The following is a 72,089-nucleotide window of genomic DNA, read 5'->3' as shown; positions in this document are numbered from 1 at the left end:
CAACTCTACAATAAACAGACGCTTAAAATAACAACAACAAAAGAATTCCATGTCAATCCAGTAACTACAGTGGTAGTAAGTGGTTGTCTCAAGGATGGTCGCGGGACTCCAATCCACGAGCATCCTTAGTATTCTTGGGCACGAGCTGAAACTGGTAGTTGAGGTATTTTCTGCCTCAATGTTTCTATCTTCCTGAACGTCTCTGGTGCAGATTTATCGCAGTAAGCCAATTCTGTAAGCTCATCTTCGGACTTCTTGGTTCTTCAGAACAACTCATTCTTACTACGCTTATGCTGCTTTGAGCTGAATTTTTTGTCACGTGCAAATCAAGTAGTCCTTGGTAACACGGTTTCCTCCACTCATCTCAGCTTCAGAATGCTTAAGGCAGTCTGGGCCGTCATCAACAGAACGTGACTTTATAATTCTCTACGACTACCATGTCCTTTTGTAGCATGCCATCTGCTTTTGTGACGACGGGTGAAGAGACGGGTCAAGCAGCCTGCTGAGCAAAGCTCGGCGGAGGGAAAGCTGGTACGGAGGTCCTTGATCTTACCTACAGAGGCTTTTTGAAAACACTTCCCTCAGCCTTCCTTCCTTCTGTCACTCCTTGGACATGTTCCCTCTTGTAAACTGATAGCGAGAGTCTGAAGCCAAGGGAGAATTTCATAAAGCGCTAAGGTTTTCAGGAGGGATTTCAGAGTAGTGAAGCGATTACGTGGGGTGTGGCTTGCTCGAGGCATAGCTATGTCAGTGGCTGGGCTCGCAAGACTCGCAAGCAGCCGCCATGTTTCTCCACAGCCAGCGTGGGCTCCTCTGTGTGTTTCTGAGCATGCGTCTCTTGGTGGCAATGTTGGCCCAGGCACAGCAAGTGGGAGTCATTAGGGCTAATGACTGGGCTTCAGATTTTTCTTTCTTTCCCTGGGCACTTGATACAATTACATTCCCATGCCTTTAAAGGTGGGCGTGGCTGGATGACTTGCTGTTAATGAAACGTGAGCTGGAACCACGTAGCTCATCCATGCATCTCCTTAAAAAGCTTTTCTGTGTATTTTTTTTTTTTTTATGCTGGCTGGTGATATTCAAAGAGGGAGCTTTTGCCCACCAGACTACTTTGGAAGGAGGAAAAAGGAGTTAACCTGGTGTGGGTGTGAAGGGTGAGCAAGACAGAAACCACCATTTTCAATCATTAAACAGAGTTCAGGATTTCCAGTTACTGCTCATCCACCTATTAACATCATGCATTAGTGTGGCATATATATATATATATATATATATATATATATATATATATATATATATGGCATATATGTATATATATGTGTGTGTGTGTGTGTATACAAGTGTGACTGCTTGATAGTCTGAGACTATACTGAACTGTATAAGATGCTATCAGGCTGTCACTCAAAGGGGCTGGACCTCTTTGGACTACATACAGAGACCAGAGAGTACTCCTACTGTGCTGCATTCTGCCAGTACTTGGTATTGCTAGGTGCTTTTTCTCTTAGTTTTAGGCGTGTAGAGGTGGTTCATTGTTTTCATTTGTAATTCTCTAGTGCAATGTGAAATTGGATCTCTTTTCATGTTGTATCTAGGTGCCCTCTTTGGTGAAACATTTTTCACATATCTTGCCAATTCTTTAATTGGGTTATTTTCTTAATATTGAATTTGAAGAATTCTTTTTATAGTCTGGAACGCAAGGCCTTTATCAAATATGTATTTTATGAACATATTCTGCCCAACTGCAGCTTGCTTTTTCATGCTTTTATTAATCTCTTGCAGAACAGCAAGTTTTAATTTTAGCTAAGTCCAACTCGATAATTTTTCTTTTAATTATTATACTTTTGGTTTTGTATCTGAAAAATCATCTCCAAAACAAAGGTCATAAAGATTTTCTTCTAGGGTATGTTTATTTTTTTGTGTCTATATATGTGCATGTGTATTTATATGCATAATCATGTATTCATGTGTGTATGCATGCGTATTAGTCACATGTATACAAATTTGTGCACATGTTCTATGACAAAACTTTACCTGGAGAGATGCAATGCACACATCTACTCACTCCAGATAGGGATCCCATGACAGATCAGAGTACGGATATCACCAAAGTCCAATTTGGTGAACTAGTGAGTTTTATTGGGGTTACTTACAGGAATATGGGTGAAGGGTTACTTCTTACAGGAGCAGAAATGACCCAAAGACAGATTCATCACCAAAGCCCACCCCAGCATGGCTGACAGCTCACAAAGCCGGGAACCTGGAGCTCACTGCACAGCCTGCAGGCAGCCCAACAGGTTGGAGAGTGTCCTTTCCTAGTGCCTCAGCTGTTCTAAACCTCTTCCAGGCAGCTCAGCTGGTTTCTGCTTCTTCCATGAAGCTGGACTGGTCCGAGTGTCTTCTTTGAATTTCAGCTCTCTTCTGCCTGAGGGGGATTCTCAGCTTTTATTATTTATTCTGGTAGGGACGGGCCTAGTGAATCTGGTTAGTTTCAGGGACTTCCTGAAGCTATTGTGAGTTTCACCTTCCTGTGTAAGGAGCTTCCTGCAGAATGGGATGTTTTGCTCTTAGAGGAAACTGTTACACAACAACGTGCGTGTATGTGTATATTTTCATGTATGTATTCATGTGTATGTGTTCATATATGTATACATATGTATGTGTTCATGTGTGTTTGCATGGTGTACTATTAGGTACACATGCATCTGTGTATGCATGTGTTCATGTGTGTATTCATGGACATGGGTTTGTATGCATGCAAATGAATGTGTGTATGCATGAGGAAGCTGAAGGTCTACCTCAGGTGTCTTCATCAGTTGTTTTCTACCTCATTTTTGAGATAGGCTCTCTGGTGTTCACTGGAGCTTACCCCTTTGGATAAGCTGATTGGCTGGCAAGACTTAAGGACCCAGTGTCCCCACTTCCCCAGTGTAGGGACTACAGGAATGTTCAGCTATGCCCAGCTTTGTTACTTGGGCTCCGGGGGATCAAACTCAGGTCCCTACATTATAGAGTAATTTTACCCATGTAGCCATCTCCCCAGCCATAGAAGTTTTTGGTTTTTATATTTAAGCTTACAGCACAGTCTGAATTCATTTTTTATATAAAGTAGAACTCCATTTTGATTATTTCTTTTTTTAGTAAGGCTATCTCAATGTTTCACTACTACTAGTTGAAATGACTTGCATTTCTCCATTGAATTTCCTTCTCTACTTTCTCAGTGATATGTTGTGTATATTATCTGCGTCTATTTTAGACTGCTTTGTTCCCTTGATCTGTCTATTCCCCCAACCCTGGGTGCTGCTCCATCTTGACTAGTGATCCTTCATGGTCCTCTTGAAATCAGCTAGCATCTCTTTTGGCTCTGTTCTTCTTCGATATTGTGTTGCCTGTTCTATGTGTTTCTTGTGATTCTTCTTTGCCTTTTTATGCCATCCCCCTAACAGCTCACTAGGATTTTGATTAAGATTTCACCTCATCTATAAATCTGTAGATTGAGCTGAGGAACATTGGCCTTCCTATCCTTGAAAATGTGAAGAACCTCTACTTATGTCTTCGATATTTCTCATCAGAATTGTATGGTTTCCTCTTACAGACTGTATATATTTTGATGGATCTATACCTAAGTATTTAGTTGCTACTCATGTGGATAATATTGTGTTTTAGATTTTGTATTCTACTTACTCATTTGTGGAATATGGAACATATCTGAAAACAATTATTTTTGTATAATAATCCTGTACTAGGCTACTTTGTAATTGTTAATTCTGGGGGACCTTTTGAAGTAAATTCTTTTAAAAATTATCTATATCTATCTATCTATCTATCTATCTACCATCTACCTGTCTATCTATCTATCTATCTATCTATCTACATATATATGTATGTATGTACCTATGTATCTATGTATCTATCTATATATCTATGTACCTATGTATGTATGTATGTATGTATGTATGTATGTATGTATGTATGTATCTATCTATCTATCTATCTATCTACCTACCTGTACCTATGTGCACCTGTGGAGGTATGAGGACAACTTGTGAGAAAGTAGGTCCCAGGTAATAGAACTCAGGTCTCCAGACTGGACAGCATGTCCTTTTACCACTTAGTCATTCCTCCAGCTCCCGTGTAGGGAGGGTGTCAGTTTCTTAAGATCTTCAACATAATCATGGCATCTTCAAAACCGAGACAATTTTATTACATTTCTCCACTGATTTAAATTTTGCACCCCTATATTATTCCATTAGCTTTTCCAGATGGTTGATTCGAAACCTTTCTTCTTTTCAAACATACACGTTCAATGTTGTGTTCTTTTGGTTTTTGAGATCGTCTCATGTAGCCCAGGCCAGTTTTGAACTTGTTTTATACCCGGGATGTGCAGGATGATGAGAGAACCCCTTTCATGTTCCTGATCTTAGTGGGGCATTGTCTACCAGCTCATCATTAAGTACATACAATACCAGCTGTGGGATGTGGGCTTTCTGTATTGAGGTAAGAAACTCCCTTTTCATTTTACTTTCATGTTTTGTTTTTTAATCATGAATGGATGTTGGATTTCATCAGGTAATTTCTGTATCTATTGGTATGAACATGAGTTTTTTCTTTGTTAACCTGTTGATATCATGGATTCTGTGAACTGACTTTTTAAGTTGTTTTTTTTTTTTTTTTTTTTTTTTAAATAGGGTTTCTCTGGGTAGTCCTGGTGGCCCTGGAACTCCCTCTGTAGAGCAGGCTGGCCTTGAACTTGGAGATCTGCTTGTCTCTACTGCTGGGATTAAAGGCATGTGCCACCACACCCGGGGACTTTTGAGTTTTGAATCAATGCTACATACCTGAAATAAACCCATTGGCGCTCAATGTAAATTCTTTTTTCTGTGCGGGTGAATTGTGCTTGTGATATTTTGCACCTGTGTTCATGAGTAAGATGGTCTGTAGTTTTCTAGTTGCAATCTGGTTCTGGTGTCAGGGCTACGATGAGCTCACAGGATATCATGAGATACTTGTCCTCTTCTGTTTCCTCTGAGAAACGATAGAGACTTAGTATCATTTTTATCCTTCACTGTTTAGTAGAATTTTAATGAAACCATCTGGACTTGGTAATTCCTTTTTGGAAGGCTATTAATTATTACTCTATTTTTTTCTGTTCATATGATCTACTTTCTCTACGTGTGCATTTTAATAGTTTGTATCTGTCAAAGAATTAGTCCATTTCATTTAAGGTAACAGATATGTAGGCATGCAACTGTTTTTAATCTTCCATCATTGAGCTTTAACACCCTTGGGACCGGTAGATTCAGCTTCTGTGTCATTTGCAATGTTAGTAATTTGTAGCTTGACGAGTGCCTTGTCTTAAGAAATTATTTTCTTATTTTTGTGTACAGGTGTTTTGCCTGCATGAACAGTACTCCCCCCCTTCCCATGGTTGCTGGGAATTAAATCTGGGTCCTCTGGAAGAGCAACCAGTGCTCCTAACCACTGAGGCACCTCTCCAGTCCTCTAATATTATTTTTTTTTAAAGACTGTGCTGTGGATATTGCTCTATATAAATAAAACACTGATGGCCAGTGACCAGGCAGGAAGTAGGTTGCCAGGCAGGAAGTAGGTGGGACAAGGAGAGAGGAGAATTCTGGAAAGCAGAAGGCTGAGGGGGGAGACACTGCAGCCACCGCGAGGAGAAGCAGCATGTGGTAAGCCACCAGCCATGTGGCAAGGTATAGATTTATGGAAATGGATTAATTTAAGATATAAGAACAGTTAGCAAGAAGCCTGCCACGGCCATACAGTTTGTATGCAATATAAGTCTCTGTGTTTACTTGGTTGGGTCTGAGCGGCTGTGGGACTGGCGGGTGACAAAGATTTGTCCTGACTGTGGGCCAGGCAGGAAAACACCAGCTACAAGACTGAGCTTTTTTTTTTTTTGACTTCTCATATTGATTTCCCATCTCCATTTTTATTGATTTCTGCTTTGATTAAACTGTTTCTTTGATTATCCGCCTTTGGGTTTATACTGCTCTCTTTTCTTTAGTTTCCTGAGATGGGAACTCAGATGATTGGATTCATCTCTCTTGTTTTCTGTCTCGTGTGTTTGTGTGTGTGTGTCGGTGTGTGTGTGTATGGTTTGTTTTGAGACAGGGTCTCTTATAGCTCTGACTTGCTTCAGACTTGCTATGCACTCAAGGTTGACTTTGAACTCTTGGCCTTCACTTCCCAAGTGGGAGGAACTACAGATGTGTATTATCAAGGAGGCTTACCTTTCTCCAATGAGAAATTCTCAGCACTCAAAGACAAAAGGAAAAACTCTTAATTAGTGCACCCATGTAGCCTCTAGCTATTACTTAAAGAGGCCCCGCCCCCATCAGAAATGTTTCATAGACATAGGCATTTTCATAATCTTTTCTATGTGACCATTGACCATTCTACGGCAGTCTTTTCACTCTCACCCTAAAGGAGATATTCCTTGGAGCTAAGTTTTATAGAAACTGAAATTTGCAGGTTTCTAGGTAAGACAGTTTTATCTTTAGCAAACAGAGCTCACTGTCTATGCTTTTCCAGGAAAGAAGGAGGGGCAAGCAGGTGTACGGAAGACAGTAGTCCAGTTTTGGCTCCTGTTGTCTGGGATTAGAGGCAGGTTTTTATCCTGTTTTCTCCTTACTATGTAACCTACGACTTCCTAAGTAAACTTGTTGATCATATTTAATTAATGTTAAAGCTTGTTATTTTTCCTTTTTCCTTCAGTACCACTATGCCTTGCAGACATTGTCAGTTTCCTGAGAAATCCACATGCTGATGCACCTACAAATCGTGTTACATTGTATTTCCATCTTTACCTAGCTTTAAATATTTAAAAATTTATCTTGGGAAAAAGTCAGGCAATCTGAGAGGCACAGAAAGTGTGACTGTTTGTTTCCAGTATAAAGGTTTGTTGAAGGCCGAGACACAAGCAGGTAGAAGCAGTTGGCTGCTTTCCTCAAGGCCTCCAGTAATTACTCAGCTCTCCAGGCCTGCTTCCTCTTGGCTCCAGGTGTGGCCACATCCTCTATACAATGAACTTGAGGGCCTGCTTGCCCTTAGAGACCTTGAGTAGCTTCTTCATGGGACACTGCTCTGAAAGTGTCAAGCCACATAACTCCCAGATCATGCCCCACAAATTTGGTATGTTTGCTGAGTCTCGACTTGCTGACATTCTTCATCATCCTGTGACCCTTGTTGAGGCCCAAGACCATGGAGTGGGGCCGAGCCATGGCTGTTCTCCAATGGCTGCTGCAACGGGAAAGACCACACCCCTATTGTCTTAAGTCATTACAAATTTATATTTCAAGCTGTAGAAAATTCAGTTTATCTTACTGATAACAGGGAGACAAGGATTTAGAAGTGCAATGGTCATGATTCTCAGTCATAAACAACAGGTACCGAATCTTGTTAACTTTAAGCAAAGGTGAAATTGTTGAAATTAATATGGAACTGCTCAGAATGTTTTTAGGAAGCCTGCCAGATCCAGATTATTGGCTGCACACCTAGAGATAAACCTCCAAGTCCTGAAACAAAGCTAAGAGATCCAGTTGTACAGTGCTTGTCTTATGAGCGCACGCGTGAGTGCATATACATGCAGGGTTTGATCCCCAGCACTGCTAAAACAACATAAAACAAACAACAAAAAAGAAAAACAAGACAAACCAAACAAAACAAACCCCAAGTCCGTGAAGACTGCACTGTTGCTGAGACCAGGCACGGGCACCAGCAGCAGTTCTGGACTTTGTCCAGGAGGCTGGAAGGAGTGGCTGCCTCACATAGCACAGAGAACTGCTGGTGCCCACCTCTTCCGAGGGCCTGCCTGCAATGCAGTCTCAGAGGGTTCCGATGGGCTAGTTCCACAGCACAGCAGTCTCTGCTCTGCTAAGAAGCCAAGTGGTCAAGTGGGAGAGCGTTGTACTTTGAGATGACCCAGGGAGGGAGCCTAGACTCTCAGCAGGGTGCGCCTGTGCGTACTGTTTGACTATGAGCTCCTGGAGTGGCATAATGGTAAAAGGAGAGCAGAGCTTTGAGGATCGGGCATTCTCCAGCCTGGATATGGTCCGCATAGCACGCAGCAACAGCCCTGCCCTAGGCATAAACTAGGCACATCATGTTCAGATTAAATGGAAGGCCTAAATGTCAGGTTCAAGACCTTGGCCTTTCAATACTGCCTATCTCCTCTACCATAAAATTAGGCTTTATCTAGGGACTTTTTTTGTTTGTTTTGGTTTTTTGAGACAGGGTTTCTCTGTGTAGTTTTGGTGCCTATCCTGGAACTCACTCTGTAGACCAGGCTGGCCTCAAACTCACAGAGATCTGCCTGCCTCTGCCTCCCGAGTGCTGGGATTAAAGGCGTGCGCCACCACTGCCGGGCTCTAGGGACTTTTATCTGCTTTGTGTGATGAAACCCCACAGTGAGAACAGGCCCAGAAGACCTGGCTCCTCACTAGGTGTTTGTTGACTAAGTGAACGGGCAATAAGCAAATCAGTCTCTATTGTGCCGGTCTTACCAACCTAGACCCTTGAGTCCATGTTCATCCAGGGACTTTCTTCCTGACTTAGTGACTTGGTTTTACCTTTTTTTCAGCGTCACTGCAGAGGGTTCAAAAGTGCCCATCTGTCCAGGCAGCTTCCATCCCCGCTTCCCGGGGTGTCATGATGGGCACCTGCTATGGTGTGAGAAGAGAAGCCAGCTCTGCTCCCTCCCACGGCCCTTTCAGCCCAGCACCCCGCTGTTCCTTTTCTGTCTTAGCTGCACCTCTCTCTCCAGTCTTGGTTCTGAATTTCCCCTTGCTCCGTTGGACCTCAGCAGATGTGTCTCACTACATCAGTCTCTACCTCTGAGGGATGGCAATCAGCCGGTGAAAGAGCTTTCCTCGGACTGATCCCTGTGTCCTACGCAAAAGTCATGTCTTAGCCACAGAGCCCACAGATAGAGCCTGTGGGACCTAGAAAGGACTTCATAAGTCATCCTCTCTTGCCTCTTCTGAGGTAGCCTTTGCACCCGCTACCCTCCTACCTGCCTAGAGTGTCCCCTTGATCTTCTGATGGCTGGCCTCTTTTACATTGATATAAAATTCACCTCTTCATATGGCTCTGCCTGGAGGACTCCATTTAGAGTAGCCACCTAGGGCCTTTCCATCCTAAGACTGTGCTGTAGGGATCGGCCTGTTGCTTACCACTAGTTCATACATACAGTTATTCATTTATCCACCACACAAGCCGATGAATAGTGCACGGCACATATTAGAAACTTAATAATGTGTGCGTGTTGTGTGTGTGTGGGGGGGTATGTGTGAGGGTGCACACTCTTGTTTGTGTGTGTGCATGTGGAAGCCAGAAATTTCAGTATTGGTGTCTTCTAGATCGCTCTCCACTGTATTTTATTGATGCAGGGTCTCTTGCTGAACTTGGAGATCACCTAGGCTAGTCTAGCTAGTGGGTTTGTCTTGGGGGATCCCCTGTCCTCCTTTCAAACTCTGGGATGATAGGCAGGTCACCATGCCCACCTGGTTTTTAGTGCAGCTGCCAGGGATCCAAACTCCAGTCCTCCATGCTTACACAGCTGGTACATGCTTACACAGCTGAGCCATCTCGTCAGCCCCCAGTAATATCTGTTAAGTGAATGAATCCAGTTTAAGGCCAGGAAAGAAAAGTGACCTTTGCAAGGTCACAAGACTGGCCAGTGAAGAGCACAAATAAGAACCCGTGGCTCTTGACTTTGTTCTTGGCTTTTCCTATCATACTAGTTTTCATAGTGACAGTGTAAAATGGACAAACATTTCTCAGTGTGTGTGTTTGTCTCCACATTGGCTGTTTGTGCATGCCAGTCATACTTACTGTCTTAAATAGGGTTTCTATTGCTGTAATAAAACACCATGATCAAAAAGCAAGTCAGGGAGGAAAGGGTTGATTTGGCTTACACTTCCATATTGCTGTTCATCATTGAAGGAAGTCAGGGTAGGAGCCTGGAGGCAGGAGCTGGAGCAGAGGCCATGGAGGGGTGCTGCTTACTGACTTGCTCCCTATGACTTGCTCAGCCTGTTTTCTTATAGAACTCAGGACCCAGTGACAGCACCACCCACAATGGGCTGGGCCTTCCCCCATCAATCACTAAGCCCCACAGCTGGATCTTATAGAGGCATTTTCTCAATTGAGATTCTCTCAATTTAACTCTGGTTTGTGTGTCAAGTTGACATAAAACTAGCCAGCACAAATACTAAATTGGTAGAATTTATGTTTTCCTAAGCAAGGACACAGAGCCTTTAGGATGCTAAGTGAGTTGCCAGGCATATCCCCATCCCCCCACCCCCACCCCCACGCCCGTGCGCGCGTGCGTGTGTGTGTGTGTGTGTGTGTGTGTGTGTGTGTGTGTGTGTATGAGACAGAGAGGGAGGAAGAGAGAGAAAGGGGGAAGGAGGGAGGGAGGTAAAGAATATAAATATCTGGGGTCTGAATCCAGCTTACTCTGACATTCAAATTCTTTGTTCTGCATCTGCTGCCTGACTTTCTAGGTACCATTTGTACTTTACTAGTGTGTCTGCACAGAAAACCTAAGCAGCAGGCAATGGGAATTTGGGGCACTATGGTGGGCTGACAGCAGGTATGGGGTAGGAAGGTTACACAGCTTTCCTTTTGTCCTTCAAATGGCAGTAGAGAAGTGACATCTGTCTCTGTCTCACAAGTGGGGCTCACTGCTCCAGGGTCCTGGAATGTAACTGTCACATGGTGTAAGTGGCCTTGAAAGTTGTGTCGTCTGGATGAAAACCCTCTACTCAGCTCCATTGGACTTTCTGATGATAGGGCCAGCAAAGGTGGGATTTTTGTAATTACTTCCCAAGTGACTGGAAAACAGAGCATCCCATTAATGATTGCTATATCCCACAAAACACCATGAAACTCAAAGACCCTTGGTTTCATCTGCTCTGTCTGCAGCCTGAATCCCCTGTTCATTCTGGTACCATCCCTGCCTTTGTTCTTCTGAGCTCATGGCGCAGCTATCTGGCTGACTCTGAACCTTGGACAAACTCAGCTACCCCTCCTCTGCACAGCACACTGGACTATTCCTTGGGATGTGGTGAGCTTCTCTGAGTGGCTTCCTTCCCAGCCCATGTTCTCCTGCTCAGCTGTGTTCCTGGTTCCAGCTCTTCCTGCCCTCTCTGGCAGGTAAAACCATTCCAGATGCATTTAGAACTGCCAGTGACAGTCAGTGCACAGCCAGGTCTTCCATCACAGTGGGATCTGTAGGTCAAGGGAAAGGGGGACCTCAGCACTCAGAACAGCTCCCTGAGGAGTGGCTGGACACCAAAAAATCTAAGCATGACCCCACAAACTTACACTCTCATCCGCACACTTCTGAAAAAGGATCTTGGGGTCATTGCCATCTCCTCCTCCTGTCTTCCATCTTCCATGGATAGAAAAATCCACTCAATACCAAATATCATTCTTGGTTCTGTCAAAGAATGGTTCAGATCTCTGATACCCTGTAAGTGATGGCTGACTTCTGTGACACACCGCTCCCACCATTCCAAGGGGTGGGGGAGGGGGTCGTGACTCATGAACTGCTTGCATCCCTGACATGTGTGTCTCTGTCTTTCCTCTATCTGCAATTCTACTTGCTCATTAAGTTTAGTTATATTCTTGGGCTGAAGCAACCTCTAGGGCTTGAAGTCTAATTCGCTCACTTTCTCTTTTGGAGACGGCGAAGAACAAAGGCAAAGGCAATACGGATGCAGGAGAAGATACACCTGTTCAAGACAGAAACCCTCAAAGCAGCCCCTTTTGCAAACCAAACATTAAAAGTAATTTGGGTTGAGCTGAGATCTCCCTGAACTCAAAAGTGCAGGTGTAGGGAGATGAGAAGGAAGAATTATCTTGGAGATACAGTAATAAGCTAATACAGTGTGCATGACAACTTGGGGACTGAGATTCATAAATATATTCATGTTTGCTTCCCAGCAAGATTGATTAAATACACAAGCAAAAAGTTAGAGTCAAAGAGAGAATGAGAGAGAGAGAGAGAGAGAGAGAGAGAGAGAACATGGGAGCCAGCTACAGAAGTTCTGTAAAGTATCAGGTCCAGACAAAGAATACTTCATCAAACACACAAACAGCCACTGCCTGAGACATTCGGGTTAGGAGCTGTCATAAATCAACCTGCCAAGAAACTTTGCAAAAGGTCATATTTACCATTCATCAGGCTCTGAGCATGTGCATGTTCATGGCTAGAAGGGAGAGACTCTTCTTGCGTGGCATTCTCCGAATCGCTTTCTGATTACCCAGCAGGAGAGGAGAAAGCATTCCTAGCTGATTCAGGGACAGAGAACTGAGAACAGAGACCCCCTCACTTCGGGCGTGGAGGCACATGCCTGGGAGGGGACATTACTTGGGCCCAGCCATTCACTTTCATGGTAACTCCTTTCACTTTTTGACAGGGCAGTGGTTTGACTTTGAAAAGAGCTCACCCACAGGTGTTGGGGGAAGCGACAGAGGCAGAGAGCAGCTCTGGGGGAGCGGTGGTCAAGAGGAAGGTGATATGGAGGGAAGTGGGCGCAGTTCAGGGTGTGGCCTGCTGCCTTCTAGGCCACTGAATTGGTTCTATTGAACAGGACCAAGAGATATTGGACTGGGACTCAGGTTCCCGTCCACGGAGTGGGTGTAACAATCCCCCCAGCACCCGCTTCTCTCCATCCCTGGCTGGGATCGAACCCAGGGACACCCCCTGCTCTGTCACCGAGCTATGCCCCCAGCCCTCTCTACCTGCTCTTTTGAAACAGTAATCGCCACATCGATCCCGCCGAGCTTGGGCATTAGAAGTTTTTCCTCCTGTCCACTGCATCCCGCACCTGTCCTCTAGCCTCTCTCTGCCCTCCCCTCCCCCCTCCTAGGCACAGGTTAAGTGTTCCATGCCTTGTTTATTCATTTTCTCACCCGGGCTCCACACACCCTCCTTTAGGATACATTTGTTGTCTTCATCTCAGTGGTGAGAGAAGTGAGACTCGTGGGGATGATAAAAGGTGACAGAGAAGGCAGTCAATAGAACAGGCCAAGTGTAGAGTTCGGACCGGGGTAGACTTAGCCAAAGCCCTTACGTATAATGCTTATAACGCTTTAATTTACTTCTTTTCCTGACCTCCCCTTTCCCCTTCTTCCCACCACCTTTCTCTTCATCTCATTTCTGAGACAGAATCTCAGTACCCAGGCTGGCCTCAAACTCACAGCAATTCTCCTGCCTCAGTCTCCCTAATGCTGGTATTGCAGACCTATTTCCAACCCCTCTATGTTTTTAGTTATTTTCTCTGGGCACCACTCTCCTTTCTCTAAGTAGATAGGAGGACCAGATGCTCTCTCAACCTCCTTTTCCATTTGGGAACTCTGGTTGCTAGTCCTTTGGGTATAGTCAACTCTGTCTGAGCTTGACCTCGCTGAGCCAACTGCCCCCTACCTACACTTCCCTGTGAGGTCCTTGTCCCAGGCACTATTCAGGGTTCCCCAGTTTCAGCCCCCCCCAGGCAGAGAGGAGCAGTTGAGGGCCTGGAGGGTGTTGTAGGCCAGACTGTCACTGCCTGCTGCAGCCTCACCTGAGGGCTGTACAACCCTTGCTGCCCCCCCCCACCTCAGATGTGGATGGAGTGATGCAAGGGACCCTGCAGGGTGATTAGATACCCCCAGGGTGCTGTGCTACTTGGTCTGACTGGCTGCTGAGGAATGAGAGTGCTGTGTTGTGTAAACACATTTGCAGCTAGAGCTGTGTGTGGCCCTCGGGGGCCCATTTCCTGGGCTTGGTGGCGAGAAGTGTCTTCACAGCATGATTGACGGAGGAGCCGTGGGGAAAGCTAAGCAGATGGTGATTTCCCTCAGTGTGGACTCCCCTGCTCTTAGCTAAAGGGCAGAAGGAGCGGTCTGGAGTGGCTGTGGGGCCAGGGACCCCAGGTGGCCTCTAAGCATGTGGACATATGTGGACATATTCAGCCATGTGCTCCACAGTTCGCTGCCCTTGACCAGTAAGGGCAAGTGAGGGCAGGAAGTCTCCTCTGGGGGGTCACTCAGGGTGTGTGGTGGGACTGGGTGGCTGCTGCAGGAAGAAGAGGCTCCCTCATGGTGCCCTGTCTCCATCTTGGGAGCGAGTGGGATGGAGTGATGGGTGCCAGCTGGTGGCACTAACTGGGTGGGGCCTTCAGGGAAGGAATTCCACTTTATTAGTGCATGATTAGCCACTCATATTAAAATGGGGGGGGATGCTGGGACTCTGTGAGCACCCCCAGCAAGCCACAAAGGGAGGACTCAGCATTTAGCAATGGCTTAGGGTGCAGATCTTACTCAGTCTCCTCGCTGTAACCGAAGCTAGGTGGCTTCTAAGTCACAGAAATGTATTTCCCACTGTTCTGAAGCTGGAAGTTGAGGTCAGGATGCCAGCATAGCAGAGGCCCTTATGAACAGACTACTGACTTCCCAAATCCCCACGTGCCAGAGAGCAGCCAGCAGCAGCACACTGTCTCAGGACTCTGCTAAGGGCACTAATCCTATTCTGGAGGGCCCCACCACACTTACCATCTTATACAATCTCAAAGGCCCACCTCCTATTCCCATCACGGCTGGAGTTTCAACAGATGAGTGTTGGAAGGACACAAACATCCAGTCCCTCAACCAGGCCAAGACGTTGAAGTGTTACAGGCATAGTGTCTGGGACCCGAGGACAGCTGTCCAGTTCAGTTAGAGAAGCGCGAGGCGTCACTGTCTGGCCCCAGCAGTGGCCCCAGTGCCTGAGCAGTACTGTTGCTGTCTTTTATTCTGCCTGCTTGGGGTTGAGAGCGGTGCTTTTGGTCTCAGTCGCTCAGTGATGGGTCTCGGAGCCTTCCTCACGGATGGGCCTGGGCTTCAGTGCCTAACAGGACATCAGCTGAAGCAGCTTTTCCTCCAGGAGAGCACCTGAAAAGAGCTTGCCCATGTGACTGATTATGACTCACAAACAGCAGGCAGGGCCCCGGCTGGCCTTGCTTTCTTCTTCTCTATCAAGATGAGCAGGGCTGTTACCTTTCTGTTCAGAGTCCAGGGGAGGGAGAATTCAGGTGCCAAGCCGGCAGAAACCCACCGTCCTCCACTAGAAACAGCAGAGACTCCAGTTCCTGCGTCACTATTGGAGGAGGATGAAAGCCGTGCCCAGAGATGGACTGGAGACTCCACCTCCCCTGCCAGCATCCCTGGAGACGAGGTACCTGACGCACTTGGCTGTCTCCTGCTTGAATCTCTGCAGCTTCTCTTTGGCACCTAGGTGAGAGAGGCCAGATGTCTGAGAGTTCTTGAGCCGCGAGATAGCTGTTGTGGAGATTTGGGTGTTTTTATTTGCAGTTTTCAGACATGTGACCTTTAGCCCTTGCTTTCCTCTTCCGTTCCTCTCTCAGACAAAGATGGCTAGTAGTCCATGTGCAGGGTCATCAGCCCTGGAGGATTCTCTGTGTGAGTTTCAAGGCCAGAAGAGGTTGCCAGATGCCTCCCTCTATCACTTTCTGCCTTATTCACTTGAGAGAGAGGCTCCCACTGCATTTGGATGTTTGCACGGGACAACAGCCAGCCTTTTAGTTGGGTGTCTGAACTCAGGTTTTCTTGCTTACAAAACAAGCTCTCCCTATCCCCCCCCCCCCCCCAAGCCATCTTCCCAGCCCCAGGTCCATGGAGATTTTTTTTTAACCTGTGCTGAAAGCACGTGGTAAAGGAGGGGTTGGCTGCAGTAAAGCTTCTCTGAGTGACAAGTGAGGGACTGAGAGAGCCAGCCAACTTGAGCCCAGGATGGAGGTACTGAGTTTCTCACCGCAAAAGGTCTTCCTGCTCCACTCAAGCATTTCGTGTATTGAGAGCCCCTGCCGTGGAGCCGGGATGAATCCTGGGCCTGGCCCAGTGCATACTTGACACTAAATCACGGAGATAATATAACAGCATTTGAATTGGATTCTGTGCTGGCCAGTCTTGGGTCAACTTGACACACAAACTAGAGGCCGCTGAAAGGAGGGAACCTCAAGTGAGAGAACGCTTCCACAAGATCAGGCTGCAAGACGTTTTCTTAATTAGTGATTGGTAGGGGAGGGTCCAGCCCACTCGGGATGGTGCTGCTCCTGGACTGGTGGTCCTGGGTTCTATAAGAAAGCAGGCTGAATGAGCTATGGGAAGCAAGCCAGTAAGCAGCAGCCCTTCCTGGCTTTTGCATCAGCTCCCGCCTCCAGATTCTTGCCCTGTCTGGGTTCCTGACTTCCTTTGATGATGAACAGTGTTGTGGGATGTTCTCTATGCTGTGAATGTATTGCCATGACTGATTGATAAATAAAACACTGATTGGCCAGTAGCCAGGCAGGAATTATAGGTGGGACTAACTGAGAGGAGAATTGGGGGAAGAGGAAGGCGGAGTCGAGGAGATGCTGCCAGCTGCCACGATGAGGAGCAGGATGTAAAATACCAGCAAGCCATGAGCCACATGGCAAAGTATAGATGAATAGAAATGGGTTAATTTAAGATAGAAGAACTAGATAACAAGAAGCCTGCCACGGCCATACAGTTTGTAAGCAATATAAGTCTCTGTGTTTACTTGGTTGGGTCTGAGCGGCTGTGGGACTGGCGGGTGAGAGAAATTTGTCCTGACCGTGGGCCAGGCAGGACTGGAGAAAACTTCAGCTACAGAACAGCAGGATGAAAGTGTAAGCCAAATACCCTTTCCTCTCCAACTTGCTTTTTGGTCATGGTGTTTCATTGCAGTGATAGAAAACCAAAGTAAGATTTTATCCATTTTTCACCACACAACACAGCAAGAAGGGATCTCAGACAGCATCTGTTCTCAACAAACTTATTACAGAAAAGGAAACTGAGTCAGTGAAATGGGTAGCCCTGGTGGCATCAGCAAGTACCATTATACCAGTGATGATGTCTTAAACGATCCCAAGCCCTTCCTCATTTCACCTTTACAAAACCCTTCAAGAGGGTATATTGTGTAACACGAATCAAAAAGGGCTTATTAATAAAAACAAACCCGGAGCCAGGTATTGGGGTTAAAGCTGAAAGATCAGAGAAACAGAACCAGCCCCAGCTAACCTCACCTTGCCATCTTCTCAGCCAATCCTGTTTCCTCAAACTGGAAGCCTCTGAATCCTTATCTGAATGGATCTCAGCTGAACTGCTCCTAAAAGCCTCTGTTTTCCATTTTTCACACCTTAAATACCTTTCTGCTTCTTGCCATCACTTCCTGGGATTAAAGGCGTGTGTTGGGTTTGGGACTTAGCTCAGTGGTAGAGGGCTTGCCTAGCAAGTGCAAGGCCCTGGGTTCGGTCCTCAGCTCCGGGGGGGGGGGGGGGGGTAAAGGCGTGTGTCACCATGCCTGGCTGTTTCCAGTGTGGCTTTGAACTCACAGAGATCCGGATGGATCTCTGCCTCTGGAATGCTAGGATTAAAGGTGTGTGTGCCACCATTTTCTGGCCTCTATGTCTATCTAGCAGCTGTTCTGTTCTCTGACCCCAGATAAGTTTATTAAGGTGCACAATATATTGGGGGACACAATATCACCACAGTATTGTTACCATCTCTATTTTATAGATCAAGTATCCAAGGCAACACAGGCTGAGGAAATGGCCCAAAGACGTGCAGCTGGCACACAGTGAAAATGGACTCACAACCAAGAAAGACTGGTTCTGCTGTCCAACCACTGTGCTGTTACCTTGGTAGCTGGTTGACTCAGGACACATCCTCCAAGCTTTATAGATCCTTCTTGACCCACACTGCCTAATACTATAGCCATCAGCTTCCTGTGGCTCCTGAACACTTCAGCTGCAACTTGTCTAAGTGGAAAGATATCATAAATAGAAAGTATAGTTTGAGTTTCCAAAGACATATGAAAAAAGTTATAAAGAAAAAGAAGATGTAAAATATCTAACTATTCTATATTGGTTATATGTTGAAATGATAATCGATTGAATGTATTGGTTTAAGTAAAATATTACTATGATTTATGCCACTTCTTTCTTTTCCCTAATTTTATGTTAACTACCGGAAGCTTTTAGGTTACAGGTGTGGCTTGCATCTGGGGCTCCTATGAAAGTGCACATGGCATATGTGACTTGTGTTTTGGGATAGCACTGTTGCATACAGTGAGTTGCTAAGCTGCAGTCATAGCATGGTTAAAGTCATAACTTAGCCCCAGCCCCAGGGGACATAGTGGCTGATGCAAAGGCATCCCACCCATGCTTGCTGGGCTGCATCTGTGACTCACATTCTTGCTTGAAGATGAGCAAACGCCCCTACCACCTTAGGATGACAGCATCAGGAGCAAAGCACAGCATCAGACACTCTGGGGCCATTGAAGCTTAGTGGAAAGGGCACAAAGCCCACATATCCGTGTTGGGATCCTGGCTTTCTCCCATGCTTAGCTTTGCTGTTTACACCCCGGGCTTTGCTTTCTGTAATTAGAGATGGGGGTGGGTGGGTGGCTCATAATACCTGCACCTCAGAGCTGTGGCACTAAGTGACATGCCCTTCTAAACTACGCAAAAAAGGAAGTCCCCTGTAGATGCAGCCTTTGCTTTTTCTACCCCCTAGTTTCTATTTTCTACTAAATGCAGTACCTTGTGGTGGTACCAAACTGAAAAAAAAAAAAACAAAAAAAAAAAACAAAAAAAAAACAAAACAAAACAAAACAAAAAAAACCCTTAAGAGAGTGAGTTCCTGATGCTTTTTTTTTTTTTTCCAAGACAGGTTTTCTCTTTGTAGCTTTGCGCCTTTCCTGGAACTCACTCTGTAGCCCAGGCTGGCCTCAAACTCACAGAGATCCACCTGGCTCTGCCTCCCAAGTGCTTGGATTAAAGGTGTGTGCTACACCACCCGGCTGAGTTCCTGATGCTTATGCACATCCATTTTTCTTTGTAACTCTGGGGAGGCCTGAGCCTCAGTTTCTTTCGCCATGAAAGATACCACTGTCATGAGGCAGCTCTGCCCATTCTGCCCAGTGGTGATGGTCGGTGGGATCCCAGATGCTAACTGGTAGTGTTGGGTAAATAAGGGAAAGGGCCCACGGGGTCTGTCAGCCTCCAGGTTACAGTCTCCCCCAATCCCTGCTTGTGGAGCTGTGCCACCAACTCTGGCTAGAGTTGGCTCCAGGTAGGAATCTAGTACCAGGAAGGCCAACCATCCTGGTGATGACAGTGGCCAACGTGGGTCTTTGCCCCTTGGGCCCATTTGGCCAAGGAATACTGCAAGTATTCTGGAAATGTGGGTGGCTGGGGATTCAGTTGACTCCAGCTTTTTAATTAAGTTTTTAAAAATAGATAAATCATGTGTGCTTATCACATACAACATGATGTTTTCAGGTATATATACACTGTGGAGTGACTGAATCCAGGAAACTTAGTTGTGAATTATCTGACATAGTTTTGGTGAGAAGCTCTGGCACTGGGGCCTTCACAGTGTGACTATGAACTCATAACTGGGAGCATGGTAGAAATAAACATGTTCAAATCCATCAAAATACACTCAGTCCTGTGCCTAAACATGTCAGGCGCATGACCACAGATAGGCCATCAGGCCTTTCCTGAGCCCATCTCTTTGACAAGGAAGTTAAGTAGACATTAGCCATTATAAGATGACACAACGTATATGTAAAGTGTACGTTACACATATGCATTGTGGACAGTCATCTGTGGCAGTTATTAACATGGAGCTGTGTCCGGTACAGAAATAGCAGGGACGTTGCCTTCTCTCTGTTGTGAGAAGCACTATGCTTGTCTGGAAGAAGGCCACCAGCAGAGTCCAGTGGAGGACAACTGGGCACCGTTCCCTGTGCCCTTCCAGTCCAGTCTTCCCTCCACACTGCATTTAACGTCTGAGTCATTTCCTTCTTAGAAGCCTATAGGTCAGAATTGGTAAGTCTGAGAACAATTTGCAACTAAATTTCAGCCTGTCCATGGTTTAGAGCAAACAAATGACTCATACTATGCCCTTGGCCTGTCAGTGTATCCCCTCAAGGCATCTACTTCCTCTTTAATGAGATGGGATGAGTAATCCCTGCCTCTCTTTCATCTTGCAAGCCTATAACAAGGATGAGTCAGGTAATGGCTGCAGGATCCTTTGAGGTCCTTGGAGAAATAGTTGCTATATAAATGCAAAGTATGATGTCCATTTCCATTATATTATGATTTGCAAATACATTTCTAAGCCTATAGCACATCCATGTCAATGCCTGTCTGGCCAGTCATCTGCCGTAGGCATTTTTTTTTTTTTTTTTTTTTTTAGTGAACAAATCATGTCTATACATAACTCCTTGAAAACACACCTTCCAATCCGCAGTCATCGAGGTTATATTATTATGCATATTTGTCTTCATATGCCCAATGTACACGACTATTCTGCCTCATGCCAGGGGATAGGATTTCTGAAAAAGCCATCACTGGTGATGGGACACCGGAGGGATTTCTAGATATTGACAAGGACCTAGATCCAATGAGGGTTTCATACTCATTATCCTTCCTATTTCCTTTTCATGACTCTCTTAATTGAGCTGTTTGGAAAAGAGGTCCTGAGAGGCATTAGAGAAATAGTTTCCTAAAAACTTGAAGCAGGTTTACCCTGTTCTGAAGAGAAGATGGGTTGATGGAAGTACTTCAATTCATGCAACCCTTTAGAGGCCATTAAGGGCTGTCAGTTGCCTTACTAAAATGACCTCACCTAGGCTAGAAAAATCAAACCTCAATATGCAGGCGGCTTGGGTTTGCTGTCCATGGTTCTAAAGTCCCAGAGCTTATGCTTAGGTGGATCACAGCTTTCAGGGCTGAATGTTCGTCCTTTTAAATAAAAGTAACTGAATTTTGGCCCATAGGGGAAAGTGTATTGATCCTAAATTGAAGGAGAGAAATTTCTTCAGTGTTTAAGAAGTCTCCTGTGTCTTGTACTCAAATGTAGACATTTGGGGTCCTCTGGGCTTGTATCTCCTGGGATCACCCAAATTCATCTTGTATTGACCTTTCTGTACAAAGCTTTGTGAGGGAGTCAATTTACATTCACAAAATCCTCTAGCACTTAAGGACTGGAACTTCTGCATTTTCTACCTTTATAGGCACCACCAAGCAGGTTTTAGTTTAGTGCTTTGAAAGTTTTTACCTCTCTGTCCCAACTGTCTGATTGGTCATGTTGACTCGATACCACTGACTGTTCAGGTTCTAACATATCCCTTAATGAGGACTCTTTCTCACCCACTCTGAGCTTGCCTCCCTTCTCATGTAAGCCAGTCTTCTCAGGTGAGCATGGCTTCTCCTTGTCTTTTCTCACCTTATCTTTTCCCTAGCCCACCTCTAACCCGGGACTACCCTTGTGATTACGGGGTTATTCATATCACCCAAATGTCACATAGGCGCCTGTCTTAATTACTTTTCCTGTTGCTGTAATAAAATCCAACACTCTAACAAAAGGAATTTAAGAGAGGCCTTATTTTGGTTCACAGTTTGAGGGTACAGTCTGTCATGGGGGGGAAACCAAGATGCCAGGAACCTAAAACAGCACAGCGAATACTTATGCTCAGCCCACTTTCTCCGTTTTTGTAGCCCGGAGTCTCAGCCATCTGCAGGGAGGTCTTCCTCACTTGTCCTGATCAAGGTAATCCCCCACAGGTGTGCTCATGCCCCCAGGAGATTCGAGATCCCATCAGGCTGACAGATGGGGTTAACCATCACAGCACCGCAGACGCTATCTGAAGGCAGACTTCTGGCCTTGCTTTCACATCAACTCAACTTTTTGCACTCTTTGCCTTGGTTTGTGGGAACCAGTGAATAAAGTGACCCAAACCATGAGAGCTGTCCTGCTGCACCTGCCCTTATTCCTTTCAGTTATGAAGTCATGCCAGTGTCTCTCAATTCCTCCCTGTGGTCTCCGAGAGAGTGTGAGCTCTCTCGAAGCTTTTCCCTCAGCCTTTCATTGAGGCATTACCAGCCATGGCCACCTCCCTTTTTAATTTTATGCTATCTCCTCTCATTCCCAGTGAGTCCTGCTTGAGATTTTGTCAGAACAACTTCATTGTCTCCCTTGAACAGTTCAACAACATTTATGCTATATGTTCTCTCCGTATCCTGGTCTTTCAACTCCATTTTCCATGTGTTTTCCACTTGGTCATGATATCCTTAAGGGCAGGGACTCTGAGTGATGCCATTTCCATCATTTCACTTGTATAGAGCGAGAATTTCCCAAATACTCGTTTCTCAAAAGGTTTTGTGTGGCAAGCTTTATGAAGGCCTCTGGGTTGCTGTCCATGGTGCTAGTCTCTCTCCTCTTGGCTCCCAGGTCAGAAGTATTACAATATTGGATGCCCAGGCAAACAGTGAGCATCTTGCATTTAGATTCTGACTGCCATTTTCTGTGTCCCAGTGAAGCAGTAATGGAGTCATGTTTTCTAGTAAAGATTTCATTTTTAACCAACACTGAACCTTAGGATGTTAGCTCCTAAATGAAAGGGATGGGCTGATGTCTCAGGTCATGTACTGTATAAAATATTGCAACTGGCATGCAGATAATTGGGTACAAGGAGAGCCAGGCACGTAGTTGTCCAGGAAATAGCCCACAGTCCATACTATGGTGCAATCACTTTCTTGTACATGGTTGACTCACATTACCTTTTCTAGGCCAGCTCCCCTCTCTACTTCCTGCTCTGTTTTAAGTGACACAGCCACCATGACACATTTTGGGTATCAGAGATGATGAGATGACTGTATCAGAACTCCTTGTCTCCCACTGTGCCACTCACCTTCTATACCCAGCTCTCATCTCACTCCTTCATTGACAACCTGACCTTATCCTGTTTCTGAGGTCATCCGAGGGACTCTCTGGGCTCTCATTCATCCATTCTCATTTCCCTAGACTCTGGAAAATTAGCTACTCTCATTTAAAAATTATAAATCCCATTCATTATGCAGGATTATATTTATTTTTCTGCAGTCTACTTTGTCAGGTGCTAATACAGACCTATCACCTTTACTTTGCTTCTCCATTTATTTAATTACGTTGTTGTATGTATGTGCATACATGTGCCATGGTGCTCATGTGGAGGTCAGGGGACAGCTGGCAGGAGTTGGTTCTCTTCTTTTACCACGTGAATTGTGGGGCTCAAACTCAGGTTGTCAGTCTTGATGGCAAGTTCCTTTACCCAGTGAGCCTCTCACCGGGCCCCACTGTCTTTTTGTTAATGCTTCCATGGTATAGCTTTCACTTTGGACCTATCCACGTAATTAGTTTTAAAAATAGGTTTCTTAAGAGGGAGCATGTAGTTTGAACTTGTTTTTCTTACATTTTGTTCACCTCTGCATTTTAATTTGTGTATTTATACCATTTGCATTTAATTTATCATCAAAACAGTAGAATCTAACATTTCTTTTTTTAAAAAAATTCATTGTTTTCTTTCCTATTTTTTTCTTAGAATTACTTGGATATTTATTTTACTATCCTCTTTTATTTATTGACTTTTGATTTATGTTTCATTTTACTGTTTTCAGTGGCTGCTCTAAGAGTTATATGCACACAGATACACTTTTGCAATGTAATTAGAATTAAGATTTTGCCACATCAAGTAAAATGTAGAAGCAATATAAATTCCTTGCCCATTTCATAACCGCTATTATACATGTTATGTCTATCTTTGAATGTATTGCATCTACCTGTATTGAAAACTCCATCCAATAATATAATATTACGTTTCAACAAAATTAAAGAACTTAACAGGCGAAGAAAAGCTGAGCCCATTATGGTCTCTGATTTTCAGGTCAGTGTTGCCTTTTTCCTGATGTTGGCTGTTTCTCTCTGCTGTTCTTACCCCTTCACCCTGAAGCTCTTGTGTTAGCGTTTCTTTTAGAACAGTTCTGCTGATGAGAAATTCCCTTCATTTCCCTTCGTCTGAGCATGCCTTCATTGCACTGTAATCCCCCGAGTGTCTTTTCTGAACCCACAATTCTGCCAACAGCTTTTGTTTCAGCACTTTAAAGATTCCACTCACAGTCTCCTGGCCTCCACGCTCCTGGTGAGAAATCCACGTTCCGAAGTTTGCTTCCCTGATGCTGTTTCTTCCCCTTTGGGTAGACCCACACGCTGCCTATGTCTTTATCTTTTAACTGTTTGATTATCTATCTAGGTGGGTCTTTCTTTGAGTTTATCCTATTTTAGATTCGCTGAATTCCCCGAGTTATAAAATTATGTCTTTCATCAAACCTGGGAAAAATCCAGTCATCATCTGTGCAATTATTTTGTTCTCTACCAATCTCTTTCTTCCCTTCTGAGACTCTAAAGACAGGAATGGTGCAACCTTTGATTTCTCCCATGGGTCCTTGCAGCCCTTTTGCCTTTTGATCCGGCTGTTCCTCAGATTGGGTGATTTTACTGATCTGTCTTCAGGTTCACTGATCCTTTCCTCTGCCACCTCCATTATCCTGTTGAACCAATCCAAGTGTGTTTTAGTTCAGATATTGCATTTTTTTGGCTATGAAATTTACATTTGTTTCTTTTATATATCTTTAGTCTCTGCTGAGACTTAAAGTCCTTTTGTTTTTAAGTCCAGGAGGAATCATCCTAACTTCTTGAAGCATAGTTGTAAGAACTGTTTTAAGAGTCTGTCTGTTAAGTCTAGCATGCATCCCTCTGATCTTAGCACCTGCTCATCATCTAGTGTTGTTTCTGGTTCTTTGAGTGCTGAGAACTTTAGGATTGTTTCTTGAACACTCTGAATGTTGCATTATGAGCTTATGAGTCCCACTAAAAATAGGACACAAAACTTGATCTTTGTTAAAGTGGGTGATCAGTTCAGTCAGACTCAGTTCTTGCACGTGGTAGTTTTAATGCTAGGTTTTCACGTTTTCCATTACAGTTTGGTCTTGCCTCTCATGCATGCAGCTCACAATGGACTGGTTTTGCATAGCATAAGGGTTATCTTCTTTGCATTTTTTTCTCCTCTCAGATTCACAAGACTGTCTTGTTCCCAGAGGCCTCCTTTCCTATTCTACGGAAACTCATAATGTCCCATTCTCCCCTGACTTCCTACATACAGTACCACCATGTAATTCCAAAGATGACATCATCTCTGGGACAGCAAAAGAGAAAAAGCAGGGGGGAAAGTGACCAAGGAGCTCTTTTCTTGGTACCCTTTTCTAGAAACACACATCCATTTGTATAACTACCTGCCTTTATTTTCACAGTCCTTGCTGCAAGCAACAGGAAAATGTAAAGAATCCAGCTACTATCACAAAAGCTACTACTTGGAAAAGTCAAGGACTTTTCTGAAGGTCAAGCCATGGCTTAAGACGTCTTGGTGATATTTTAGCTTTTGTATATATATTAGGTGGTTTCTACAATGATTTTCTTGTATGCTATGCATGCTTCCAAGAACTCCTAACAAGTGTATTTATCTAAAATACCTATCAAACATCCAAGGCCAAATGATCTCCTGAGCTAAGGTAACACCTTTATGGATACAATGCCTGTTTCCTAGGTCAGGCAAATAGCTTTATTTCTTGTGCAATTTAAGCTTTCTTTCTTAAAGAAACCCTCCTTTCTTATACAGCCATACTAGCATTATAGACCCTTAACTCCTTACCTAACTGCTTCTAGGAATGTAGATTGAGCACATAAATTCCCTTTTTAATATACTAACCAATATTAGCTCTCAGTTGACCTCCTCCTTTACCACTCCCTTTTTGGGTTGTAAAAGAAAACCTGACAGTTACCGCCTGAGGAAAACTCTTGTCTGCCTTTATGACCTTGTAAGAATTCAAGCCTGGTGACCTGGCTTTAGCTAGAGCACTGCTATTGCATGGATATTTAACTGTAAACCTCAGAGACTGAGAGAGGATTTTTTTGAGGATTTTGACTGGAGAACTACATGGAGAACTAGAAGAATGAGATGGAAGATTAGGAAGAGCCAGATGGGGAAGAACGAGATGGGGAAGAATGAGAGAAGAAAAAATGAAGATGGGGCAGAACTAAGATGAGAACTAAGATAGAACTTAGAGGGGACAGCAGATAAAGGTAGAGAGAAATCAAGCAAGAAAGGAGCTAGGCATGAGAGCAGAACTGAAGCTGTGTGGAGAGAGAACTGAAGCTGTGTAGAGAGAGAACTGAAGCTGTGTGGAGAGAGAACTGAAGCTGTGTAGAGAGAGAACTGACACAGAAGAATAAAGTGTATGGACTAAGGTGTTTCGTGTATGTATGTAGATTCATTTTTTTTATCAAAGATTAAATAATCAGCTGACTGTAGATTCTTCCCGGACCCTGGGAGGGGACTATCGAGGGGATGGACCACCCCTCTAGACCCTGTTAGGTCCTAAAATTAGGTTACTTTTTAGGACATCCTCAAAAGAAAAAAAAAATTGGAAAAAACACTGAAGGTTCCTTCTGCAATGACTAGAATTCTGTTTCTGTGGGCAGAAAGATAGAATTCTTGTTTTTTTTTTTCCATTCTTTTATCTCATATGAAGTTACATAATTGTGACTACGCTTAGGTCAAATGTCAGCAGATTAACGACAAATGAGAAAAAAAAAAAGACAAGAGATGGGCCATTTTCCTATGGCTGTCAAGAAGGAAATTGCATTCAAGTTGAGTGTGATGGTTAATATCCATTGTCCACAGGGTCTAGGATTGCCTAAGAGACAAGGGTCTGGGCATATCTGTGAAGACATTGCTAGATTGGGTTGGGGTAGGAAAACCCACCCCAAATGTAATGGCACCACCCTCTAGGCTAGAGTTGGACCAAATGAAAAGGAGAAAGCAAGCCAAGCACCAGAATTCACCTCAGTCTATTTCCTAACTGCAGATGTAACATGACCAGCTACCTCTAGCTCCTGGTACCAATCTTTACCTACCATGATGGACTTACTATACCCTCAAATTGTGAACCTAAATAATTCCTTCCTGCCATAAAGTTGCTTTTGTTAGGTATTGTATTACAGTAATAAGAGAAGTGATTTGTATGAAAACTAGTTCACTTTTCTTTATAAAAGAAATTTTTAGAGCTGGAGAGATGGCTCAGTGGTTAAGAGCACTGGCTGTTCTTCCAGAGGTCCTGAGTTCAATTCCCAGCAACCACATGGTGGCTCACAACCATCTGTAATAGATCTGGGGCCCTCTTCTGGCCTGCATGGATACATGCAGACATTACACTGTATATATAATAAATAAATAAATCTTAAAAAAAAAAAAAGAGAACTTGCTATAAAAAAAAAAGAAATTTCTAAACCCAATATCTCCTTCCCTGTGATTCTATGGGTCTGTTTCTGTTTGTCTCTGGGTTTCTGTTGGGATCCTCTCACCTTCTTAACCAGTGTGACTTGTTATCTTTCAATCTCTAATAGAAACCTCCATTCCAAGAGATACAGCATGACTCAGTATTGTTCAAATGACATTTGTCCTTTAATGGACTCAGTGTCAATAAATTCAATGTAGCCTTAATGAGATTTCTACGTTTTTTCCCCTGGTAGAAAACGGTGCACTAATTCCAAGATTCATGTGAAAATGCAGAGTCTAAAGTGGCCAAAATAACTGCAAATAAAGGACCATAGTTGAAGGAGTTGCGATGTCTAACTGTGAAGCTTACTGTAAAACTGGTACAGTAGCTTCTTTTTTTAGTGAAGAGTAAGACATTAGCATCTCTGGAGTGGGATGAGAACTAGGAAGAATATGTCACGTACAGGAACAATGTATATCCAGTAAACTATGGACCTCAGCTTTGTTTACTCATCTCTCCCTTGCTGTGAAGCTGTGACCATGGGAGGTCATATCCACATGGTTAGGCAGATGTACCCAGACAGAGGCAGGTTCACAGCTCTGCCAAGGCCTGGGCTTCTGCCTTCACCTACAGGTGGGTGTTTCTGCCTGGTCACATTTGAAGAATATCTAGCATGTTTAGTTTCTTTGCCAGCAGGATGGTTGGTCAGGCTTAGAAATCACCACACTGCTAGAAATGCAAGCTCCATATTGAATATTAACATTCTTTTTCTCATGACAGGTGTGCACTACCACCACATGACTTGAGTATTAACATTTTTATGAATGATTCTGGAAGCTGTATTTTTTACCTGTAGTATGAATGATTCAAACCTAGTCACACTAATCCACATATTTCTAATTTATTGTTTTTAACTGCTTGTTAGCCTTCTATTGTGTCATATACCACATTTTTCTTTGGGTGTTTAAGTTATTTCCAAATCAAAGTTTTGTTTATAGGCAATGTTGCAAAAATTGGATATTTTTATGATATAAAATGTCAAGGAGAATATTACTGAGCAATAAATTAGGTACATTTTAAAATTTGAATAGACATTTCTTGTATTGCTCCCAAAGTGACTGTGCTTATTTATGTACCCCAGAATTTTTTTCTCCAATCTCAACTTCCTGTGGTTTAAGATTTTGATACATCTGCCACAACTCCATTGAGCAAGACTTTTCTTCTAGGCGCCTGTAGAGACCAACATGCAGCCGATTGGTTGGCTGTCATTGGGCCACATTTTCCAGTTGTGGGTGAGGGGAGGGCAGATGTGTGAAGTGAAGGCTGCCATTCACCAGCTGTCACAGGCTTCTCTGAATCAGGTTTTCTTAGCAGTGGCTTCACAAATGCATCATGACCCCCAAGCCTCTCCACACCTCACGTTTGAGTGTGTTCTCTAGGCCACTGCTACAACTATTTTAGGTTTTGGGGAAGTTCAAATGAGACACTAATATGACAATATCTTAGAGAGACAAAACTCACATGGTATTAATATTGTTATTTTAAGGCCTTTTGTTTGTTTGCGATGTGGTCTCATGTAGTCCAGGCTAGTCTCAGACTCACTATGTTACTGGCGATGATCTTGAATTTGTGCTCATCCTGACTTCACATTCTAAGTGCTGGGATCACAGGCATGTGCCACCATGCCTATTTGTTTAATTAATCTTGTGAAATCAATGTTTTCAGTTAGCATACAAAATAATGGGCTTCATCATAACATTTCCCACATTGTACTTTGCTCATAATTGCCCCCACACGACTCTCTTCCTTCTCTCCTCCCCTCCTTTCATTGATTCCATTCTTCTCCTAAAATGCTCCAGACTCCACTCGCACCCCAGGTCACTGGCAAGCCAGAGGACAGTGCTGCTCAGTTTCACCGGGTCAATCAGGAGCTCTAACAGAATATATTTGATGGGGCTGGGTGATGTCTGTGACTCCATGTTTCTAACCTGCCCGCAGCAATGCCCAGGGATCAGGGACTAGACAGCACTGAAGAGTTCCTGTGAAGGGTCCTGTTTCCCTACTCATGAGCTTTTGGGGGCCAGTCTTACCTCTAGCCCGGGTCCATGCTCTCTGTAGTTCAGAGTCAGGAAGACCTAGCGCTTGTGTCTGTTGGATTTCTGCTTTGCTGACGGCCCTCATGGTCCATGTTGCTCCACGCTTGTTCTTTGGGTCTGAGTGTTTGTTTGGTAGTCGTCCAAAAACAAAAACAAAAACAAAACAGAGGGGCTGGAGAGATGGCTCAGAGGTTAAGAGCACTGGCTGCACGTCCAGAGGTCCTGAGTTCAATTCCCAGCAACCACATGGTGGCTCATAAACCATCTATCATGAGATATGGTGCCCTCTTATGGTGTGCAGGTAGAACACTGTGTACATGTATACTTAATAAATAAATTAATAAAAAACAAAACAAAACAAAACAGAAAAAAGCAAAACAAAAACCCAAACAAACAAACAAAACCCAACCAAACAAAAACAAAAACAAAACATCACCACCACCACCAACAACAAACACCATGAAACAGACCACCTCCTCATTTGAGTCCTGCCCAGCTCTTGCCCTTCTGTCTTTTGATTTTTCTTACGATGTTATAACCAACACGGGGCTCTGGGTGGCTCTGGTTCTAGAATGATCTCTCCCGTTTCTTTTCCCAGCTTGGTGGCTGCTCTGTGTCTACTTGAGCCTTCTGGTCCTGGGCCACCTGAGAAGCAAATCCGAACCTGACATCTGTTCTGCTGGCAGACACTTCCCAGGCAACAGGAGATCCCAGCTAGAGTGATCTGGTGGTTTCTTGGGAGTCCAGGGTGAGCAAGACCCCTCAGCTCCAACTCCAGCTCCCAAGGGTTTGCTCCAGCTCCATCACCCAGACACCTGTGAGCAGAGTCTAGTTCAGGGCTCATCTCAGTCTTGGCATCCTGTCACTCTGACCTGAGCCATGTCTCACCTCAGCCCCACAACTGCAGGACGAAGAGAGTGAGTCAAACCAGGACTCTGCAGGGTGAGGCCTGTGACTATAGTGACTTTCTATGGCTCTGTCGTAACTACCCACTCTTGTTGACTGAACTTAGTTCACCTTCAGGCTTTTTTGGTTAGCTAGGACCACTGTAAAGCTACCAGAGATGGAGAGCTACACAACAGACCTTTGTTTTCTCAGTTGAGATGGAAACATCTCAAGATCTTGGTACTGTGGTGGTCGCCTGAACTTATAAATGGCCACCTTCTTACTGTGTTCTCACCTAGTGCCAGAAGGGGAGGAGGGGAGAAGGAAGAAAGAGGGGAGATGGAGAAGAGGAGGAGAGGAGAAAGAAGAAAGAAGGGAGGAGAGGTGAGCAGAGAGGCAAAAAGGTGAAGGGAGATGGGGAGAGGAAAGGGAATGAGAGTCCCCTGTCTCCTCCCATAAGAACACTGGCCTTACTAGACCAAAGTTCATCTTCATGACCTTATTTAGCCAAGGTGGGGCATGCTGGGATTAGTGTTTCAACATGTGAACTTGAGGCGTGAATGAATAGCAGCGCTTTGGCACCTACCTATGTGTCCTCACACCTCTGCTAAACTGCCAGAGTACTCTCTTAGAGGCTGTCCCCAGCTACCTACTCTGTAGTGGCCAGACATTCTCCTCTCTCAGTCCCCATGTTTATAAGCTGTCTCCACAGTGCTCAGTGCTGGGACTTGGAAAACGTTGCTTGAGTTAGAAAGTCCTCTATCTACATCTATCCTCCAACAGGGAGAAGCAGGCACGTGCTGCCATTCTGACACCAGAGTGTAGGACAGTTCTTGGCACATGGCAATCCTTACTCAATGGTGCGTGGATAGAAGACCCAGCCATTGCCACCAAAGAGGCAGTGGGCTCTGGAGGGGCTGAGGGAGGTTGATGGTTGGATGGGAGGGGCACACACCAGGGCAGAGAAGGTTTAATGTTTAATGTTCTGGGAGCTGACTGTGAGGGGAGGGCTGGGGCACTTCACAGGAGAGGGGTTCCCTGGGTTTCACCTCAGAATGACAGAGAAGAGACGAGAAGACAGCTGGTTGTGTTATATCTCAGCTGCACTCTGAGAACAGCTTTAATTGCATTGTCTGTCACTATGCATTGTAAGAGTTTCTCATATTTAAATTGTTTTAGAATTGACAAGTAAAAATTGTGTTTATGGTTCACAGTGTGATTATATAAATGTGTATATATATACATACATAGTTTATCTTCTTAATAAATCATTTTCTGATATGAATTTATAGTTCCATATTTGGTTTTGTCATATGAACATTTCAAACATTTTCTCCCAGCCTACTGCTTGCTTTTTCCTATTTTTAGTAATGACTTTTAAAAAGCAGTTCAAATTTTGGATGATGGTCAAATTTATCAGTTTTTTTCTTCTGTGGTTCATGTTCTTTGTGTCCTAAGAAGTCCCTACCTATCCCCAATTCCAAAGCTCCTACCTACCCCTTTCAAAACTTTATAGTCAAGTTGTGTGCTATGTCTGTGATCAATTTTAGGCCAGGTGTGATGGTGTACGTCTCCAGTTCTAGCACTTGGAAGGCAGAGGCAGGTGGGTCTTTGTGAGTTTGAGGACAACCTGGTCTACATAGTAAGTTCCAGGCCAGCCTGGGCTACACAGCGAGACTATGCGCTTCAACAACAAAACAACAACAACAACAACAACAACAAAAAGGATAAAAAAGAAAACATTAAGTAAAATTTAGAAATTTAGATTGGTGTCAGTGTGTTGCTTGAGGGGTGAGTTCTGGTTCGTCATTTCCCCCTCACAGTGGGGTCTGATTTTCACATTGTCTTTCTGTTTATGAAATGACTGTCTTTTTCTCTAATTATGTTGCCATCTTTGCAAAAACTTAGTTGGCCTCATGTGTCTGTCTGTCTCTGTAGCTGCTGTTATGATTCATCAATCTTCATATCTAACTTCACACTGACAATACTGCCTTGAAAACTGGGGCATTATGGGAAGTATTGAAATCAGTTAGCATGAATTCCCTAAATATAACCCCCCCCTACACACACACATACACAATTTGGAGACCACTTTAGGTCTTTGGACTTTACATATGAATTTTGAATCAGTCAGTTTATCAACATGTTAACTTTCTGTTAGTGCAACAAATACCAGAGATAAATCCATTTGTAAAGAGAATTTATTTTGGCTGTGCTTTGGAGGTTTCAGTCTGTGGTCAACTGGCCCATTGTCTCAGGCCAGTGGCAAGCCAGCACATCACAGCAGGAGCCAAGGTACTCAGCTGGTAGCTAGAAATCCACAGAGGGAACCTGGACCAGTATCTCATTATCCCCTTCAAGTTCACACCCCCAGTGACCTAATTCTTCCAACTAGGCCCCGCCTCTTAAAATGTCCCTTCACTCCCTGGCAATGGTCACCCTGGGCTCCATGCATGCCTGAGCCTTTTTGATGGCATTTCAGACCTAAACTGTAGCAGCCAGCCTCCACAGCAAAGCCTGTCAGGATTTTGACTGGGATTGCATTGATTCTATGGATTAGTTTAGGAAGACCTGCTATTTTACCAACACTGAATATGGGTTAACTTCATCTATTTAGGTCTTATTTATTTCAGTTGCATTTTATAGTTTTTCAACATCTTATACAACTTTGCTAGGCTTGGGTACTGCTATCAATGATACTATTTAAAATAGTTTCATTAAAATAAAAATTGGAAAAATTTCATTTTCCAATTATTTGCTGCTGGCACAGCGAAGTACAATTGACTTTTACACTGTAACTTTGTTTTATGACTCTGCTAAATCTGTAGTAGTTCTTCTGGTCCCTGACATGAACGATTTCTACATTTTTCATGGCCATTTTGTACACAGATGTTGTATCCGTTCTTGCATTTATCCCTAGCTGGAAGTAGGAGCTCCGGTTTTATTTGTTTTTCTTCCTCTGTTGTGACGTTTACGGATGGTTTAGATTACAGAAGCAGACGAGAGTCCCATCAACAGGCAGAGTCATTTGTACCTGTGGCAAACAACAAACCCTTGTGATTTGTCTTAATGGAAATGGCTGTTGGGGTTTAAAGATGATCGGCTCCTTCACGCGACTTAATGGATCTTGAAGTAGGTTATTGACACAGTTAGGACCTGACAGTGCTGATGGGCTGGATTTGAACTTTAGCTCCTGGGGTTGGTGGGTCCTGAGGGGGTCATCTTTGTAATTTAGTAGCCCACCCATCTTCCTCTGAGGTTGGAGGGGCTGAGTGGAGAAGGACACATGGAAGTTATTTCTGTAGCATTTTTTCTTAATTAGGAGAAAAGACATGGAACCTTGAATGTGAGTCTACAACCCATTCCTCATTCTCCCCAGTGCTCAGGATAATGGTGTTTAACAGAAAGACAAATCCATCCGTCTTCCTGGCGTCTTAGCCCAGGGAGGCCTCATAGGCTGCTGTCAGTAGCAATATTAGGGACTATAAAAAGCCGTTCAAACCCCTCCCCTTTTAATTCTCCGTCTGTGATCTGCTTCCCAGGGACACCAGGGCTGAGGTTGCTCATTCTCCATCACCTGGACGTTTTTTGGCCTCATGGGTATTTATAGGGGTTCAGATTAGCTTAACTGTCTGTTCTGACTCCATCATTTCTTGCTAGAGCAGGCAGCACCATGCAAGGATTTGTCTCCCTGCTTTAGTCTGCTGATGCTTAGATTGGCTGGTTGCTATGCCTCTGGTACAGGGGTTCATGACAATTCCTCAGGATGGTAGTAGGCTGCTGACAGTGTCTGATGCTTGGGAGCCTGGCTTAGGGCTGGGCATGCATGTCTTTCTTCCATTTCTTGTTTTACGTTTGGCATATACACTTTCTCTCCTCTCCTTTCTCAGGAGCATCATTGCCAGGGATATTCTGGCCAGCATCCTTCCCTTTTGATAATCACATCAACCCAGGGGAGAAGTCCATTTCCTAAGGATTTTCTTCCTCCACTCTCTCAGGTTGCTATGGCTCCAGGCCTCTGGTCACATCATTTTTCCTCCATTTCCACAGCAGGTTCTGAAAATTCAGTTCCACACAAGTCATGTGGCACTGACTACGTGCCCAGCACATGGAAGGGAAGAGAAGGATGGAAGAAAATGAGATTATGTGGAGAAGGTTCTCTGGAGAAGACACAGGGATACAAGTATCTGTCACCCAGGCTAGGACTGGTGAACTATAACAGTTGTAAAATTCAATGGGGTTCTGTTTGGTGGTGTTTTCGAATGGTCTCAAACTCATCATTCTCCTGCCTCAATCTCCTAAGAGCTGGTATGATCATATACCACCCTGGCTGGCCTAGGCCACCCTGGAAGGCCTTTTGATGATGAAGTCTGACAAGGATGAGCTTCCCACATGAGTTGGACCCTAAGTAACAGGTGCAGTTCCCAGAGAGGAGTCAAGGGCAACAGGGCAGGGGAGGGTATTGAAGCTGGAAAAAGCATTACCAAAGGGCCAGCAGTGGGAGCGCACCAGTCAACGGTATGTCTCCGAGGGTGTGTTGTATGTGGTTCAGGAGACATAGGAGGTCAAGGCCAAGTGCAGACCAGTCAGGTCACTGTGGAGGGCTTGGCTGCCACACTAGGGAGGTGACACTGTGGGGAGCCAGCAAAGGTTGTGAACACAGTCTGGACTGGTGAAAGCTGGGGTCATAGAAGCTCCCTCTCTCTGGGGATGTAGAGATGACAGCACTAGACTCAAGAGCATCCTCTCCCAGGGGCTCCTGGTACATACTCCAAACTCACGGAGGGGATGTCTGCTTGTGTGTCTAATTTCTATTTGATATAGATATCTAAAATAGGTTTGCAAATCAAACATTTACTGATAATAATTAATAAAGAAAATTATTTTAAAACATTTGGGGGGGGGAATTGGAGAGATGGCTCATCAGTTAAGAGCACTTGTTGGTCTGCAACAGTCAGTTACAGGGAATGCAACACTTTCTTCTGACCTTGGAGACACCAGACATGCATATACGTACATGCAGACAAAATGGTCATGCACATAAAATGAAATTTAAAAATCTGAAAACATTAACAGTTCTTTGGTGTACATATAATTTTATCACTTATAAAAGAGGAAAACAAATGTTCATCCTATGAGATAGTGTTGTATGACACTATTCCTGGAAGACATGAACAAATATCTACTCGTCCCAGACAGGAAACCAATGGCAGCCACACATAACATTGCTACTGATGTCCAGATTGCTGAACCAGTGAGTTTGTTTAGGTAACTCCTGGGAGTCTGGATGACTCAAGGGCAGGCGCAGCATCAAAAGCTCGGCTTCACATCAGTGACAACTCACAAAAGCCAGGACCCTGAGCTCTCCCCAGAACTGCAGGCCGCTCAAGAGGTCAGAGTCTCTTCTGGACAGCTCAGCTCTGTAGTCTCTTCCCTCAGTCTTACCGCTCTCAAAACCTCGGGGAGGGAGGAGCCTTGTGAATCTGGTAATTTCCAGGAACTTCCTGAGACTTGTGAGCTGTTTATTTTATTTATTTGTTTGTTTGTTTATTTATTTATTTGAGATAGGATTTTTCTGTGTATCCCTGGCTGTCTTGGAACTCGCTCTGTTGATCTGGTGGGCCTTGAACTCAGTGATCTGTCTACCTCTGCCTCCTGAACGTTGGGATTAAAGGTGTGCGCCTCCACTGCCCAGCTCTACTTCCTAAGTCTTAAAGAGCTGCCCCTTACAAGTTTTGAGTCTTAAAATCTCTATAGGATGGGATGTTTCAACTCAAACTTACACAACAGGTGGGTGTACTTGTTCGTTTTTACACAAAGAGTTCAATCTTGACTCAACATGTGATATCGAACACCTTCCACATTCTCCAGAGTTGATCAACACCTTGATTTCATGATTGTCAATGTTACAGATGCTGCTTTACATGCATAAACATAAACATGCAGTGTAAGATGAAGAAGTATGTCCAAGAATACTTCAGAAAGTCCAGGAAATTCTGTCCGAGTGCCAAGTCGGAATTCTTTAATTTTTTAAAATAAAACTCAACTCAGCAATTCAAATAGCAATTTAAAATCATCAAGTATGTTCCCATAAGACAATCCAAACATGTACTAAATTGATTCTGAGGGATGAAGACGATGATGGGAAAATCTTTAAAAGTTTTTGCTTTCCACAGTTAAGCCACTGTTTTTGTTGTGAGGTATCCACTAGAGAAGACCACTTGGGCATGGGCTCAAGCCAATAGGAAGTCTTTTAGCCAGCTGGTAACTACACTGAGTATTCAGGACTGAGTGCAGTCCCAAGCCTTTCTCAGGGTGAGCTTTTAAGCACAAAAAACATACCCTGGGTTGACACACCTCAGTTATCAAGAACAGTTAGCCAGAAGTGGAACTACAGAAGCCAAAAAGCAAGGTTAGAACATTTAGAGACTTTCCCAGAACTACAGACTTTGATGGATTAGGTCTTTGTTCTCATTTTGGCAGATGTGGCTGCCTACGTGCTGGGTTCCAAGGCCTGAATAGTAGTACTTCCATTATAGAATCACACATAGAGTGTGACTAAGTTCTGGGGGGCTGTTACATTTCTCCAAGAGCAGAAACCTGGATATACAGTGAAACTACTGTAGTTCCTAACATGAAGTCATCTAGCATCTGAGTGAGGTGTTTTGGGCAGCATTCATGAGCCGCAGTTTGAGATGTTATGCTTCAGCAGACATGGGACTAATGAATGCCTAAGTGTTGAGAATGGAGGCATCAACTTCCAGAGTTACAGTGAATGTATTGAGAGCCTTGAGAAAGTCTCTGACTCATCTCTCTGAACCTAAGAGAGACACAAAGTTTTATATGTGTGGATGTTCACTGCAATGTTTTTTTTTTTTTTTCAGGAGGAAGTAAATAAAGGAAGAAACAAAGAGAGAAAAAGTGTTCAGCAACAATGTGCTGTGGGATGTTAATGTATGTCCTGTGGGAGCCCTTCTTGGGTTCCTTGTGGCGTTACCCAGCAGGTTTGCATAGAGGATGATTAGGACCATGGGCCTGAGTGCAGGTGTCTGAGATGGTCTGCACTTGGCTGTACTGGGGGATGGTCTGTATGTCAAGTTGCTCTGATTGGTCAATAAATAAAACCTGATTGGTCGTGGCTAGGCAGGAAGTATAGGCGGGACTAACAGAGAGGAGAAATAAAAGAACAGGAAGGCAGAAGGAGATGCTGCCAGCCACTGCCAGGACAAGCAGCATGTGAAGATGCTGGTAAGCCACGAGCCGCGTGGCAAGGTATAGATTTGTAGAAATGCGTTACTTTAAGATATAGGAACAGTTAACAGGAGGCCTGCCACGGCCATACAGTTTGTAAGCAATATAAGTCTCTGTGTTTGCTTGGTTGGGTTTGAGTGGCTGTGGGACTGGCGGGTGACAGAGATTTGTCCTGACTGCGGGCAAGGCAGGAAAACTCTAGCTACAACAATGTACAGGCCAATTAAATTATTTTTTTTCATAACATTGAACAGTATTGAATTGCTGCATAAAATTCAATTGAAAATACGTTTGGAAAATATTCAATGACTCATGAAAATGAACGCAATGTAACTTTTTTTCCATTAAAAAAACTCAACTCTAGGGCCATTGAGATGGCTCAGAGTGTAAAAATGCTTTCTGCCAAGTCTGATGACCTGAGTGTGATTCCTGGAACCCATCTGGTAGAGAGAATTGACCTCCACATGTGCTCTGTGTCATGTGTGTCCCCTGGCATTCATGACTGCATGTGCATGCACTAAAGAAATAAAGAAAATAATAAAAAGTTCAGTTCTCTTGAGAAGCAATTTACATGCAAACATGTTTCCACTTTCAGGGGATAGAGTGATGATTTCCCTTCTGTTTTTAAACTCCATTGAGGCTCAGCTCATGTATAATAAACTAATATTTTTATATGTACAGCTAGATATGTTTAGAAAATTATGCCCAGCCACATAACCACTATGCCCATTGTGACAGACATCTCCATCATTCTCCAATATTCTCTCATGCACCTTTGTACTGATTTGTTTTGCCTTCCTCTCAGGCCCAGGAGACCACTGAACCACTTTCTCTTGTGATAGATTACAGCCTCCCCCTTTAGAAGTTCATACAAGTGGAAAATAGCAGCATTTATCTTTTCTATATAGCTTCCTTCACTTGGCATAATAGTTTTTCGGTTCATCTGTGTTATTGCTTATGTTAGTAATTCCTTTTTATTATTGCATAGTATTCCATTGAAGAAATAGATCAATTGTGTCAGCTCTTCTCCTGTTGATGAACATTTGTGTGGCCACTAGTTCAGGGTTCACATGAATAAAGTAGCTATGCATGCTTGCATGTAGGTTTTGATGTGGGTATATGCATTCATTCCTTTGAGTGAATATCCAAAAGGGGAGTTGTCCTCTAGTCTGGCAGGTGTATGTTTCACTTTGTAAGACATTGTCATTTTATGAATTTGAGTACCAGTTGCCCTAATTTCCTTATTAGTATTTAAAATTGTCAGGTTGTTATTATTTTTTTAATTCCGTGTGTGTGTGTGTGTGTGTGTGTGTGTGTGTGTGTATGTGTGTGTTGTATGTACATGCATGTGGGTGTGCATGCTTGTGTACACACAGATGTAAGGAGAGGACATGGAATGTCCTACTCTATTCCTCTCCCATTTATTCCCTTGAACCTACAGACTGGCATTTGTTGCTAGTCTAGGTTAATGGCCAGCAGGTCTCAATGAGCCCCCTGGCTCTGTCACCCACAGAGCCGGGGTTAAGGCGTGTGTGGCCGTGTCTGGCTTTTTATATGGGTGCTAGGGACCTGACTGCAGGTCCTCATGCTTACTCAGCCCAGCACTCTTACCCACTGAGCATTCCCCCAGCCCTGAAGTTTCAGTTTTTTTTTTTTAAATAATAAGAGTTAACACATACTAACTGCATTACTATATACCTATTAATCATCTCTATATAGAAATATTTCACTAAGGTGATTTTAATCAGTTTTATTGACATATAGTTAACCAACACCAAATTCATCTGACTGAGGTGTTCTATATTTTGTATAATTACCAATATAATCATGTTTTAGAATATTTTTGTCTCACCAAAAAGGACTCTGTGCTCATTAGAAATTTCTCCTTGCCTCCTGTCATGGGAAACATCCCCGCAAGCACTTATGCTTGAGCGCTGATCCTCTGCTGGAGGCGCTGATTGGGGGGTTGTTACATCCAGAGCCCCGATTCTCACCCTGTTCCCTGCTCGTTCATCTGCAGTTATGTGAGTTGATACTTTATGCTCCTGTCAGTGTGGATGGAGTCAATCGGGTCCCCATGCCTTCCTGGCCATCTTGGACCCTCTGAAAAAAATACCATACATTCTGTGTACTATAGCGTCAAGTGAAAAAAGCAAGCAAAGCAAACGTGTTACTAGAATTTTGTAAAAGAAATTTACATATAAATACGGCATTTATTTTTATGTAGATATGCAACATGTATATATGGATATGTGTGTGTGTGTGTGTGTGTGTGTGTGTGAGTGTGTGTGTGTGCAAAAATACTAGAAGGAAATGTGCCACATGCATAATTGTCTTTTGCTGGTGGCCTTTTTATTTTCTTTTTTTGAATCTTTTGAAATCTCACACTGAGCACATATTACCTTTGTAGTTTAAGAATCATTATTTACATGAAAAAGGCACCTGATTCCTTCAGGTTACATCTGTGATGAGGGCAGCAGCATCCCAGGTATGCTCACTCTATATTTGCAGCCTGATTTCCTTTGGGAAGTGAGCTTGTAAAACCTTATTCTTCTGGGTTTCGGCAGTGAGCTGGCAGTATGAACTCGCTGTTTGCAATATTTACGTGAACTGCCTAGGGGAGTCCTGTAAACTACTCTCTGAGTTGCATGCTCCATTGACAGACTGTCGAGAGCTCAGAAAATGTGCCGTGGAACACAAATCCATATGAACATTGATGCACGGACTACATCTTGTCTTGTGATGTATTAGGGAAAGGAGGAGGTGGCTGTTTGCTGGGGCTTGTTCTCCTGGTGAGGGAAGCATGACTCTGGTCATGCAGGTTTGTGTACATGGGTGTACACATTCACACGAATATGTGACTGTTACCACTTGACTGTGAAATGTCCTCCATAGGCTTATGTGTTTGGACATCTGGTTCTCAGCTGGAGGTTGTGGAGCCTGTAGGAGGTAGGGCATAGAGGGAGGAAGTGAGTCACTATGCTGTGGGCGTTGAGGTTGATGGCCCATCTCTACTTTTTGACCTTTCTTTGTTTCCTGGTTTTCCCAGATGCCAACAAGCTCTCCGCACCATGCTCTTCCTGCCATAATAACCTGTATCCCTGCATATCATGAGCCAAGATAACGCTTTCTTTTCTTAGGCTTCCTCTCTTGTTTATTTTGTCACAGTGATGGAAGAGGCAGGGAGTAACACACATTTTAGTTTGTAAGTTACTGTGGGTGGAGGAAGGCTGAGTCTGTTAGCCTCCGTGTTCCAGTTCAATGACGATTGCACAGTTTGAGTTAGGTTGGGTCAAGTCCCCATTGCTTTCATGACATTCTCCATCCAGGCCTGTGGGAAGGAATCTTATTCCATCTGTGCTTTGCACGCACAGAGCGTGCGTTGCTTAGAATCCACACTTCACTTCCTATCTCCAAAGGTCACATTCTGGGGTGACATTGAATCTGCACTAACTGTTTGCCCAAAGCGGCAGACTGGGGAGGACCTAAGCCAGAGATGGATAAACCCAAAGAGGCTCGTGCAGGCGGAGGGTGGAGAGGTGGTTTCCAAACGCGAATAGCGAATGGGCAGGGAAATGGAGGGAGACGAGGCTGTGTGCTCCTCTGTGAGTCTGTGCCTGCCCCAGGCCTTAGGATCTGTGCCCTGGCATCTCTCTGAACATCGTTCTGCTGCTTCTACCAGCGACTCATTTCTACCATCTCATGACTTCGGCTGGAGCAGACTTCCTTAGAATATGATCTTCACTCCACCACACCTCTCCATGACTGTTCACTTTAACTGTGCATGTCAAGGACTCATCTGTTCCCCAACCCAGGAGTCAGACTGACCCCTAACAGAAGTGACATCAAAGGAGGTCATATATAACAAGACTGCCTGGTATCACCCCTTTGGCAGAGACTGTGGGGCCAGCAGTCGCCTGCAGTGACAGAGAGAGCCAGGTTGGTAGTGGCTTTACCTAGGGCTTTGCAGATAAAGAGAGTCTGGGCTTCCTCTGCCCTCAGACTCCAAATCGGAAACTTTCTCCAACATATTCACTCAAAATGTTTCAGATTTGGGACCTTTGGAGATCAGGATGGTTAACTAGAAAAGTCTATGAGATCAGAAAAAGTCTCAAATCTGCAAGAATGATCCACAGAATTTCAGTTAAAGAATTCTCAACATGCAATCCACAAAGCAACGTGGAAGCTGGATGTGATAATTCACTCCTGGAATCCTGGCTGAGGCAGGAGGATTGCTGCATGTTCAAGGTTCACCTTGGCTACATAGTGAGCGGGACGGCCAGGGCTGTGGAGTGAGACCCTGTCCAAAATAGGGAGAAAAAAGTACCAAGGGAGAGGCAGGCTATACAATGACCGCATAAGGATTCACCCCCTGGGGTTCCAGGTCTGTGCGATCACCTCTTGTGAGAGTGGGTCAAATCCAGCATCCTCTCCTCTACCCTTCCCCTTCTCTCTGTTCTCCTCTGTAGTCAGTGTCTCCTCCTCCTCCTCCATCTCCTTCTCTCCCCCCTCACTTATGTCAGTAGAAATACCATGTTGTGGGCTGGTCTATGGACAGGTCCACGTGGTCAGGAACTGAGGGAGGCTTCTAGCCAACAGCCAGGAAAGAACAGAGGCTGTGACCTGAGATGGGTGAGGACACAAATCCTCTCAGAACCAACTATGTCTGCTTAGGGAGTGAGTTCCCCAGCTGAGTTTGGAACTGGCTCCAGCTCTGTAGATACTGTGGATGTAGCTTATGGTCCCTGTTGAAGCAGAAATGACTCGATAAGCCACACTAGATTGTGGTGGTATTGTGTTCCCCAAAATATTGTGCACCCTAATAAACTTATCTGGGGTCAGAGACAGAACAACCACTAGATACAAAGGCTAGAAAATGGTGGCACTCACACCTTTAACCCTAGCATTCCAGAGGCAGAAATCCATCTGTTCAAGGATACAGCCAAACATGGTGACTCACGCCTTTAATCCCAGGGAGTGGTGGTAGACAGCAGAAAGGTATATAAGGCATGAAGACCAGGAACTAGAAGCATTTGGCTGGTTAAGCTTTTAGGTTTTGAGCAGCACAGTTCAGCTGAGAGCCATTCAGATATGAGGACACAGAGGCTTCCAATCTGAGGGAGTTGGCCATGTGAGGTTAGTTGTGGCTTGTTCTGTCTCTCTGATCTTCCAGTGTTCATCCCAATAACTGGCCTCAGGTTTGATTTTATTAATAAGACTCTCTAAGATTCATGCCACACTAGATTCCTGACTCTCGGAAACTGGGGGCTACTGAATTCACGGAGTCTTTAAGCCACAGGGTAACTTGTTACACAGCAATGGCTAGATGTTGGCTGCACGGGCATCTGTGCAAGCCCAATGCTGAACACAGGCCCAGGGTCACCTCAGAGGTTATGAGACCAGGTGAATCAAGACGCCATTTGGCAGAACTTGCTTAGTCCCGAGTACTCGTCTCCTTCTGCATAGAGGAGGCGTTAGAGAGGAGACACCATTCTCCCACGTGGCCAGCTGGACAGGAGAGTAGGTGCTAACGGTCAGTGAGCATACATAAAATGCAAACGAACCACTTCATTCTAGACACCCAGGAGGCCAGCAAGCACCCACACGTGCTGTCGCTGTCCTACTTGAGATGTGGAGAGCATGCGTCCAGTGATTGACTGTCCTTTTTAACTCCAAAACACAATGAGTCCGAACACAGGTCACGAGGTGCTGAGCCCTTCAGGGCCCTAGAGAGCTGGTGATGACTGTAGAGAAGGCTCAGTCTTGGGGGAAATCCCTGGGATGAAAAGTTAGACACAGAAGGCTGACCCGTGGGAGTCTTACTGGGGCGTCAGTGGGACCCCGAGGTCTGGAGGACGTTTGGAAGGTTTGGCTGCACTCCCAAACTCAAGGTCAGGAGCGCTCACTAAGCACTTCTCAAGGGCTGTGCCCACAGTAGCTCCCTCAGTAGCAGCAGAGGGACTGGGCGGGGGGCACAGCCAGAGCATGCTGAGTGGGGTGGAGTTCCTTGCTTTTCCCCCAGACCAGAATCTTTTCATAAACATTTAAAAAAAGACATTAGAACATTTACTGCGAAAATGCTTATACCTTGATTTTTCCCCGGCGTCTTCGCCTCCATTTCCACAAAGTCCATGGATCTCATGCCTCCCTTTTCAGCAGCCTCGTCTAACTCATGCCGGGCATTTCTGTTCTTCAGGGTCCTTGGGCAGGTGTGCAGATTGCGTTCCAGTGGCAATGCACATTTGGAATGTTTCAGCCCCGTTTTATTGATGCACGAGTGGGTCATCTCCACAGAACTGTGAAGAAACTCCACAATACAGGAGGCGCTTTCCCTTTGTTCTTTTAAAAACAGAATTCCTTAGGCCGATTTCCAGAAACTTTGGACTTGGGGGCGGGAAGAATAGATGACACTCAGCCGAAAAGACAGGGCAGAGTCCAGCCAGCCAGCCCTGCAGGATGTGAGTGGAGGAGGGGTGTGGTGGTTTCATTCCACGCACGAGGTGACGGAATGGTTAAGTGTGCCTTCAGAGGGCCGATGTGTAAAGGGAGAAAGAGAATTGAGAGAAGGGACAACCATTGTGTCTGATGTTCAAGGTTACCTGTAGAGACAGGAGCGCAGCTCCCTGTGGCCTGGAAAAGCAATTCCTTTCTGATAGCTTTCTAATAAAGAAGAAAGACTTTTTTTTTTTTTTTGTTAACAATGCCTTGTATTTATCTCACGTCTCTCTCCAGAGAAGTGCAGGGGCTTCTGAGATGTTATCTGTAGGAGCAGCTGATGAGTAGGTAAGGAGACCTCATGGTGAACCCAGCCCCTTTGTCCCTAATCCAATCAATTGTCTGCAGTCTGCTGACTTCTTTCCGGTGATTAGCAGGATGGGCCTAAAATCACCACTGGAGTGGGCATTCTGTGTAGAGGTGGGATATCGCCTGCTTCCATCCAGGATCCTTCAGTGACTCTTGCTTGTGAGTCCTCTTAGCTCTCTCTCTCTCTCTCTCTCTCTCTCTCTCTCTCTCTCTCTCTCTCTCTCTCTCTCTCTCTCTGTCTGTGCTGTATGTGTGTGTCTCCACGTGTGTGGATCTCTGTGTGTGAGAGACACAAGCTTTCACTCTGTAGAATGGGCTTGGAACTCACTATGTAGCCCCAGCTGCTATGAACTCATGGTCATCCCACTGCCTCAGCCTCCCAAGTGCTGAGATTACAGGAACTAGCTAACATGCTTAGCTATCCAACTGTCTGGAACTGAGGGGTTTTATTCAATGGAAAGTTCTGCATAGAACTCAAGACCCACAAGAGGGTCAGAGCGTGACACCATCTCCTCTGTCTGCCTGGCTTTGGAGTCACACAGCATCCCCAGTGCCCATGTCTGCTGTGTTCACCATCTGCTGCTCCGTTCCCAGGTCCCTTTTTCTGTAGCTCTCCCTAGACTCCAGGTGGCTGGCCTGACTCTTGAGTTCCCAGTTTCAGGACAGGTGGTTCTTATGCTGTCCTATGAAAGGAAGCAGAGTGGTCATCTCTGATCTGATGTCACCCTGGCCAATCTTGGCTGTGGGTTGGTAGGGCTCCCTGCTTGCTTCCCTTGTCCAAGGTATAGACAGCCCTGCGCCTTCCTGTCTCTGCTTCAGTTTCTTCTTGCTTGGAATAGCTTTGGAGTCCCAGAAGACCCTCAGCCTCCTTGCGCCTTTCCCCAAGAGGCGTCCCCCGCCACCACGCTTGCTGTCTTACCCACTTGTGCTGCACAGCTCTGACCCCTCCTCCCTCCACCCTCTTTAGACGTGTTGCCTCGTTTGCAGTCTTAGCTGCCTCTGCAGCCAGCACAAGTGCTGGTGGGGTTGTGTGTACCTTTTCCTCTCGCTCATTTTTCTGTCATGGAGGCTAGCTACCTCAGTGCTCACGGAGTGAAGGAATGCATACAGAACAACATGTCTCCTCTCACACAGCCTTCACACTCTTTGCCTTTATGCTAATGTTTTATTAGCATTGGGGGGAAATGTTTCTCCTTTTTCATCAGCACTTTTGACCCAATAAAGAGGTCTGAGAAAAAATACATTTGCTACCAGACCTCCCACCTTGGGAAGATAAAGGCCGGGGTGAAGCCACAGTGTAGTACCCCAATTCCCGTGGCTTCTTTATTGCAATGAGTGTTGGAGAATCAGTGTGTGTGCTGGGGGCAACTTTCTGTGTATTTTATAACAAGATATATACGTAAATATGTGCATATATTAGTATATGTAGATTAGCGATTATATTACTTAGATCTATGTTGAAGACCATGAACATAATGAATTTATGTTAGGATCACTTTACCTTAAGTCTGAGGCCATAGCTTCTCATACGGCAAATTGCTTTATAACAGTAGACAAGGTGCAGATGGGGGAAGAAGATGGAAAATAGACTCGCTTACGGTAAGCCTCACCCTCCCCTCCGCCCTGGGTGACCACTGCCACCTCCTCGTTCATTTCGCTTGCGCGCCGGCTCTCTGGCATGGACTTCTATACATCTTGCTATTCCTCACTGGGGGAGCCTCCTCCTCAGTTTCCAAGTCTCCCATGCTCCTCCTTAGCAACAAGCGAGCGTCTTTGCTGGAGTGTGGCAGCTGTGGAGCTGGCATGGAGGTGTTTGGACACAAACACCTTCTAATCCACTATTAAGTCCTCCAGTTTGTGTTCTCACAGCATTAACCGTAATGAACTCTTCACATGCTGATGTCAGTTTAATACGCGGCTTCCCCAGGAAGGGCCCAGCAATTTAGCGTTAATTAATGATGACTTATTGCAAATTATGTTTCCGACTTACTGATGCTCCTGGGTGATACGCACATCTTTCTCGTGAAGCCGGAATGTTATTGCTTAGCATTCTCACGGCGCTTCACACGTCCCAAACACTTGGTAATTGAGTTAGCTGTATTGTCACCTCCCTGGGGCTGAGCCTGTCATCTGGGTCAGCAGAGGTGTCCCTCATTATAGGTAAACTTGACACTCTGAATTTCAAACTTGCCAAATTGATAGAGTGGAGGAATTTCACCTTCTTGTCCCGGTGTGGTCTAGAGTGGAAGGTGCACGGGGCTTGGGTTTTCCATCAGTTAGTCCACCCAGGGAGCAGGTTTTGAGGCAGAGTGTGGTAGGGTGGCTCCGCCAGGCATTTTAAATAGCCAAGCAACACTTAAGATGTATGCATGAGAGGAGGTGAGAGGAGGGGCAAGGTAGTTGGTGAAGGGAACCCTGAGAGAGAAATGTCACAAGGAGAGGCTGAGCAGGTGGCCTGAGGACTCGAGTTCGGGCCCCCGAAACCCACGTAAAAAGCTGGGTACGGTGGCATAAGCCAGAAATTCCACCACTGGCGAAGCAGGGGGACAGAGGGATCCCTGGGGCTTGCTGGCTGGCCAGTCAGGACAGTTGGTGAATTCCAGATTCAGTGAGAGGTCCTGTCTCAAAAAAAAAAAAAAAAAAAAAAAAAAAAAAAAAAAAAAAAAGGGGAGTGATTAAAAAGACTTGATGTTGACCTCTGGCTTCTACACACATGTACACACACATGTGTACCCCCCATACATCCACACATGCAAATATATACCCAAAAGATAAGATAAAAGATACAAAATTGGAGAAATAAACCATTAATTTGGACCACATTGTTAATAAATATGAACTAAGTAATATTTCTTTTCTCACCCAACTTCCTGTGCAGTGGATATTACAGTTGGTGTTATTGGACATGTCTACACTTTGAGAAGGGGAGGGGTCACAGTCTTATTTTCCTCCTTCCTGAGTGAGTGGATAGCCAATCAGCCAGGCCTCAGAGGACAGGAGTTATGGACTGGAGAGAGTCTTTGGTCATTTCTCATCTCTCTAACCCCTGTTCTCTGCTTACTATGGTTGCCCTTTTGTGCTGGACACATTACAAAGTCTGAAATATTAAACACATCCATTTGAAACAATATTTTGATTTCTAATAAATGATAAGGAGAGGGGAAATGAGATTCCCCTCTGGCTAGAAGAAGGGCAATCTTTACTTTCCTTGGGAGAAAGATAAGCCTACTTGATTTGTGGAGATGATGTCAAAATTAAATTATTTTTCTAGAAACTTATATAAAAATACCCCAACTTGTCCCTCTTGGAGAAAGCACTATTGCCATCTCCCTTTGTCACTATTCTGCAGCAAACTCGGGGACCTTAATTAATCTGCTCTTGATTTTATTGGTTCATTTCTGTCTGGCCCTGGTCTTGCTTGCCAACTCCATTTGAAAACACCGAAATTGGCTCCCACAACAGACAACTCGGAATTCATTTCAAGCTCAAATATGAGTAGAGCTCATCTCAGAATCTGTTATTCATTATTCTTCAGCTCTTGTATCAAAACCTTTTGATGGGACCCAAGCAAACTGGAGACATATTCAAATCAGGTTAGCAATTTGCACCTTCACGGAGGGCTTAGCAGGACAGCTTTGTTCTGATGCCTTGACAAAAGTCTATCTGGATCCGTCGGGAAATGTAGCCTTATTCGAATCCGTGGCTACATCTCAGGGTCAGGAATGATGCTGAACCAATTTGTGTCTCAAGCAGCACTGGGAAGCCTCAAAAGATCAAGCTCACCTGAGAAGGTGGGAGGTGCCCTTGGGCTGACCTCGGCTTCCCTGGCCCACTGTATTGTAGAAGCTTTAAGGTGGGGATAGGCAGGATGTCTAGGGAGGGAAGGCTTGTGGCAGTCCCAGTGACAACTTCGGTGTGTGTCTGAAATTCAAATACGGGCTTTGCTTCAAGATGAACTAGCTTGGGTGACTCCCTTGATCCCTCCATGCCTCTGTTTCTTCACTGGGAAAGCTGGCATATTTATAACTACCCTATAAGTTTGTAATGGTTTGATTAAATGAGATGATATATTTAAGATTCTTGGCAGGGGATGAGTGCTCAGACCAACCACTTTTCTTATCTTAGTACATAGAGTTAGGATGTGGTGGGGCAGACAGAGGTAGAGAAACACATAGAAAGCAGGACAGCAGAGTTGCAAGAAACTGACACAGGAAAGGCTCACCTGTCGACACCTCCATGGAGACAATAGAGCACACACATTCCGTCTCCATACCATCTTCATAGACATGATTTGTGGACAGATGGAAGAGGCTCCCATCCAGGCAAGTAGGTGGGGGAATGGGCAGGAGAAGTCTTCCAGAGCAGCTGAGAAAGTAAGCATGCCCTATGGTGTGGATTTGGGGCTCCACCCTCAGCAGGTGTTGGGAAGAACACAACAGCTTAAAGAGTTTCCAAACAATTGAGGGAGTCTTCTGACAAGTTGCTCAACATTTGGGGCTCCTCCACGTTTCGGGGCCTCTTAAGCAGTTCTGTAGATCACATAGTATCTTCTCTCTGGGTCCTGGGTCTTCTCTTTGAAATATCTGACCATTATTGGACTTGATGCTTAGCATAGATATGTTTAAATAGGACAGGCCAGATACAAAACCAAGTCTCATGGCCAAGTTGACCTGGAACTGGGTGATGTCAAGTTGGAGAAGCAAGGCTTTGTCTTTTTCTATGATCTCACATCTCCTCTCAGATCCCTGCTCATTCTGGGGCCTCAAATGGGGGCAGGTCTCACTCCCCACACACTCTCTGCTGTGTTCTTGGTCTGTGTTGTCTTAGCCACTGTTGTGTTGCTGTGAAGAGACACCACAACCAAGGTGACTCTTATAAGAGAAAGCATTTAATTGGGGCTTACTTAGTTTCAGACTTTAGTCCATTACCATCATGGCGGGGACCATGGTGGCATACAGGCAGACGTGGTGCTGGAGAAGTAGCTGAGAGCTCTACATCCAGATCTGGAGAGAGAGAGAGAGAGAGAGAGAGAGAGAGAGAGAGAGAGAGAGAGAGAGAGAGAGAGACTGGGCCAGGCTTGGGCCTTTGAAACCTCAAAGCCCACCCTCAGTGACACACTTCCTCCAATAAGACCACACTTCTTAATCCTTCTCAAGCAGTATCACTCCCTGATAACTAAGCATTCAGATATATGAGCCTACAGGGGCCATTCTTATCCAAACCCCCACAGCACTGTACCCTAATGTGAATGTGCTGAGGGGCAGGTAGGTGCCTTAGGACAGTGGCTTTGGCAGGTTCACCCCATTCTGGTCTGGTTCAGGTTTGTAGCCCATGCCAGTGCCTTATAGAGTTAGAGTTTCCCATCAGCCTCTTCTACACTCATCAAAGGGGACACTTGATTGCAGCCAGCCTGGAAGATGCAGCCTTGGGTATGACTCCTTCACTAAGAAGAACTGCCTTCAGAGGCACCACCGGGATGATAAGAACCCCCTCTTTCAGGTAAAAAAAAAAAAGGCCTCCTTTAATGAAACCACCATGGGAAATGCCTTATTCCTGCTACCATTAGAGTTTGGCTTCTTGTTTCCTTCCTAGAACTTTACACATTTAAAACTTAAATTCAAGCTATTTTGTTTCTATGTTTAAGCTTCTTGCTCAGCTTAAGGACCTGAAGGGCCAGGTCCATCTTTCTACTTTTGTACCCTCAACACCTGGAAGAAAGTCAGGAATGCAGTAAGCCTGAATACATAAACAAACAAACAACAACAATAACAACAACAACACATCGGGATGCTGAGGATGAGTACAGTTTGTACTGTTTGTACAGTTCTGGATTCCATCCTCAGAACCCCATAAAACTGTGTGTGGTGATGGTTCACACCTGTAATCCCTCACATGGAAGGTGGAGGGGATGATTAGAAGTCCAAGGTCTGTCTTAATTATATGGAGCTAGATGCAAAGACATAAGAGACTCTGGAGAGAGAGCAAGAGAGTGAGAGCTAGAGAGAGAGACAGACAGAAAAAGAGAGAGGGAGGGAGGAAGGGAGGGAGGGAGGGAGGGAGGGAGGGAGGAACAGACAGAGTCTGGGGGTCAGGGTGGAGCTGGGGGCTCTTGGTGAAGACAATGTCCAGGCATGGAAGGGAAACAAGAACTGAATATGTGTTTTACTCTCATTGTATCAGTAATTAATCAGGAATTTTCATCCACTGTTTTCTTCAAGGAATTTGAGCCTGAAGAGGCGAAGTGACCTTTCTCAGGTCACCAGCTGGAATCTACATCAGTTGTCTAGAAAAATGATTGCCCATCATTAAACTACCTAGGGAGTTTCCAGATCTCAAGATGTGCATCCAGGATTGGCCCAGACCAGAGCTTGAAGAGGGAACTCAGGCATCAGTCGTTTAAAACACTCCCTGGAGAGGGCTGGAGAGAGGGCTCGGTGGGTAAAGGTGCTTTTGGCCAAGCCTGACAACCTGGGTTCGAGCCCTGGGATTCGCGTGGTGGAGGGAGAGAACTGACTTCTGCAACGTGTCCTCTGACCTTCACACTTGAGTTGTGGCACACACACACAATAAATAAATATAAAAACAAATTCTTAGATGGTGACAGTGGACAGCCGGGCTGAGAGAACGCTAGACTCATAGTGGTGATTCTCAGTGTGGGTTCCTGAGTCTCAGTACCAACATCCCCTGGGAACTTAGCAATGACCAATCTCCTGCCCCATCCCTGACCTTGAATCTGAAGCTGGAGGGTGGGCTTAGTACATATGTCTCAGCAGCCTCTCAAAGTGAGCTCCCTGGGCTAGCTACAGCAAAGCCACCTATAATGTCTAATAGCATGCAGATGCTTGGGTGGGTGCTACTCCAAACCTTCTGATTGTACTGAGGACGGGCAGGGACCATTTAAACAAACCCAGTGGAAGGGATTCTGCAATAGCCCCACAGGTTTAAGAAGTAGTCCTGAAGGGCTAGTTGACACAGTACCTAGTCTTTTTCCCTTTTCAATCTACAGGACCAGTTCACTATCACAGTAACAAGAAAATGGTGAATATGGCCAGCTTTGCTCATAGTGTACATGGAGTCTCAGGAGGAACCTCTCCTTGGCATTCTTATCCAGTTCTGCCTAGCAGAAACCCTGGAACACCATGGCTTTTGATCTCATGGGCTCCTTGATCCTAGATCCATTGTGAAATTATGTGTGGAAATAGAAATACTCCTGGGCTGCACACTGACCTCTGCCTTAAGAACACTCATTAAGTCTGAGTGAGGATTAAGTAGTTAACACAGGACAGAAAACCTCCAGAAAGCAGCATGGCCCAGACCAGAGGCTCCATGAGTGCCTTCCCCTGTCATCATTACAGGGAGGAAGGGACATGGAGGCATTCCTGGGACGGAATAGAACCTGCTTTTCTAGGAGAAAAGGTTACCATCAGGCATGGAGCCACTGAGGGCGCAGGGAGAAGGTGGCTAAGTTACTTGGGGAGCCCTCTTCTGTCCCGAGGAGGGAGAAGTTTTGGTGTGTCCTCATCTACGCAAAAGAGATAGACTCTGTCACATGGGCTTGCTGAAGAATCTTATCTGACAGATGGACAGAGATTACCTGCTCAGCTCACCTGAATCACAATGAGCCCTGGTGAACCCAGCTCCAGACTTTCCTGAAGCATGGCAGGCAGTGTGGTGTGGCTCAAGGTGGCTCTTCATGACGTGGCATAAGGACTCCGGAGGAAGTAACGGCAGTTCAAATGCCACTTTTGAGGGCTCTATTGCAGTCCCCTTCATGGAATGCAGTGAACCACGGGGGCTAAGTTACAGCCCCCAGGCATGCCTGCCATCGACTTCTTGAGGCTCCAGACAGAGCCACGCTCCCCTGGCACCCCCGAGGCAGTTCTAACCGGCTTATAAGGCAGCATATGTTATCCCCGAGCACAACAGGAAGCAGAGGGGAGCAGGCCCCAAGTGCAGGCAGCAATGGAAGCTGGGTTTGAAGATGATACCGCACACCTCTGTGCGTTCTTCATAAACAGAATGTTCTAGCACATCTGCAGAACTCATCAGTGTTGGCTCCTTCTCCCCTCTGCCCCTGACCTGAGCACTAATCCAGGAGACAAGGCCCTGGGAACTGTGGTGCACACACCTTGGAGAGGGCAGGTGGGATGCAGAGGACATGATGCTCGGGAAGCAAGGGCTGACTCCCCACATGCCCTTTCCAACGGTGTTTGCAGAGACTTTGCTCTCATGAGCCCTGAGAGGGAGGGGTGGTGCTTTTCGCTTCCCTCTCTCCCCAGTTTTATCAGAAAGGTAAAGTGCCTCACCCGAGGTTGCTGGCTGGCTTCTGACACAACTCCCTACTGATGTGGTTAGCTGGATGATCTATTTCCTGTGTGTCAGTCTTGTCCCCTGCCCCCACCCCCAGCTGGGTGAGACTTCATGGAAGAATATTTGCACATTGTCTGAAATAGTCTTGTGTTGCTATCTTTTAACTTTTCTACTTTTATGTTGAGCCGCTGAGTGAGATGTAAGTGGCCGTACTTTGGGATGTGAAAGCAGGTGAGCTAGAAATTGGGAAGCCTTGCCTTGCCCATCCCAGGACAACTCAGAACAGCTCAGAAGAAGGCCTAGGGGTAAGAGACAAGGTGGGTTCTTTCCCTGTGCTATGCTGGGGTGGGGGTTGGGGGACGTTTATCACACACACACACACACACACACACACACACACACACACACACACACACCTCTCCCTCTGGTTCTCTCTTAGGGTCCAGAGATCAAGAAGGCAGATTAGGGAGCTGAGAGCAGGGGGTGCAGGAGTGTGCTGGTCTGTATTGCTTGTTTATAGAAAACTAAGTTATTAAAAGGAAGAGCACCAACTGTAACACATCAGAATTTCACACCGACCACCACTTATCTCTAAATAGAGAGTAGGTGAACACTCGGTGGCCCGGGCAGAGACCCCACAGCGTGACTGTTATCTTCTAATATCAGTAACAAAAGTCTGATTTTTCTATCAGAATTACTTCAAAGCCCCCACCTCCACTCCACTTCTCGCATGGCTCCCATCTACCTGTCTTTTTGCCTTACAGTCTCTGCCCTCCCCTTTCTCAGAGAAGGGCTCTGCCCAGAGCACCCTGTCCTGGAGCTAATAGGGCTGTATGAGAGTCTCTTGGAGAACAGATTGTCCTCTGTTGTGTGCCTGTGGTCCTTGCTCAGATGCCTTAGGCTGTGGAGCCCAAGGACAGCAAGCCACACATATGCCAAGGACTTGGGGACTAGATTGCGTTATGTTGCCCGTGGCAACCAGTTCCAAGGCCAGTTCTGCCTCTGGCTTGGTTACCTGTGTTTGAAAACTACTGGGCTTTCTTTGCCCCCAACTCTTCCCCAGCTTGAGGTATAATTGGCAAATACAAATAAAAATGTCTTGTTTAAAGTATATAACACAGTACTTTGACATACATACATATATATATATATATATATATATATATATATATATACACACTAAAATAATCCCCACCATATACATCATCATATTTAGATACCGTGTGTGTGTGTGTGTGTGTGTGTGTGTGTGTGTGCGCGCGCGCATATGTGTGTGTGGAGAACAATTAAGATCTATCTAGAGAATTTCAAGTCTCAGTGCAGCGTGTTAACTGGAGTTGCCACCCTCTCCATTAATCTCCAGAAGTTACCCAGCCTGCACAATGAAGGTTTGTGCCCTTCTACAAACACCTGGGCTTCCCTTTCCCTCCAGACTCTGCCAGCCACCTTCCACCTCTCACTTCAGTGCCTTTCACTGTTGTAGATTCCACACGTGAATGAGGCCGTGCACAGTTGTCTTTCTGTGTCTGGCTTATTTTACTTAGCATAATGTCATCTAGTTTTATCCACGTTTTCACAAATGGCAGGATTTCCTTCTATTTTAAAGGGTGAATTGTGTGCATTTCCTGTACCACGGTTTGGCTTTTTTATTCATCCATTGATGGACATTTGGATTGATTTCATATCTTATCTATTATGAATAGTACTGCAATGAACAGACACCACAATTGGGTCCCAATTTCATTTCCTTTGAATATATATGCCCAGATATTGCATTGCTAGATTGTGGGCAATTCTATTTTTGGTTTCGGGGGAATCTCCCTGCTGTTTTCCACAGTGGTTGTACTAATTTACATTCCCATCAACAGAGTTTAAGGCATAAACTACTATATGTTACTTGATAGTTTATAGGTTTTGCTCCCTCTACAATGCGAAATATGTTTTTTCTTCTAGCAATATTCTCTCTGTGTTTCTCTCTCTCTCTCTCTGTCTCTCTCTCTCTGTCTCTGTCTCTCTCTCTCTGTCTCTCTCTCTCTCTCTCTCTCTCTCTCTCTCTCTCTCTCACACACACACACACACACACAGAAAGAGAGGCATGTATACCCCATATACCCCACACCTACCATCTTGAGGTTCTGTATTGTTCTTATAGAGACTTCTGGAGCATTGACTCTGAGTATGAGCTAAAGGGTTGATTCTGGATCTCCAAGTTGATAAATCAGTGCAGATAATAACCATGGACACACAATTCACCTGGTGTTGAAGACCCAAGACCTTCTAGTTTATTTTCAGCTTTCTGTGGTCAAGATCTTCAATGTTGCTGTGCCTTGCCTATTCATTGAATTAAAATACACATCTCATAAGTTTATGGTGAAGATGAGGTGAAATAATAGTGTGGGAATCCTATAAGGATTAAATGATGGGTGAAATGTCTTGGAGGCCTGGAACACCATTTATCTGTGTCTTGCAAGGCACTGCCTGGAATCTACAAAAGAAATGGACTATAAAAACTTGTGGTAAAATATATAGATAACATAAAGCTTACCATAATAACCTCTTTTAATCGAACAGCTCAGTGGCAATAACTGTATTCACATTGCTGTGTAACCATCCTCAAATCTTGAAAACCTCTTCATACTATAAAACAGAAACTGTGCTCATTAAACAACTCTTCCCTTCTCCCTCCACAGCCTTTGGTGACCATCACTCCATGACGTCTCTATGGAGACACTAAGGGCCTCGTGGAAATGGAATCATGTGGCATCTATCTTCCTAGCTTCTTCCACTCTATATGTTCTCCAGGTCCATCTACTCCATAGCATGGTTAGGGATTTTCTTCCTTTATAAGCCTGGATAATATTTGGAGGGCATTTAAAAAATGTCTGTGTAATATAAAACCCCTAGCCTATGTGAAGAGCCATAGGAAATGGCAAAGTAGCACGTTTATAATTAGCAATAACATAAATAATTATAAATGACAGACACAGTTCAGCAATGGTAAGGAAGTGATCCCTGTGCCCTGGACTGTCTCTAAGTGCTTAGCATCCTGCAGGACTGCATCTGGGTCAGATATACAGTTGTGTTAATAAGAGCCTGTGGTCTAGGACAGGGATTCCCAAACAGATCACGCCAAGCAGTTATGAACAAGCTCATTTTGCTCCTAGAGCTCCAGGAGTGAGAGATTGCGCAGCTGGGAAGCAACTGGAACATTGGCAAAGGGGAGGCTGGAGAACAGAGCAGGGAGGCCAGCAGTTTCCCGGGCAGTCTGGGTTTTGTGACAGGGGCCTTTCTGTACAGGTGATAAAGGCAGGCTCCAAGCAGGAATGGAGAGAAGAGCTAAGATAATTACAGCAAGCTAATAATTCCCAACATAATTCCCACCTTCCAATGCATCCTGGAGACCTGCAGGCAGGCAGAGGAGCTACTGCTGATGGCGGCCTTACATAGCCACTTTGGACAGCAGGCTGAATGGGGAAGGCTGGTACTTACCAAGGTGAATGGGTATTTAAGAAGGAACTAGAGGAACTGTGATTGCGTCCCTCAAGATTGTTTATGATGCAAATCATATGTATCTGGATGTATAATTCTCTCAACTTTGCTCTTAACCTATTAGGTAGTTCACCATTGTTAATTATAAAGCAAGGAGTTCAGTGTCTTAACAAAAATGAAACAGGTGAAAATTGACCTAATTACAAATCCAGTTGTGCCTTGTAACTCCCATGCCATGAACCAAAGCACCGCCTGTGGAAGTTACTGGTACTGCAGGTATTGTGCCAAAGAGTGAAACAAGCCACCGATTTTTGGTGGGCTTTGGAAAAGCCATGCCTTATGAGTGACAGCAATGATCAGAAGTACTCGGGGACAACGGTCAAGGCTGGAGGGAAGATTAGAAGCAGAACAGAGCTAGGAGGACAATGGAGCCACAGGAGAGCTGTCCTCTTCGTTTGACTGACTAGAGACAAATACTCCGGTCCTATGAAAAATGGTAGAGATCGATACAAAACAGGTCTCAAAAATCTCTTCAAAGATAAAGATGAGGCAATTCACAGGACAGAATTCTTCCTAGACAATCAATATGTGGGGGGAAATGTTTGTTTTTATTAGTACCCAGAAAATGCCAATTAAATAAAAACAAACATAAAACCCCAGCGCATAATGAGGTATGTCTTAGATCTATCAAATTATCAAAAATTAAGTTTGCTAATACCCCAAATCTCCAAGAGTATAAAATATGGGTTGGGGCAATGGCTTAGTTGGTAAAGGCTTGCCACACAAGCATGAAGATCTGAGTTTGAGCCCCAAGAGCCACCTAAAAAAAAGACACCAGTCTAAATTAGATGTCTGTATCACCCCTTCCAAAGTGGGGATTGCTAAAGTGGGGATTAGGAGGAATTTAAGAGCTTGAGGATGGGGAGAAGTGAAGGGAAATTTCTTTTGGACATGACATGGCTGTTGTAACCATTACAGTCATGATCTTGTAGCAGCTGTGGTTATCTGAATGAGATCTGAACAAAACTAAGCCCACCAACATTCCATCATGGATGGGGAGTGGGCTCCTGAGGCCCCACCCATATCCAAAGAGCTACAGGCAGTTAGTGGCTGCTGGGAGAGGGGGAGTAATTTTTCTTCAGTGATGTAACTCCCAACTCATGTTCATGCATCATAATTAAACCCATTGGTTCATTAATAAAAAGAGACATGAAAGGAAGGGGTTGACTGGTTGGGAGAAAGGAGGGGTTCAGAGGGAGTGGGAGCAGATAACAGAAGGTAATGGGGCAAATATGGTAAACATTCATTATGTACATGTATGAGATTGTTAAAGAATAAAAATTTTAAAAAATGTCTAGGAGCAGCAGCACATGCCTGTAATCCCAGTACTGGGAGTTAGAGACAGGAGTATTCCTGGCACTTGCTGGCCAGACAGTCTAGTTAAAAATAAGGTAGAAAGTGAGAAAGATGTGCACCTGGCTTGCAATTTCAATGCTGTAGAAGCAGAGGCAGGAGGGTCCCTGGGACTGGCTGAGCAGCCAGCTGAGGCTAATTAGCATGTCTCAGGACAACAAGAAGCCATGTCTCAAAAAATCAAGGTAAATGGATCCCGAGGAATGACACTCAAGATTGACATCTTGCCTTCACATGCATGTACACATGCCTGTGGGCACACCTACACACACATACACCCACATGAATCTCCCACGACACACAAAGGTGATGGAATCCTCCTCAACCTAGAAACAGCTAGGTTGTATTCCCCTCTGAGGTTCTGCCTTAGCCTGCTTCTTTCCTGTTTTTCCCTCAGATCAATGATGAGAGAATCTTGTGCAGGATTAGGGAGAAGAAGAGGATGAGTTCACAGTGGTGGCCACTCACCATACAGAGCAATAGCTGATGCCAGGTACTCATAGTCCTCCTTGGAGATGGCCGATAACACTGGGCCAGCACAAGTCCAGCAGGTAGTCACAGCCTTCAAATGTGCCTGACCCTTCCTTTGCTGGGGACATCTTTAGGGTGAGCCAGAATTTCACCCATGTAGGCAGGATAGTGTGTTTTTTGCTTTGTGGCTTTGCCATGAGAGCAGGGTCTCTTGACCCAGATCGTGAATGGGCAGCACTCCACCTCTTACACCTTGTTTATCTCCTTTAATGCTCTGAGATATATTGCTGTGGCATTCTATTGGGTAGCAATTCCTCCAAATTGAAACATTCTATCCTAGAGGGAAGCTGATTAAAATTCAGGACATTCTAAAGGAAGGCTCCTTAGGCTTCAGAAAATAAACAACTCACACACCACAGGAAGTCCCTGAAACTTACCACATTCACAAGATCCCTTCCTTGAAAAGGTTATCTAAGTTTGACTCTTGGGTCCTGTTGCCTACAAACTCCACCTGTGAGTTGTCATCCAGCTTGGTGGACTTTTTGTGATGCAGTTTTTAAGTAACCCTCTAAATTCATTAGTTCACCAAGTTGGACTCTGATGGAATAATTACCTTGTTCTGTTGTAAATTCTCTATCTGTGGCTCACAAATACTTGTTTACATCTTCCCATTAGGAGTGTCATATAACACGTTCAAAGATGTGCTGTGGATGTGATTGGATCACACCAGGGTATAGGGGGCTTGGAATTCACTTCTGAACTGAATAATGTACCTTAGTAAGTTTTCACTGATTCTGTAGATGGTCACATTCATATTACTGCCTCATATTCTGTGTGTGACCAGTGACCACCTAATTTCCACCCTTGTGCCACAAAAATCCCTTTCACATATACTGATGCCAAACCAGTGTTCCCTCTGCAGCTCTTCTGCATTTGCGTGTTTTTCAGAAACTGCTGTGGGCTCAGCATATATACTTGTTAAATTTTACCTTGGCTTTGGCCATGTATATGGGCTGTTGAGATTCTGAATTTTCATTATGTCATCTCTGGCAAGTGCTCTCTCTACTAGGTTGGTGTCATCTGAATAATTGATTGGCAGATATTTTTGAAAGGACAGGGCCAAGGACACAATACTATATTCAAACAGGAGAAAATGTTATCTTCATTGACACTGACCCATGGAGATCAACACTGTGGTTGCAGCTGTCCCACTGGCCACGATGCTATGGAAGGACATGAAATACAGTGACTGAGACCGAACACTGTAAAGATATCCAGTATTTTCGGGTGAATTCTTAGGTTGAAGTTCAAGGCAAAATCCCATCAAGTTTCCTTCATACAACCTGATGAGTTGATTCTCAGTTTTCTTTGGAAGAACACAGGAATGTACTGGTTGAGGAGGAAATAACAAGAACTGAGCGAATGAATCTTTTGGAAAACAGAGCTCAAGACTTATTATAAAGCTATAATGATCAGCACTGTTTGGTATTGACACAGGAGAGGCAAAAGATCAAAGGAACAGAAAAGAGATTGCAGAAATAAAACAATAAAGCAGCAAGCACATAGCAATTTGCTCGGGTACAGGGTGCGTTGTGCATCTTTGGAACACCGAGGCAATTACAAAGTGACACTGGGCGATGTGGCAGTCTGGAATGGAAAAGTGTTCTCGCTAGCTCAGATCTGAACTAACACAGATCCTAGGGTGCTTAAAGACCTAGAGATAAAAAGAAAAGCTTCAGCATATTGGAAGAAAATTCAAGAGAATGTCTTCATGACCTTCGAAGTAGGAAATGTTTTTAAAATAAGATGCCAAAAGCAGGAGCAAAAATGAGAAATTTGATTCATTTGACTCGATTAAAATTACAAATATTCATTTATCAAAATACAAGTGAAAGGTCAAACTTACAGACTTGGAAAAGATGTATTTTTTTACAGCTATAAAAGATAAATAATTAGTATTCAGAATCTGATAAAGCCTTTCACAAGCCAACATGAATAATACAAATAATTGATGAGAAGAAGTGAAGAATATTACCAGAGACTTTTACAAAACAAAAGTCAAAATACAGAAGAATGCATTCAAAATCCTCCTGCGATGCTCTGCCTCTGTGAATAGGCAAGTGCAAACTAAAGTCATGGTGGGCTTGCTTCTGACCTACTAGATTGACAGCTTTTCTAAGTCTGATGATAACAAATGTGGAGAAGCATGTGGAGCATGGGCCAGACCTGACAGCAAGAGAGAGCTAGGAAATGCCAAAGCTTCTGCGTGCTTAGATAAAAGTCTCATTGTTAGGTAAAACAAGGAGACAAGCTGTTGGGGAGCTGATGGATGATTCCATGGTGCCGCCATGGAAAGCTTGGAAATGGCTAATAAGACTGAGACGTGCAGCATATGGATATAGTAATTTCATGCACAGGTGTGAATGCTAGAGACATCCCTGGTATGGGCCAGGAAGCATTTTCCTGTTACATTGTGACAACAGATAATCAGGAGCAATATGGAAGCCGTACACATGGTTCTTCAGCCTGAACCATCAACCCATCCATGAGTAGGAGTGTGAACAAAACACTCAGTCCATGCCGACCCTTCTGATGATGGAAGTGCTGGGACCAAATCCACATGGCTAACATGGAGATGTCTCAAAACCACGAGGCTGAGAAAAGATAACAAACTGCAGAAGGAGTCTTAGAGGGAGGTGCCATTTACCTACAGAACAGGTAAATGATGTCCCATATGAAGGATGTCAAACTACAGCATATAGGTCGACTCCAATATAACAAATGTCCATTTTTGTAAATACAATGAAAAAATATATAGCTGCACTCTTTGATTGCATGTTATCTATAGCTGCATTTGGGCTGAAGGAGCAGAGCAACATAGTTGAGCAGAGGTCATTTGCCCTTTAAAGCCTATATATTTATTACATAAAATGTTTGCTGACCTCTGGAATATACATGTTATTTTTAAGCTAATATAACATCCCCTCCTCACAAAGATGGAGGGAGGGAGGTTAAGAGAGAGAAGTCTTTTTTCTTTTTCCTAGGCAAGCAGTGTCACAATTATCAGAAACTCAAGATTCTTCCATGCAGGTCCCATCACCTTTACAGGCATCATCCATCCTATGATACAAGATGGCTCTCCAGTTCTCATAACTGCACCTTCTATCTGGTGAAAGGATGCTGGTAAAGAATGATCGCCTAAATCACAAAGCCTGCATGGGTCTGGGCTGAGTCCTCTGCATCTGCATTATGGTTGTGTAGCTTGGTGTTCTTGTGGGACTCCTAACACTGGAAGTGGGGTGTCTCTGACTCTTTCGTCTGCTCTTGGGACCCTTTTTCTCCTACTGGGTTGCCTTGTCCAGCCCTGGGATGAGGGCTTGTGCCTAGTCTTACTGCGTCTTGTAATGTCATGTTTGGTTGACATCCCTGGGAGGCCTGCTCTTTTCTAAAGGCAAATGGAGGAGCAGTGGATCTGGGGGAGAGGGGAGGTGGGGGAGTGCTGGAGGAGTGGAGGGAGGGGAAACTGCTGTTGAGATGTACTGTATGAGAGAATAATAATAATAAAAAAGATGATTCCCTAAGTCCCTTCACTTAGAGCCAGACCAACACAAGAGAGCTAGGAAATACAGGAGTTACCTGGGCACATGTGTAATCATTACTAGGTCAGACAGGAGATTGGCTCCAGGGGGCTGGGGGAGGAGTCAGCAGCTTCTTCAGCAAGTCCAGTTATAAATTATCACCAAGTTAGTGATAAAAGAATGAAGACATGAAAAGAAATGTGTAGTGGGTAGCCATTCCAGCTTGGATCTGGAAGTTCCAACCCCCATTGAGACTCTGGCAACTGTCACGCCTACGAGGCGGGGCGAGGGGAGGTGCTGGAAACCCGAGAGCTGGATGGGCGAGCGCTCTCTCTGGGCGCTCTCTCTGCGCCTGGACCCTGGACGGTGGAGATTGACTGTGCAGAGCTCCAGAGAACACCGCTGGATTGCGATACACCTTCCCCAGACCCCCGCAACCTATCCATTCCTTCATTTGTAAGTCATCCACTAAATAAATCTTCCTTTTAACTATGTGGAGTGGCCTTTATAATTTTCCCCAATAGAAATGAACACTAAATGAACTTAGACTGGCCAGTGGTCACTTCTTAGCAGAAGGAAATCCAAACAGGGAGAGAGAAATAAGGTGGAGGTAGGTGTCCTCCAAGACACACACAGTTGGTTAAGTTCTTGGCAACAGAGGCTAGGTTAAACTATCACACATTGCAATCACACACACACACACTTAAAAGAGTAAAATAATATAAGAAAAATGTCAAAGGTCGAACAAAAAGGACATGGAAGGTATTTAATACAAAAAGACAACAAGACAGGCTAAGTGAAGTGCCAATATAAAGCCGTGTGTTAGTACAGAATCTTATTAGGCTAACACAGCTAAAGTTAGCACAGTATAGATTTTTGAACAGTCATTTTATTATAGGCGTCTATTGATGTTGGCAGTTGGAGCCAGTAGGCTCAAGGGTTTTTTGATCAGGTCAGAGGCACATCACCCACATGTATATCTTGGCTACTTTGGGCTTAGAAATGCCGACAGGGATGGGGCTGGAGAGATGGCTCAGTGGTTAAGAGCATTGGCTGCTCTTCCAGAGGATCTGGGTTCAATTCCCAGCACCCACATGGCAGCTCACACCTGTCTGTAACTTCAGTTCCAAGGTTTCTGACACCCTCACACAGACATGCAAGCAGACATAAAAGTAATAAGGAAACTATAGAATTTTATTTAAAAAAATAGAAATACCGACAGGGAACAGGGACATCTAGGAAAGGGCCAGATGGCTTCCACAAACATGCATTGCCCCCCAGGATACTCATACAGTCACCTGGGGAAGACATTGAGCATTACTCTTTTTTAAACAAGTATTTAGTTTTCAAATTTATGTGTCTTCTATGTGTTATGTCCACCACACATGTGAAGGTGCCCACGGAGGCCACAAGAGGGCATGGGGTCTCCCCGAACTGGAATTACAGGTGATTGTGAGGCACCTCATGTGGGTGCTAGGTCCTCTCTAACATGTCTGCTGTATTTGCTGCCTGGTCAGGAGGTTGCTGACTGGAAAGAGGCAGAGCCCCACATCTTCGAAAGAGAGCCATCAAAACCACGTTAGGCTGCTGTGCAAACATCTGGAGAGCCGTCTCCCACTGTTTGGTTATTGGGAATACATTTTCTTTAAGGCCCAGCTATTTTTCTCCCAGAAATATATCCCAAATACCCTCACCCCCACCCAACACACACACACACACACACACACACACACACACACACACACACACACACGTCCACAGTGGTGTCACTGAGGAGGCAGCTCACAGCATCTGAGTTTCGCCAGGCAGGCTGAGATGGGGTAGGTTAATTGAAGGCAACCTGGGTCACCATCCCAGTGGGGTGGGTATTGCATGGTGGCAGATGCTTGCCATGTGGAGTGGTTAGAAACAGAATTAGTTGTACACATAGCAATATGGAAAGGTTTTTAACAACCAAGAGCTGACTGAATGAGATGTGTAACACAAAAACATTTACAGAAAGGAAATGCATGCACACAAAGCCACAGTACTCATTTTCAAGAACACATACCATTGACAGAATGGACTTTAGATGCATTAAAATTCTGACTTGTGGTCAGGTGAGAGAATGACCCCATTCCCTCCCACAACGACTCTATGGGGACTCATTTGGACTGCCTCCCAGTTCACTCTGGGTTCGGTGTATTCCTACTGGCTCCTGCCAATCTCATCTCCAGGGCACCAGCTTCCACTCCCCATCCCCTGATGGATCTGTCACCTTTTGGGTGCTCTGTTTGAATCAGATCTAATCATGCCCATGCCCTAAACTCCACTCTGACGCGTGGACTTGGCTTTGGCATTTTGCTGGGCTTCTGACCATATCGCTCACCGTCTGCTCTGGCCTTCGTGACTCCCAGCTCACTACTGACAGTTTGTGGTGGATTTGCTCTGCTACCCCGCCATACAGGTCAACCGGGGTGCAGAAGATGAACCTTCTTGAAATTGTGATGGATCAGTGGCGGCCCAAGGCAGTCAGGCTTGTGGCCATCTGCTGTGTCTCCAGACTGTCTGTCTGCCTGCCACCCTCTCTGCCTTACCTTCTGAGCTCTTTCTTCAGAGGGCGCCAACCTCTTTGGTCTTGCCTTTTCCTTTCATCCTGGCACTTTTGACATTTAATAATTCTGCACAGCTTTCGACTTTCAGTTGTTATCTTTGCTTATGCTGACATACATAGCCCAGACTGGCATCAAACTTGTTGTGTAGTCCAGGCTGACCTTGAACACCTGATCCTCTGTTTCCATCGTCAGACTGTTGGGATCGGTGTGGGTTACCACACCCAGTTTATGCAGTGCTGGGGACCAAACTCAGGGCCTTCCCTGTATGTGCTAGGCAGGCACTTCTCTGCTGACTGAGCTATGCCTTCAGCCCTGTGTTGCTATATCTTAATTTAAATTTCCTTTTGCTTCAAAAGCAAAGAGCCATAATCTCCCAAATGTATAAAAATGCTGTGTTATTGGAGAAGGGAGGGTGAGTCTGGCCTCCTAGGCCACATCACATGTCCAGTGTTCCTTGAATCCTGAGCACCATTCTCTATCCACCAGAGTGAGACAGCTTTCAGAAAGTTGGTGACAACATCTGAGAGGTCACCTGGAGGGAAGATACATAGTGAGGAATAGATGCAAACCTCTGCCTTGAACTGAGAGTCACCTACGCAGATCCCAGCTTCTGTGGCTCTTGGCCAAGGATGTTTCTAGGGTTTCTTGGATACAACCCAGAGGAGGCTTGTGTCAACACACGTGTTGGGGGGGGGAGGTGAGTGGCCAGGTCTGTGCAGTCTATAAATTCCAGGGCCCACAGAATGCCTTGCCACATGTGTTCCTGGCACAAATAAGGCTTCCAGCCCCTGTGATCCAGCCAGCTTTATGGGCTCATAGCCACAGCACAGCAGCAAGATGTGGGTAGCGGCGAGGACTTCACTGCTTCAGTGTTTTATAACAATCTGCTGCCTGTTCTCTGGGGGGCAGAGTGGGGGGGGTCTAGCTGCTGGGAAATAGTAGTAGCAGACCCACAGAAGTCCAAAATGAGGACGAATAGACTGTGATGCCGACTGCAGTGGATAGGTGTGCGGAGGGTAATTAACTGCAGAGTGGAGGCTCGGAGATGCTCCACCTCAGCTGCCACAATCACTTTGCTAAAGCGTAAACGAGCCCTGACCCCGAGGAAGTGGGCCGAAACTACCTCATCATGACATGGAAGAGGGCCAATGAGGCAAGGGCAGTGTTATAAGGGTCCACGAGGCCATGGCTGTGTTTTCAGCACCCCAGAATCTGATGACGGAAACCAGGGTTCATTTGGATGCAAAAAACCGAGGAGGTCTGGTTTGGATGAGCATGTTATAAATTCCCTAATGTTTTGGGACTTGTTTAAAAAATAGGTGACAATGTTAGCATTAAGATGAGTCAGGGACATCTGGGTCCTGTGGTTACCCTGGGATGGCAAGCAGTTAGCAGAGTTGTTTGTGGACAGAGCAGTAATACCGTGGCAAGGAAGTGTTAGCAGTGGACCAGCATGCCTGCTAACTGGTGAGTTCCCTTTTAAACAGTGGGCTCTGCAATCTGCTACAGAGTTGGGGGTTCCTTATTGCATTGGCTTAGAGGCAAACTTTGGGACTTAGGGGAACACCAGTATGAACTCTGCAATCACTGGTGTTTTCTAAATATTATGAGGTTTCAAGGAATGGGAGTCTCATGGGATCAGGGGAAAGATTTTGGTACTGCTGGTTTTCCACCAGAAAGAGCTCAAGAAGATACACTGAGGTGTGGTTTGGTTGGCAGGAGAGAAGAGAGAAATTGGGGTGTGGAGGGGTGGATGCTAACGAGTTGTGTTGAAGAATTAGATGAGTGTGATGACTGAGTTCGGGCTGTCTGGTAAGATGGTGTCTCACTGTGTAGCCCAGGCTGGCCTTCATCTCTTGTTCCTCCTGCCTCTGCCTCCCAAGTGCTAGCATTGTGGACCTATACCACCATACCCAGGCTAGTCCACAACTTGACCTTAACACTTAAATGTGTGAACATGAGCAAATAGCTCAAATGACCTAAGTTCTAACTTTCTTGTTATTATAAGAATAGATGGTCCAGCCCACCCATGACATTTGGCATACAGTGGATAGGATGTAGAATTTTAAAGAAGTTTACAATTTTAGTAACCACTGTTCTCACTCTCCCGTTACATATCTTCCTAAACTAGAGTATTTGTTTCCTCAAGATTGTGTGTGTATGTACCCACACACACTGAGAGGCCAGAAGAGGGCATTGAATCCCTTGGAACTGGAGTTGCAGGTGGTTGTAAGCTGGCCACCCTGGGTGCTGGGAACCGAACTCTGATCCTCTGCAAGAGCAGCAAGCTCTTAACTGTTGAGCCATCTCTCCAGGCCCAGATATCTGGTCATTTAAAAATCTGGTTGGACCCTTAGATGCCTAAACCTTGGACCTCAACAAGGAAGGACAATGGTGGTGTATAACAATTGGCGGAGAGTGATATGATGAGAAAAATCATGTGAGTAAATCAGCCAGCTGCTTGCTCCTGAAAGGTTGTCAGATTTCAAAAGGCTGAGGGTCTGGGTGCATGTGGCCAGTGGCTGTGGAGCTTAGGCCTCAGTGCACAGCAATCTCTATTGCTGGTGACCATCTCTGCTTTGTGACATTTCCCGATTTGCTGTGCAGTTTGGAGAGACCCTGAAGGAGAGCCACGTTTGAGGCAGGGACGATGGAACCCAGGTGGGAGTGGAGATGATCACTAGGAAGAACGGGACCGGCAGTGCAAAGTTGGACCAGGCCACAGAAGAGTGCAGAGTCCTGGATGTGATGCGGCTGTGCTTGCATTCACTCTAAAACTGTCCCCTCGGTAGCAGAAGGCTGCTTAGTAAATATAAGCTGTCTATGCAACAGTAAATACAAATATAAGAGATGTTCCCTTTGGCATCTAAGAAACCATGTTCTTAGCAGTAGGGTGAGGGAGGGGAGATGTTTATTTACCTTCCGACTGGAGAGAGGCTGTTCATAGCAGCGGTCTAGGATGGGTGGAACCAAAGCAGAAATGGTCCTGAAAGGGGTGATAATGCAGGGGAGGGGCACAGGCAGGACAGAGCTGTCTGTCTCGAGCACCCAAAGGACAGAGCTGTGGGGCACGCTGGGAAACAGGCGTGCTTGTCCCTCCATCTCTCCTGCAGTTCCAAGTGACTAAGGGTAGGCTGGGCTTCTGCAATCTGCTACAGTGTTGGGGGTTCCTTATTGCATTGGCTTGGAGGCAAATTTCGGGACTTAGGGGAACACCAGTATGAACTCTGCAATCACTGGTGTTTTCTAAATATTATGAGGTTTCTAGGAATGGGAGTCTCATGGGATCAGGGGAAAGATTAAGGAACATCTGTGTTTGCTAATTATCTGGAAGTTAAGGTCCCGCTGCCCACAGAGTGGGAGACAGGGGCCCCATCTCCCTGATGCTTGTACTTTTGAGGGGCGGCTGAGCATTCCTGAGTGGAAAACAGAATGGGGGAAGTCTATACCTGCACAGAGCAGAGAGGCCGCGAGTTCGCTAAATTGCTTGCCAGAGGCAGAGGTCTGGGTCTAAGGCAGGAAGGAGGCTGCCAGAGGTTGAAGGAAGCTGAGGGGAACCTGAAGTCCCTCTGGGTCCCTTGCTGTTTGAGGTTATGACACTGTAACACTGTTACAGCACTCCCCTTTGGGCATGGCTTTTCTCTGCCTGCTTTCTGGAGACAGTCCATCCTGGAAGTCTCCTTACTGCTTCTTACCACTCACATGGATCTTCCTAGATAGATGTGAAGCCTACTTGTGACTTGGCTGCCTGGTGACCGTTTGCCACTTTCTGTCCTCAGTCCCCGACCTTCTTGATGACTGCTTCTGAACCCCAAACCTGACCTCAGGCACTGGTCCCTTCCCCTCTGGCCTATCAAGAGAGCTTTGGCGTCAGCATGCTTTACTAAACATTTATTGCAGAGGTAAGAGCTTGCCGCCCCTTATGGGTGCTTGGCTGCCAGGGCTGACGGCTGGAGAAGGCAGTTTGTATGCTAATTCTGCTGATTGCCAGCTTCTTGAGGATTCTACTTCAGCCATGCCATTAGCCATACTATCTGCCCTGGGGGAAAGATTCCCCCTTCTTCCCCCAGCCGCTACCCATCTGCCCTCTCCCCTCTCCCTTCCCCTCTAGCCTTCAGCCTCTCTAGGCCCCCAGCCAGCTTTCCCATAGAGACCTATAAAATTTTATTTGACTCATTATAGCCCAGGCAATGCCTGCCTTATTCATTTTGGGAATAGTCCAGATTCCAGTGTGTTGTCTGTGTCAAAGAGGCTGATTTCTGGGCCTAATATTGGGGAGAAATGTCAAGAAGGTTAGTGAGGCCAGCCCAGACCTCCATACGATACATTTCTCTTTTAGGAAGAGGCACATCCATGCTGATGCTCCTAGGGCTCCTCAGTGCTCCTCTCCGGAGAACTGGCAGGCTTGGTGTTCTTAATGGGGATGGGTCTGACCGTAGTAAGCAAGCCTCAGACCTAAGGGTAGTTAGGATCAGCGCCTCTCGATTAATACAGCCTTGCTGGTTAGGATCAGATCCTCTTATACAAATGTTGATTAGTACAGCCTTTCTGGTTGACCCTAACCCCATGTGCATGACCTTGGTACGCATTACCATCCCATAAGGAGATGAGAAAAAAAAATGATGCTTTGGTTACAGTTCCTGAGGTTGAGATTGAATTGGTCTGAAAGAGTAAGGCTCGAGCATTGGGGCACTTATAAAAGGGAAAAATACACAGTCAAGGCCTAAGCCATTGCCAAACCAGTATGCAGCAGAATGAACCCTAAAGAGGGTGCTCATTTATTAGGTGAAGTGGGAAACACAAGCCAGTCTCCTGCCCAGTTTCCATCCTTCTCCCGAATGCTCTTGTAATCCAGGGAGGAGTGGTGCTTTATCCCAGTGTACCCAGTCCTTCCCATGAAGGACTTAGTTCATGTCTCAGTTCTTCTGCTTGGAGCTACATGACAGAGAGCAAATGACTTCATCTTCGTAAACCTCAATTTCATCATCCTTAAAATGGGAGTAATAAGCACCCCAAAGACTCGCAAGGATTCAAGTACATGAAGGAGCTAGTCGAGTGTGCTTACAGTGATTAAAGCGCTCATTAAAAGGAAGTTGTTATTACCATCAAAATAAAACCTGGTGCCTTGTGTTCAGAGGGCCTGGTGCTCCACTCTCCCCGATGAACTGATAATATTGCTGACTACGAACACACTTACTATTTGCTGAACACGACGTTAAAGGCTTTGCATATATTATCCGAGGCATCCAGAGGTTAAACAGCATGCCCAAAGCCCTCAGCTAATCAACAGCATAGTCCAGGCTGAAGTAGGTCAGGCTGACTCTGGGGCTTGCCCTGATGCTCTTTACTCCATAGCACCAAGTGGGCCAGAGTAGCCGGATGTAGTCACAGCTGGCTTTCCTGGGTGCTGCTGGCTGAGACCTCGAAGAAAGGATGGGTTTACATGAATGTGATCCTGCATGGAGGATCTTGAAAAGGGAAGATAACTTGATGAAGGTGACATTGCTATAAACCGCTCTCTGCTTTCCAGAAGCCTCTGGCTAGTCTCTCTCTCATGTCTACATTAAAAACCTTCCCCTTAACTATACCAGGAAGCGGTCATGTCATCAGTTTATACAACATTCTTTTGAGCTACTAGTTTCGTTACAGACTTCACAGCTATCAGGGTCCCGAGGATGCTTCAGGTCACCTTAATTGGACTCGGCTGTTTCCCAGTGTTGGTACCATTGCTGGGATGTTTGTGATGATACCGGCTCACCCATGTTATGCCACCTTCCTGTGGGAAATGACCTGGTACACAGTGATGTTGTTTTTAGACAAAATCTCCTATAGCCCAGGATGATCTTGAGTTCACTATGTATACACTTATGATCTTCCTGCTTCCTGCCTCAGCCCCCCGAGTGTGTGATGATGGCATTTTAAATGCTCGGTAATCAGCAGTGAAGGAGGCGGTGACTTCTGGCTGAGGCTCTCTATGATGGCTCACTTTGGGGCATTTTGAATGCTCATCCCCTCTACAGTGACCTAAGAGACAGTTCTCCCAGCTCACTGTGTTTATACTGAACTATCTTAAACTAATCTATAAGCACTATAAAATTCTTCTTGTAAGTGGATGCATGGCTTGTACTTGCTCCCAAATATTGTGCCAGACATGTGAACAAATAGAAGCCCCGCAAAGTTCTGCAGAAGGTGGACAAATGAGATTTTTTTTTTGTGGGAAAGCTCCATGCTGCCCACACTCTCTGAATTGCTTCATGCTTTTTTTGTTTGCTGGGCTTTGGCCAATTTATGTTGCTTAGACAGGTTTTGTTCTCCGAGATGCAGGGTAGGATATCGGGAAGTTTCTCCCTGCAGGAGCCCAACTCTACCCTCTCATCCTTCTCCTTGTCTTTCATCCATCTTCAGAAGGAGATGATGGAAGAGGATGATACAGATGGAAGAAGAGCCTCTACTGAGCTCACACCTGCTGTGGGATCAGTAAGGCCCGCAGTAGACCAGAGGATGCACTGACTCTCTAAATTCTGAGATACTTCTCTATCAGCTTCCAGCAATCAGCTTGACCCTTCTATCTTTGAGTAGCTGGAATACCCTTCCTCAACAATTTTCTCTGATGTCGTGACAAGCAGCAGGGACTCCCTGGCCCTGTCTATCAGAGCCGATGGCTGTGTGACCAGACTCTTGCCTGGTGTCCCTCTATATGATTTCTGCCCTGGTGTACTTGTCTCTGTTGATTTTGTTGTCGCTGGCTTCCTAGCTCTTTGTCCCTCCCCTGAGTGCCAAGGACCAAACTTCGCCTAAGGCTCACCTGCAGAGGGAACAAAGGAAGAATCAGATGTTTCTGCAGAGCCCTGTGATGCATCTGGCCCTGCCAGGAGCCAGGGCTGGAAAGATCTCTCAGTGGTTGAGAGCACTGGTTGCTCTTCAGGAGGACTTGGGTTTGATTCCCAGCACCGGTAACTGCAGCTCACAGCCATCTGTATCTCCAGTTCCAGGGGCTCTAACACCCTCTCCTGGCCTCCCTGGGCACTATGCATGCAGACAAAACACCCACATCTATAAAACAATGAAATAAAATAAATTTTCAAAGAAACACTTGTCTATCATGACATCATCTTGAAAATCTGGAGGTATGTATCTCTTCTAATAGGTGAGAAAACTGAGGTTGAGAGAGAGAGAGAGAGAGAGAGAGAGAGAGAGAGAGAGAGAGAGAGAGAGAGAGATCAAAACTTGCCCAAGACAAGTAGCCATTCTTAGTAAAGCCAGGTTGTGATAATTCTGCTGCATCTCCACAAGAGCGCAGGATGTGCACCCTGAAGTTAGAGTGTGTGCACTTGCACAGACAGTGTTCCTTTCCTGGCTCCAGTGAGGGGGTCGGACTGTGTCTTAGGATAGTATAAGCTTTAATCCCTCTGCAGCTTCATGTTGTCTCTTCTCTGAGGATAAGGAAAGCTCTGTCTGGATCTTTGAGGAATTCCTGTTTCCTCCACACGTTACCTGGTCTCTGGAGCACAGGAAACGCCCTTACTGTGCTTAGTGGCTGTCCTGCGTGTGGTACCCCCCTCACTCAGTGGCTGCTTAGTGTTGTACCTCACAAAGTCGGGAGGAAAATGCAGCATGTGGGTGGGATTTGAAAAGCCCCCTGAGCTCTTTTGGGAGGAAGGGGCAAGCTTCTGACCAAGGCCAGGCTCTCATTCCTCCTCAGCCTTGTTTTGACACCCTCTGGTTTTTGTTTGTTTGAGAAGGGTCTCACTATGTAGCTCTGGCTGGTCTGAAGCACACTATGTAGACCAGACTGGCCTCACACTACCTCTGACAGCCTCTCAGTGCTGGGATTAAAAGTATGCACGACCACCCGCAGCCTCTCCGTTCTTTCTAAATGCCTTTCAACACTCAAAAGGTTTCTGCAGTCTTTTTAGGGCACTTCATAAAGCAGAACACACCCTTTGCTTCTGCTCTCTCCATCTC

The 72,089-nt window shown here is 45.2% G+C and overlaps 1 long non-coding RNA gene across 1 annotated transcript; it reads left to right on the top strand.

Moving 5' to 3' along the window:
- Positions 1-15,108: 15,108 nt before the first annotated feature.
- Positions 15,109-38,059, top strand: LOC121827909 (uncharacterized). The gene is made up of 3 exons (XR_013049784.1): positions 15,109-15,226; positions 29,928-30,271; positions 37,099-38,059. It is a non-coding gene; the product is annotated as an uncharacterized LOC121827909 (long non-coding RNA).
- The last annotated feature ends 34,030 nt before the right edge of the window (positions 38,060-72,089 follow it).

The sequence above is a fragment of the Peromyscus maniculatus genome, chromosome 3 (assembly GCF_049852395.1).
Source record: "Peromyscus maniculatus bairdii isolate BWxNUB_F1_BW_parent chromosome 3, HU_Pman_BW_mat_3.1, whole genome shotgun sequence".
Taxonomy (NCBI): Eukaryota; Metazoa; Chordata; class Mammalia; order Rodentia; family Cricetidae; genus Peromyscus; species Peromyscus maniculatus.
Note: the sequence above shows the minus strand (reverse complement) of the source record. Positions and strands in the feature narration are given on the sequence as shown.